Source organism: Scardinius erythrophthalmus (genome assembly GCF_964197995.2).
Source record: "Scardinius erythrophthalmus genome assembly, chromosome: 17".
NCBI lineage: Eukaryota > Metazoa > Chordata > Actinopteri > Cypriniformes > Leuciscidae > Scardinius > Scardinius erythrophthalmus.
The window spans coordinates 29584286-29656374 of NC_138237.1; the positions used below are offsets into that span (position 1 = coordinate 29584286).

At 37.7% G+C, this 72089-nt stretch overlaps 1 protein-coding gene across 11 annotated transcripts; it reads right to left on the reverse strand.

Annotated features, from left to right (window-relative positions):
• Positions 1-19815: 19815 nt before the first annotated feature.
• LOC308705664 (uncharacterized protein) lies at positions 19816-45263 on the reverse strand. 11 transcript variants are annotated; one of them, XM_081390783.1, is made up of 8 exons: positions 45202-45233; positions 45035-45122; positions 44594-44708; positions 22892-22978; positions 22756-22800; positions 20783-20997; positions 20539-20698; positions 19816-20431 (listed from the first exon to the last, which is right to left on the reverse strand). In XM_081390783.1, the coding sequence occupies exons 2-8, from the start codon at positions 45071-45073 to the stop codon at positions 20274-20276; spliced, it is 819 nt and encodes a 272-aa protein (XP_081246909.1). In that variant the 5' UTR covers positions 45074-45122; positions 45202-45233; the 3' UTR covers positions 19816-20273. The 11 variants fall into 11 exon arrangements, with proteins under 11 accessions (XP_081246909.1, XP_081246916.1, XP_081246914.1 ...); XM_081390790.1 differs by lacking the exon at positions 45035-45122 and having other exon boundaries at positions 22756-22797; positions 45202-45263; XM_081390788.1 differs by lacking the exon at positions 45035-45122 and having other exon boundaries at positions 45202-45256.
• Positions 45264-72089: the final 26826 nt, after the last annotated feature.

Genomic DNA, 72089 nt, shown 5'->3' on the forward strand with positions numbered 1-72089 from the left:
CTGTGACAGTGACAAAGTATTTAGGAGCACCAGTGCGACTGACCTGATCAGGTTCTATGGGTGCACCCTCCATTGAAACTAGAGCTGCAACGATTCCTCGATTAAAGTCGAGCACTCGATTTAAAAAAATTCTCAATTGCAATTTACCCGTGTTGAGTAACCGGCAAAATACTGGAAGTGGCGCATTCCACAGACGAGAATCCATGAATAACATTATTACACCGTTTTCTAAGGCTACGCGATCTATTTAAAACCATTTACAATCATAATATAGCATAGTGCTATCATGAAATCACAAAGGCTGTGATTTAGTTAAGAATATGCGCTTTAAAAAAAAAAAATGCCCCGGCAAGTCATTTTATCAAATATCGCCTTTTAATGGGTAGGTTAATTTGTCATTGATCAGAAGGTGCTCCTAAATTTTTGACTGTGCTCCTAAACTTTTTAAATTAAAAAGAAATGTAAGTGTAGAGCCCTGCATCCAAATTAAGTTTTGGTGGTTGCTGAGTAACATCACATGGTCATGCTGCTCTCTTCTATCTTGTGTTTTTCTCAGATGCAGTCCGCCGGAATGCCCTGACCAAAGATTTTACAGAAGAGGAAACCGAGCTGCTCATCACCAGGTGGCTGTGGCTAGCCTCTGATAGGGATGGTGGCCGAAGCCAAAGAGGGCGAACAGGCAGACAACGTAGACAACTCAAAAATCGCGGTGGGCCAGAATTAAATGTTTCAAAGTTAAAAATGTTGATATTGGAAAATGGTATTTGAACTCCTTGATTCTACATAATGCTGTGATATTATTTCTATTCTATTCTATTCTTTTCAATTCAAATCTGTTATTAAAAAGTGTGTGCGTAGACTACTCAAAAACGCATCTGGGCCAGAATTAAATGTTTCAAAGTGAAAATGTTGATATTGGAAAATGGTATTTGAACTCCTTGATTCTACAATTAATGCTGTGATATTATTTCTATTCTATTCTATTCTATTCTATTCTTTTCGATTCAAATCTGTTATTAAAAAGTGTGTGTGCGTAGACAACTCAAATGCAGTGGGCCAGAATTAAATGTTTCAAAGTTAAAAATGTTGATATTGGAAAATGGTATTTGAACTCCTTGATTCTACATTAATGCTGTGATATTATTTATATTCTATTCAAATCTGTTATTAAAAAGTGTGTTTATCCTATTTTTGTAGTGTGGTCCAATAAAACATGCATTAAACATGAAACCTGTCTTCCTTGTGCTGTTTTACTTTGTTTATCTTGCATAAATAACGGCTGCTAAGCAATTTTAGTATTAACCTGATATGAATGGAATTCAAAGTTCAAATAAGCCCAAATAAGGAACGGGATTGGAGGCGAGCTTACGTCCTCTCACTCGGGGTTCCGCAATCGGGCCGTGTTAAAACCGAGCGCTCGCAGAGCAATCGGACCTAGATTCATGCCGAGCATTGGCCGAGTGTTTTAGCCTTAATCGGGCCGCGTTAAAACCGAGCGCTCGCAGAGCAATCGGACCTAGATTCATGCCGAGCATTGGCCGAGTGTTTTAGCCTTAATCGGGCCGCTTTCGGCCCGCACAATTTTTGCTAGCTGGGTGGATACTGGACTAAGTTATCTTTCAAGTCTTATGTGCTTATACTGTTAAATACACACAAGGTTTACATAAAGTCAGTTATGTCTAAAGTGAAAGCAAACTTGAGAAAATTGAGTAAATCTGCTTGTCAAATGCGTTATAGACGCGTCGCGCGCAGCTCTTTTAAAGAGACAGTAGCATCAGTAAACACGCTGCCGCTTGTCCTTAAAGGGATAGTTCACCCAAAAATAAAACTTCTCATCATTTACGCACTCTAATGTTGTCTTGTTCCAAACCTGTATTAATTTCCTTCTAATATTTTCTAATATTTTTCTAATATTAATATTTTGAAGAATGTGGCTAAACAGTAGCTGGTCCCCATTGACTTCCAAAGGAGAAAAATATACTATAGTAGTCACTGACATCACATTCGCTTTGGTTACCCACATTCTTCCAAATAACTTCTATTTTTAACAGAAGAAACAAACTTATTCGAGTTTAAAACAACTTGAGAGAGTACATTATGACAATTTGATTTTTTAGGAGAACTATTCCTTTAATGTTAACAAAACAACAAAATGCAAAGAGAAAATCACTCACTGCTCTTGACTGATAACTTTAAGTAGCTTTATGTGTAATGTGTATCTTTGATCTTAATATTTAATAGGACATTAGTTTGGCTGTAATGCTCAGTCACAAAATAGTAAAAACAAAATATAAAAAGAATTGTGATAAAATCGTGAATCGTGATTTTCCTGAAAAAAAAATTGTAATATGATATTTTTGCCATATCGGCATATAAAATATAACATATAAAATAAGTTGTAATCGCTTTCTTTTACTAGCCTGACATTTATTGTCAATATTGGGCTTGCGGATCATGTGGGTACTAGGGTACTCTTTGCTGTGTGTGGATGACCATGTCGGTCAGCCACCACCGAAGACCAATTTTGACCCAGGAAAAATCCTGAAAGAGATAACATGTGTTGTTGCATTGCATTGCACAAACGATCTAACGTTGGGCACTGAAGAATAACATATAGGTTATGCACTTCTTGCATTGCTTTGCATTGCACACCAGAGCTAATTCATTCCTATGTTCATTAAGGAGATAACTTACCTTCTAAACATATTTCTGGCCAGAGACCTTGAACATTAACCTTACTACACATATTTCTCCTATTATACAGACTTCTCTTGATGTTTTATCAGCCAGACTGTAGTCCATATTTGACCAATTTAAAGGTCCCGTTCTACGTGATCCCATGTTTCAAACTTTAGTTAGTGTGTAATGTTGTTGTTAGAGTATAAATAATATCTGTAAAATTATAAAGCTCAAAGTTCAATGCCAAGCGAGATATTTTATTTAACAGAAGTTGACTACATAAAACGGCTCGATTGGACTACACCCCTCTACTTCCTTCATTAGTGACATCACCAGAACCGTGTTTAGACTAACCTCCGCCCACAGGAATGCTCCCTCAACTCTACTGGCTACTTGCGCACTTCTTATAACTTAGGCTAGGCCTACTGTGTTTACTCAGCTCTTACGGTGATTTTCTGAAGTAAAACTGACGCTTCATCTTTTGTGTGATGTACAATAAACTTTATTAAACTCATCAGTACATGTTTGATCATCATTCGGACCTGGTCCGAAACAGCAAACTTGTAGGCTGTTAATAAATAATGAATACATACAAGCAGATGACAAATACATTATAATAACCGTAATTAAACTACTAAACCATACCTGTTTCATCTCTATACAGCACTCTGACTCTGTAGGCATTATTGTCCGACTCGAAATGAACGCCGTTACTGAGAGTTTCTGATATTATCATCATTCCGTGAGATGAATTTGTCCTGACAGACTGAGCGCGAGCTCATGAAGCTCCGCCCCCTGGGTCGTCCAGCAGCAGCTCATTTGCATTTAAAGGGCACACACTGAAACAGCTCGTTTTTCTGAGCCCCAAAAAATGTCAATTTAAACATGCTGTAAAAAATGATCTGTTGGGTATTTTGAGCTCAAACTTCACATACACACTCTGGGAACATCAGAGACTTATTTTACATCTTGTGAAAAGGGGCATATAACGGGACCTTTAACATATTTTGGGCCACAGAATCCTCAAAAAAAAAAAAAATGTAATCTTAGAAACTAATAGACTCCTTCTGATGTTAAATCAGCCATACATAAGTCCATATTTGACCCAAGGAACATATTTCTTGCCAAAGAGTCCTCGATCTTGGGCTTTCTATACATACTCATAGACTCCTTCTGATGCTACATAAGCCATATAGATGACCATATCTGACCTTTTGAATTAATTTCTGGTCAAAGTGTCCTCAAAAATTTTCAAACTATATAAAGTTATAAGACTCTTTCTGATGATAAATCAACTATACAGAGGTCCCTTTTTGACCTACTGAACATATTTCTGGCCAAAGATTTCTTGCAATACTACAGATTAACTTCTTGTGATGTTATTTTAACCAGCCAGTAGTCTATTTTTGACCTATACTGAACATATTTCTGGCCAGATTCCGTGAACATTAATTCACTATACATATAGACTGCCTACTTGTAATGTTAAGTCAAGCAGTCCATATTTGACCGACTGATTTTTTTTTTACCAGAGTTCTCAAAAAGATTTTGTCTATCATAAACTTATAGACTCCTTCTGATGTCTTGGGTCAAGAAAAAAATTCAGTGTGCACCACCACATTGCACACCAGAGCTAACTCTTTCCCATGTTCATTAAAGAGATAACATGTTGCATTGCACTGCACAAACGATCTAACATTGTGCACTGAAGAATAGCAATATAGGTTATGCACTTCTTGAATTGCATTGCATTGCACACTAGAACTCAATCAATCCCATGTTCATTAAAGAGATAACGTGTTTTTGTAATGCATTGCATTTGTGCATTGAAGAATAACACAGGTTATGCACTTCTTGCATTGCATTGCATTGCACACCAAAACTAACTCAATCCCATGTTCAATTAAAGAAATAACGTGTGCTGTTGCATTGCATTGCACAAAAGATCTAACGTTGTGCATTGAAGAATAACATAATAAGCTATGCACTTCTTGCATTGCATTGCACACCAGAACTAGAACTAACTCATTCCCATATTCGTTAAAAAGAAAACATATGTGTTGTTGCATTGCAGTGCACAAAAGATCTAACGTTGTACATTGAAGAATGACATATAGGTTATGTTCTTTTTGCATTGCATTGCGTTGCACATCCAAACTAACTCATTCCCATGTTCATTAAAGAGACAACGTGTGTTGTTGCTTTGCATTGCACAAACGATCTAACGTTGTGCAATGAAGAATAACATATTGGCTATGCACGCATTGCATTGCATTGCACACCAGAACTAACTCATTCCTATGTTCAAAAAGATCAATTATGTGTTATTGCATTGCATAGCACAAATGATCTAACGTTGTGCATCACTGAAGAAAAACGTATAGGCAATGCACTTCTTGCATTGCATTGCACACCAGAACTAACTAATTCTCATGTTCATTAAAGAGATGTCAAGTGTTGTTGCATATTGCATTGCACAAACGATCTAACGTTGTGCATTGAAGAATAACATATAGGCTATGCACTTCTTGCATTGCATTGCATTGCACACCCAAACTAACTCATTCCCATGTTCATTAAAGACATAACGTGTGTTGTTGCATTGCATTGCACAAACGATCTAACGTTGTGCATTGAAGAATAACATTGGATATGCACTTCTTGCATTGCATTGCATTGCATTGCACACCAGAACTAAATCATTCCCATGTTCATTAAAGAGATAAATAACATATGTTGTTGCATTGCATTGCACAAACGATTTAACGTTATACATTGAAGAATAACATAGGGTATGCACTTCTTGCATTGCATTGTATTGCACACCCAAACTAACTCATTCCCATGTTCATTAAAGAGATAGCGTGTGTTGTTGCATTGCACAAACGATCTAACGTTGTGCATTGAAGAATAACATGCACTTCTTGTATTGCATTGCAATAAGGAATAACTCTGCAATGATCAATCCGCATTTTTAAGCCAGTTAATTTTACAGTAGGCTCATATTCAGAATGTCATTCTTGTATAACGCCAACAAACGCACAAATGGGCTTCCTTTGTGAAATATAGCAGACCACCTTTTTTAAATAACACAGACAGACAGACAGACAGACAGACAGACAGACAGATAGACAGATAGATAGATAGATAGATAGATAGATAGATAGATAGATAGATAGATAGATAGATAGATAGAATCTATCTATCTCTATCTATCTTTCTATCTATCTATCTATCTATCTAAATTTAGGAACATAACAAGCATTGCAAACTACAATAGCCCAAACAGAAGTGGAACCTTTGTAAGATATGCGCTCGTCTTCACAAAAACTACATGCAGGGTTTTTAAACATCTCGTGTGGAGAAAATATTGTTTATTCTGGGCAGTATGGCAAGCCATTACAAAAAGCAGGATAACTTGTAGGCTATAACCTACTTGAAAGGAAAACACATTTGCCGAGTAAAACAGAGTTTGTGTTTTTGAATCATATTTTTTTCTAGTACATCTTAAATATAGAGCTCATGACAAATAAAAGTTCCAGATGGACAAATTCAAATGCAAACACCAGTGGAATAACAATATCTTAAAAGAAACGACAGAGTGGCAAACTTTGAAGTAGGGTTAAAGTTTTAATTAGTTGTAAAGTGTTAATGAAAAATTCATTGTTCTTGTGTCCATTCATTTAAAACTTGTTGATTTCATTTGAGTGTGTGTAAAAGCATTTCTAACAGCTGAATTGGGGGTAGGAAAGAGCAGATGTAATAAACCAGATAGCCCGGGGAGATAACAAACACCTAGGCACGAGAAAGAATCTTAGTCGAAGAATACAGGATGTCATATAGTAGGGTCCCAGGCCCCCTCCTGAGGAAAGCAGGAGGTCATTTAGATTGTAAATGAAGGCCTTTTGGCTTCTCAGGGACAAAGAACAGCATGACCTGCCCAGGGGGGGGGGGGGTAGAACCAGTCCATACTAGATGTCTTTAAGGAAATTTACAGAGACTGGGAAAGGAGGAGTCAAGAATGTCAGAAACCTGTATAAAATGTCTCAGTTTTATTATGTCAGGAGGCTTTCTGTTTCACATCTGGGTGGCTGCGGTTGCGAAAAGATTCCTCAAAGAATAAAGCCTTTTCTTCTATATTACAATTTTGCCTTTTGAGTGTTGTCTTACACCTGTGATGCTGTTTTTCCAAGTGAGATAAAAATTGCTTTTACAGCTGGTGTCAAGAAGAGGGATCCTGTGCGGACGCTTCTTCTCCTGGTCCTGAGAACGGATTTGACGGGAAAGTGCACGACCTCGGCAGCAACAGGCGGCCGTCTCATACCTCGACGGTTTGAGATAGAAACTCAACAGATTACGAGAGAGAGAGGCAAAACCCCGCACTCAGGGCCAGTGAAAGAAAACTCCCACCAGGATTAAAAAATCCGCGACGATTGCGAGAAAAAAAAAAAACAGAAAAGCATCTCTGGGTAAGACACGGCAAATTGTTTTATTGAAGTTGAGTGTAATTTGATAATTGTGAGTGAACGTGAACCATATTGGCTGAGTTTTGCTTTTTGGTACGAGCGAGAGGTGAGTCAGTTAATCACAAATTTTATGGGGAGAAATTGATCTGACAAAGCAGACCAGTTTCTGCCTCACTTAGCTCGTTAGTGGACAGGGGATCCACTGGTGATTCAGAGAAATCACAGCTGCTGAGATGATTACGTTCTACTCGAAATTTATGTAAACCTTAGAGAAAGTTTAAAACAGGATTAAGAAGTTTCTGGGTGATTGTGCTCTACTCGAAGTTTTACCACATTGAATTGAGTCAAGCGAATAAGCGCACGTGGGGGAACTTTGAGTGGAACGTAATTACAAGACCAGGTTGAATTAATCAAGTAAAAAAGAAGTTTCTGGGTGATTGTGCTCTACTCGAAGTTTTACCACATTGAATTGAGTCAAGCGAATAAGCGCACGTGGGGGAACTTTGAGTGGAACGTAATTACAAGACCAGGTTGAATTAATCAAGTCAAAAGAATTGAGCGAGCGAATAAGCGCACGTGAGAAAACTTTGAGTGGAACGTAAACAAGCAGAGGTCCGTCCGATCTCGGAGTAAAAGATCGGGTCTGTCGAAGACGTTTGACAGATTCTGTAAGACACGTGTCGAATTGTGAAATCCAGAAGAGAGGAACTCAGCCAAAATGGGGTCATCTAACAGTAAAGTAGATCATTTTTTTTTTTACACCAATTTTCTGTCAAAGGAGAAATAATTATGGTGGTAATTATGACTGACATAGGGAAATTGATAAAATATCATGATTTTCCAGAAGAGGAAACATTGAGTACAACAAGATTAAAAGTGGTTAAAGAATCGATAGGAACGTGAAAGTATTGTGCTATGAGAAAGAGATATGGAAGAAAACTGTGAACAGACAGTAGTTTGTTGAACTAAAGAAGATAGGGAAAGATAGAATGTTTTTCCTGATGGAAATTATAAACAGAGAATTGTTGGATTGCAGATAAAAGAGAACAGATGCAGAAGGAACTGGCATGTAGGGGAAGATAGGATGTTTTTCCTGATGGAAATTGTTGGATTGAACAGATACAGAAGGAAGTGGCATGTAGGGAAAGAGTGTTAGATAAAATAAGGCATTGAGTATGATTAACAGGGATTAACATGATATAAAGATTAGGAATCATGTACGCAAATGTAAGCAAAACGGGAAAAATTCGATATTTTGGAGATAAAATAATGATTGAAATTACGATGTGAATGCTTTATTGTATTAATGACATGAAAACAAGAGTATTGAAGAATAGATTGCCATATTTTTGAGTTGAGGATAGCTGTCTGTGTAATTTAGAGACTGAGAAGAATTAGGGAATCTTGTGGTCTCTGTGAAGCAGTAGAGATAAGTAGGACTGAATAATTATAATACAATCTTGTGATTTATGTTGAATCTGCAAACTAACCATTTGATAGAAGAATAAGCTTTTAAAACCAGTGTTGATGAAATTAATTACACGTTAATGTTTTAATACTGTATGAAGAGTAACTGAATAGTCCTGATATAAAAAAGAGCAAATGCTGTAAGCAGTTCTGCTCACGCTCTGAAGAGATTTGCAGATGATGTTTAGTAAAGGTTTGATTGTAATTAGAAAGATAAACAATAACTTAACTGGCTCCAAAGAAAGAAAGTGCCAAAATGACACAAATTTAAAGAAAAGTCTGTGTTAATATGGGTTAGAAAGTAGATCAATGTTAATATGATGAAGATTATAATTCGGCTATTGTAATTGAATTTGCAGCTGGGACAGTGGGGGAGAATGCAGAGAACTTATCAGTGGCTCTGTTTGCATTTCCTGAATACAACACAATGTTTCAGAAGTGCAAAATAGGGTGAAGCTGTTAGAAAGATAAAAGGCAGAATAACAGAGAGTGTTTTATTGCAGTCAGCTGGGTCATTCAGTGACTGTATGCGCACTGTATGACTGTAAAAGTAAATGAGGGAGAAATAAAGTTGATAGTTGGAACTTTTGAAAGTTGTAAGAAGATTGAAAGATTTAAGTGTAAGGAATTCCTTTTGAAAGGAAAGAACTATAAAAAGTACCGGTTGACATAAAATTACGGATAAGACTAAATGAGTTGCAAAATATTTTAAAAGTACCGGTCACTAAAAGGATGATTGTGTTTTTGAATGAAATGCTTTGATAAGGTTTTAGATGATATGGAGAGACAAATCTAATGAATGATTTATAATGATAATCAAAAAAAAAATGTATCACAAGCAGGGAGCAGCCTCAAAAGTGAATCATAGAAGCAGATTGATAAACTCCTAGAGAAAACATTGAAGTAAAATTGAAATGAAATTGTTATTAAGAACTAGAATAATTCGTATTATTTCTTTAAGATAAAATAAACAGAAGCAGTGTTACAGGATTAACAGTTGCTAAATGTAAAATGTGTAAAAGGCATTTGATTAAACAAAGGCTTGTTAATGTTGATTTTAAAAGATAAGATTGTGATTTGGCCAAAACAGGTTTGCTTATCTGAATCTGGCACGTGCTGTGACTGAAACTGCCACAGTTTCAGTGCAACAGAGACTCATTCGGAGTGGATATTATGTCTAAATTACAATACATGTAATTCATGGAAAAGATGCCTTAAGATGGGCTACAGTTGAAAAAGATGGTAGATAAAGTCTGAAGTTAAAAGTTTATGAGAATGCAGTGTACCAGTCCTGAATGCCTCAAGAGTCTCTCTCTCATTCAATATCAGCTGAAAGCTGTTGTCTGAGGCTGTGTAAAGCACAGTGTTTCAGTTGAAAAGATTCATAGATGTGGAAAAGCTAAAACAAATCAGATTTGACAAATTTAGAGGACAATTTGTAAATGTTTTAAAAGTAAAACTGAATGATTTTAAAGAAGTCTTTAAAATAATAATGCAGACCTTAAATGATAGAAGTGACATTTTTGACTAGTTTATTTTAGGACCGCTTCTTTGTCTGATTTTAGCCTCCACCATAAAACAGGGCTGATGGCTCCGGCTACAGAAGTAACAGTACACTGAATGTACGATTGTGATCTAAATTCACTGACTATAATCTAAGCAGGTTGCTACCTTTAAGATGATTAATGAATTTAAGTGATTAAATACTGTTGTTATTAACCTGTCTCCCTGTGAACACTATTAGGTCAGAATGGCTCTGATGACTCTTGAATGCGCCTTTTCCTAAGCTCCAGAAAACAACAGATTATGTTGAAGAAAACGGTCACAGATTCTGTGATGGTAAAGAGCGGTAACCACGTGTGTACGAAGTGTTTACCCCAGAGACGGGTAAGACCCTCTGGCCAAAAGGGCAACCTAAGACAGGGGAATTCACGCAAAACACTGGGCATTTCCTGATGGAGGTGTTTTTATGTGAGATGGATATGAGAGTGGCGCTGATTGACTGAGTGGCGACCAGCATCAGCAGATCATTGAGAGGCGAGATGAGCTGTGAGAAGTTACGGCCGTCTGACCCAGAAAATGTGAGTTCCTCTATATACCACTCACCAGAAACCGCGTTGATTGAATGGCTTGTTTTTCTGACAAGTGTCTGCAACTATGCCAGGGGACAACACCCTGAAGAAAAGACAATTATAGGTTAAGAGCTGATCTGAATGGGCATTCAGGAGCCAGCAGAGACCATTGAACTAGTGGTTATCTGTTGTGGAGACAGCTTAAAAAAAAAAAAAAAAATAAAAAATTGTAATGTTAGTTGCCTGATGAGCAAGGAAAACACAGAGATTTGTGTCGATGCTGAACTAATGTGTCAGTTCTGACTCCTGTAGATCATTTAGACATGACAAAGGACCACTATAAGACATGGTGGTGGCTAAAGATGACTCAAGAGAATTTTCTGGAAAACAAAGGTTAGGTAAATTGAGTATTTAAACTAAAGATAACCTTAGAAAAGATCATAGAACGATTGAATATGACTATGATTATTTTAGTTACAGTCCTAGGAGGCTGTTGAAAAGATTATTTGCTTATAATGAGAGAGAAAGAGACTGCTTGAGTGGAGGAAGAGGATGGTACTCTGTCTGTCTTTCTGTTATCAGTCAGCCAAAGAAAGCTGAAGCAAAGTAATAATTATGCACCAAAACAATCCAGCTGACTTTTCTAAAATCAGATGAATAATGAACAGACATGCTTTGAAACTTGTTAAGAGGCCATAAAAACATTAGATAAAAGATACAGGAAAATGTAAGGTTAAAATGTCATTTAAAATTTAAATCTTTTTAGAGAAAAGATATGAATAAGAAATATGAGCAGTTCATAGTCAGGGATGAGTGTGAGTGTTAATTCATGTTTGTACAGTATGTGTTAGTTTAGGACAACTATTCTGTCTGAATAGTGTGTATACATGTGTCATTAACCTCTGGAAAGAGTGTTTTAGCATTATAGATGGGTTAAGGCAAATGACAAAGTAAGCTGAGGATTGTGAGTCAATCTGATGAGAAGGCAACACAGAACAGGATGAGCTTTAAGTTGATTGATCATCGAGCTCTGTCTGTTAATTATTATTTTGGTCATTCATGATGTGCAGTAGATTTGAATTACTTTCTGGACAGGTTTAAGTATTGATAAATTAGAATTGTGAAGTCGTAGATAGCCGTCAGTCATGTGTTGAGAAAAAGTTATAAATTTGACAGCAACAAACACGTACAGTAGGCTAAGTAAATATCAGATTATCCAGAGAGCCCTTAACAGTTATGTATTGTAAAAAGGGGAAGATTGTTATTCGACTGACGTTGACGAAGTGTACTGACGCTGACAAAGTGTACACGACCTGACCTGACCAATTGATGACCGGGAGAATGTTCGTAGATGACAGTTGATTAAGAGACCAAACAATAGGCCTGAAAAATCAAGAAACGCTGTGAGACTAGGGGCCGTTGCCTTAAAAAACAATTTGATAAGAAGATGAAATTGTGGCCTTAAGTAATATTTTTATTTCAGAGGCAGAGAAAGATGGGAAACTTGGCTGAAGGACAACGTTTGGGTTAGCAAACTTTATCCAAAACAAATGTTACCAAATAAATATGAACAAATATTGCAGTTTTCTATAGCTCAAACAGTAGAGCGTTAGCGCTTGTAACGCCAAAGTCATGGGTTCAATTTCCGAGGGAAAGCAAGAACTGATAAGAATGTAAATGTGTACTTTGAAATGGAAGTCACTATGGATAAAAGCGTCTGATAAAAGTAAGAGAATTTTATTATGTTAAATTTATGCACAAGATGGGTGTCGTGCATCAAGAGGAGGATGAATATGCTCATGGCGGGAACAGGAGAACGCACAGTAAAACAAGTGGTCAGATGAGTCTTTGAACTTTTTAGTATGGATAATTTGTATTCAGGCCACAAACAAAGACATTTCGGCCTCACAGGTGGGAAAAACAGTAAATCCAGGGGGGAAGGGCTAAACCCATTGTCTTCACAGCAGGCTGAGAGGTTATCTAGCTTTGACCTCATCGGTATATGAGGACAGTAAAAGTCCAGGAGGGGTTTATTTGAAGAACTTTATTTGTATTAACCAGCTAGATCTGGTTTACTAAGGGGTTCACATTTGCTGAAAGCCATCGCACAGGTGGGAAGATAAATGTTGGGAGGACATTGGGTTTAATTGTGTGCATTGTTTGTATTTTAAGTGTGCTAATAACAAGAATTGTTTTGACAGGAAACGCCGGAGCAGATGTGGCAGCACAGCAGACAAAAGAAAACTATGTGACAATAACCTCAACATTTGTTTTTCTTTACAGAAGATGCAGACTTTTGCGCATGGCATGAGCAAAGTGAAGAAACAGTGCCAAACCCTGTGTAATGCCTAACTTAAAATTTTCATTTTGCAGGATGTCAGGATGGATTGAACCAAACAGAACTGATTCTGTATTGTTTTGTTAACATGAACAACATGGGTTGAATGTTTTTTTCAGGGGAACAAGGACCCTGAGTGCTATTCAATGAGCAAGAAATTATCCGGTGATATGTTTCAGGTTGAAAATTTCACAGGTCACACCAAAGGGACGACACGACACGCGCTCACTAACAAAATCACTTAAGGCCTCCATTCGCAGGTGACAGTAGACAGTAAATGACTCATTCCAGTAGGGGTGCGATCGTGATCTAAGGGAAAATCTTGTAAGGATTTGAAAATGACTGAAGGATGTTAGACCTGGGTCCAAGCATCTGACCTAAACTATACCAACCAACATCAACAACCTCACACGCCAGCGCAAAGAATAAAGTAGGGGATCAATGATATGTGCTAGAAACAAATCTCCCCTGCCAACGTTGGAAAAAATCCTCTCTACGGCATGCAAAGTGTCATATTGGTGAAGATGGAACGTCCATGAGGCAACGAGATGATCAACATATCTGGAGAAAATGTTGACCAATTAATGGTTGAAGAAAAGTTTTGCGATTTTATTTGATTGAATCAAATTAGGGCTTAGTATTGATATACATGAAGGGTATAACTGTTCTTGAATTAAGACTTGAATTAATTCTATTCTTAAAGATTTAATAGTATAATGGGTTTGATTAGAAAACAGAAATGAATTTTTATTATTTTATTGGTTATCAGAGAATGATAAACAGGGGGGAGATGTTAATGAAAAATTCATTGTTCTTGTGTCCATTCATTTAAAACTTGTTGATTTCATTTGAGTGTGTGTAAAAGCATTTCTAACAGCTGAATTGGGGGTAGGAAAGAGCAGATGTAATAAACCAGATAGCCCGGGGAGATAACAAACACCTAGGCACGAGAAAGAATCTTAGTCGAAGAATACAGGATGTCATATAGTAGGGTCCCAGGCCCCCTCCTGAGGAAAGCAGGAGGTCATTTAGATTGTAAATGAAGGCCTTTTGGCTTCTCAGGGACAAAGAACAGCATGACCTGCCCAGGGGGGGGGGGTAGAACCAGTCCATACTAGATGTCTTTAAGGAAATTTACAGAGACTGGGAAAGGAGGAGTCAAGAATGTCAGAAACCTGTATAAAATGTCTCAGTTTTATTATGTCAGGAGGCTTTCTGTTTCACATCTGGGTGGCTGCGGTTGCGAAAAGATTCCTCAAAGAATAAAGCCTTTTCTTCTATATTACAATTTTGCCTTTTGAGTGTTGTCTTACACCTGTGATGCTGTTTTTCCAAGTGAGATAAAAATTGCTTTTACAAAAGCTTTAAGTGTAAATCTTGTTCTCATACACAGATATGGCCTATTTATGAATGAAATTCGTGCATTTCTTTGTATTGCATGCATTCCTTTCATTTAAACTGATTCAAACAGGTAAAGCGTGTAGAAAAGAATTATTATCCTGTCGCCCCCTCTAGTGGACAGCATTAAGTATTACGGCCTTCATTGGTCAGATAATGCAAGTCGATGGATTTTTTGGAGAAGTCAGTGTGACCAGTTACTAGTTAGAAAAGATATAAGCGAGTCAGACCAGTCTGAATGTCTGAGCTGAGTTTTGGTGAAGCATTAAAGTTCTAGGCGGAGTCAATTTCTCATAATAACCACCAGCCTGTTTTATTTAGCTGTGTGTGGTGAAGCTGCGCTTGACAGCGCCGAGCGGGAGAGGCTCACTGACCAATGTTCGGATCAGCAGTCAGAACTTTTCTTTTAGACGCTCCGTTTTGCCACGGGATGGTGATTGCAAATACTGTAATGCCAATCGGCCGAGGGTGGGTACCGATGATGGTGAAATACATTTTTACTGAAACTGTAATCATATCCGCGACCCGCGAGAAGGAGACAGATGATTGACAGGACGATAGCGGAGGCAATTAAAGGCGCAAGAGAACTTCTGTTAACAAAAACATAAATAAAAAACTGTTTAATATAAGTGACTTTGTCTTTGTTTTATTGTTTTTGTTGTTTTTTGTCAAATAATTGTGAACCACAAACTGAGCCTTCGTTTTAAAGGGCAATTTCCAAATATATTGGAAATATATTTGTCGAATTGTTTTTTGAAATTTAAATGATCAACGTAAGAGGCTTTAGGCTGTCTGATTAACTCTGTATGAACAAACACCCAGCTTTGCAGTATAGGTGGCACAGAAGCAGCATCTGACCCTGCATTTAGATTTACACGTAATAGATTACATGTAATTGCATAGCAATTTCATTCTAAGAGGCTATTAAATGTGAAGTGACAACATGAAAAAACGAAAAAACGAATAAAGGGGCCGTTTTCTCGTTTCTGCTTATTTCATTTCAAATTGGAAAACAAACTATCAAAACGTACACGGACCGTTTCTGCTGTTCACTCGCAGTCACAGCTGTTCATTAACCTCTTCTCTGCCTGAACTTGCTGCACTGGTGAAACACCATTTTAACCTCTTCTCTGCCTGAACCTGCTGCATTCATTCCTCTCTCTGTCTGAAGGTGCTGAGATACGTGAAGAGAACGCTGAAGAAGAGAACGCGGAAGCAATTTTGAGCGTGGCATGGTTGTTGGTGCCAGACGGGCCAGTCTGAGTATTTCACAATCTGCTCAGTTACTTGGATTTTCACGCACAAATATTTCTAGGGTTTACAAAGAATGGTGTGAAAAGGGAAAAACATCCAGTATACGGCAGTCCTGTGGACGAAAATGCCTTGTTGATGCTAGAGGTCAGAGGAGAATGGGCTGACTGATTCAAGCTGATAGAAGAGCAACTTCGACTGAAATAACCACTCGTTACAACTGAGGTATGCAGCAAAGCATTTGTGAAGCCACAACACGTACAACCTTGAGGTGGATGGGCTACAACAGCAGAAGACCCCACCGGGTACCACTCATCTCCACTACAAATAGGAAAAAGAGGCTACAATTTGCACAAGCTCACCAAAATTGGACAGTTGAAGACTGGAAAAATGTTGCCTGGTCTGATGAGTCTCGATTTCTGTTGAGACATTCAGATGGTAGAGTCAGAAATTGACGTAAACAGAATGAGAACATGGATCCATCATGCCTTGTTACCACTGTGCAGGCTGGTGGTGGTGGTGTAATGGTGTGGGGGATGTTTTCTTGGCACACTGTAGGCCCCTTAGTGCCAATTGGGCATCGTTTAAATGCCACGGCCTACCTGAGCATTGTTTCTGACCATGTCCATCCCTTTATGACCACCATGTACCCATCCTCTGATGGCTACTTCCAGCAGGATAATGCACCATGTCACAAAGCTCGAATCATTCAAATTGGTTTCTTGAACATGACAATGAGTTCACTGTACTAAAATGGTCCCCACAGTCACCAGATCTCAACCCAATAGAGCATCTTTGGGATGTGGTGGAACGGGAGCTTCGTGCCCTGGATGTGCATCCCACAAATCTCCATCAACTGCAAGATGCTATCCTATCAATGTGGGCCAACATTTCTAAAGAATGCTTTCAGCACCTTGTTGAATCAATGCCACATAGAATTAAGGCAGTTCTGAAGGCGAAAAGGGTCAAACACAGTATTAGTATGGTGTTCCTAATAATCCTTTAGGTGAGTGTATATATCCATATTATGCAATCAAACTAATCCAGAGACCTAGACTTTGACGGGTTCTTCTTGTTTGTTTTCATGTTGCTGTTCTCATGATTGCTGTATGAGATTTTTATAGACAACTATGCCTAGGGTCCTGAAGTTCTATCAAACCACATGTAGCCACTTACAGGTATGCTTACTTGGCATATGTAACTCTTTAGGTATTTACAACTCCACTGGTCACTATATGCTAAAAGTGTGAAAATTAATCGTAAGAAGTTGTTTATATTATATAAAGTTTGCTCTGTGTGGATGTATTGTTCTTTTCCAGTGATGTTCTGTGACTAAACCTTGAAGGGAAAAGATATCACCTATGGAGTCAAAGCCTGTTCCCCAATGGTATCTGCTCAACCATTTTTAAATAGACATTAAGTGTGTTCGACTGTGGCTGGATATAACCGATCGGCGAGAGTTGTTGCGGGGAGGAGCTGCAAACGGAGAGGTGAAGTCGTACACTTTCTGGTTCCCGTAGTGACCGCTCACGTGGTGTTTGCATACTTTACCACAGCTGAAGTAAAAAAAATGCAATATTTGCCAAATAATACACAGATGTTTCAGATACATTTTCATTCAATACTTTATGTACTGCTTCATACAGCGTCTGTTTGAACAAGAATAAAGTTAAACATAAGCTACTATAAATGAAGTGCGAGTCTACGTTTTTTAATCAGTTTTAATTTGATAAACATGACACAATATCGAAAAATCCTTTTCCTTTTCCTATTTAGCACCAAAACTCTGGAACAGTCTTCCTACCATTGTCCGGGAAGCAGACACACTCTGTCAGTTCAAAGCCAGATTAAAGACACATCTCTTTGACCTAGCATTCACATAATACATTATAGACTTCTATAATTTAATGTTAGACTGCATAGATTAGGTCAGCCGGAACCGGGAACACTTCCCATAAATCCTGATGTACTCGTTACATCATGAGAAGAATGGCATCTACGCTAATTTTAGTGTCTGTGTTTATCCCGAGGTTTTCCTGCAGCCTGCCGGATCCAGGCCGTATCCAGATCTGACGAAGGACCTTCACCTGGACTGATGACAACGCAGTGCTGAAGTGCCAACTAGTCTCTCCGTATGGAGGATCCCTCTACCACTATACAGATAAGGCGTTGTCGGGAAAATTCGTTTCACGTTCCTACCCCAAAGCAACAAAATAAAATAAAATTCTTTATCAAAATTTATAAGGAAAGACAAGTACTTTGTTTAGGCTTGGCTTGTAGGGAATTCCAAACCTGCGTATTTTCAAACGCACATAACTATAGAACCCATTCTAAATGTGCATGTGAACGCCATCAGCGTTTCTCACAGGTTCGCGTTTAAAGTCTGTGTAGAGGGAATGGTGTCGTCTTAGCGGCCCCTAATTTAATAACAAATGATCGTTGCGACGGAAGCAAATCAATCAAAACTAACTTTAGATGGAAAATAACTTAACTCTGCTATAAAGCCAAAACAATCTCTGTTACCTTAAATTATACGCTTATCTCTGTGAAGCTGCTTTGAAACAATCTACATTGTTAAAAGCGCTATATAAATGAAGATGACTTGACTTGACAATATAACATTGCAACAACATGAAAAGAGTGTTTACCGTAATAAAAAACTAATTTGTGAGCTTTAGAGGAACTAAAGGTGTTTGAATAAACACGAAACACACGTGACCGTTGTCATGCGGTGAATCCGGCCAATCGTGGAACAGCTGTGTCGTCATCAGCCCTCGTGCAGCCCGCTCTTGAGATGCTGCGCTGGCTGAGTTCTCCGGCTACTCTCGAATCGCTCTCGAGGTACTTTGATGGCATACGTCACAGTAACGTGTTGTCGGTGCTGTATCCATAGATATCATATAAAGGCTAGATGTCTCGTCCGCGCTGCTGGCCAATGGAGCTCGACATCCGCACACGGCGGCCATCTTACGACAGGGTGCTCGCTCACTCATAACATGGTGCATGTACTTTTAAATAACCATAACTTGCTAAATTTTCTACCGATTTTCAAACGGTTTGGTTTGTTATAAACGTCAGAGATGTAGCTATTATACTGCATACATATGAATAATTATGTTCAAAATGTTTAAGCATTCAGAATTATAGCCACGTTAATAACGTTTGTAAGAAACCAAACCGTTTGTAAATCCGTCCAGATTTCAGCGAGATAAGAGGATTTGTGTGCGTGCTGCTCACTCACCTTAATTCACAGAGACCTGTCCTAAGATGGCCGCCGGTGATGCCGGAAGTGACTCCGCCTTAAGACATCTAGCCTTTATATGATATCTATGGCTGTATCAAGTCAGACAAATTTTCTAACCGGCATGCACTGCTTCAAGTCAGCCGCCGATCGGTCTGCGCAGAGCTGCATGAAGTCGAACAAGCCTTATGACACAGCTGTTTCACATTTGGCCGGATTCACCACATGACAGCGATCACGTGTTTCGTGTTTATTCAAATACCTTCAGTTCCACTAATGCTCACAAATCAGTTTTTTATAACAGTAAAATCTCTTTTCATGTAGTCGCAATGTTATATTGTGTCATGTTTATTAAAATAAAACTGATAATAAAACGTAGACCCCACTACATTGATATTTTAGTAGTATAGGCTTATGTTGAACTTTATTCTTGTTCAAACAGACGCTGTATTTAGCAGTACATAAAGTATTAAATGGAAATGTATCTGAAATGTGTGTGTATTTGACAAATATTGCATTTATTTCACTTTATCTGTGGTAAAGTATGCAAATACAGCGCAAGCGTCACTACGGGAAGCAGAAAGTGTCCGAATTCATGTCTCCGTTTTCAGCTCCTCCCCGCAACAACTCTCGCCGATCGGTTATATCCAGCCGCAGTCGAACACACCTAATGTCTATTTAAAAATGGTTGAAAAACACCTATTGTAGTTGTGCACTGATTGGTAAACACCCATTTTGGTTCTGCATGTGCACTTCTTAGTAACTGATGCTTCCTCATTAGAGAAAACACAGGTGCATCCTATACAGAACTCTTATGTTGAAGCACCTGCCATACATGACTTCTCTGGGTTTCAGACAATGGTGCATCTATCTTATTATTTCTCTGTTCCTTTGTTTTTTTTTGCATTTGATTTATTGTAACTGAATCTGAGATACATTAATTAAAAAATATATTAAAGTGTTTGAATAAACCATTTTTCCTTTAGTAATGTTTATTAGGAATTTCCTGATTAAAGTTCCAACAACATATAACAGATTTTTTGAGGTGCAAGTGACATGAACAACATGAGCAAGAATATCACACTTCAAACATAGCCCATGTTTGGCATCTATTACTCTATGCTTGCAGAGCACCATGCCTTCTTTACTTTAGTGAAGGCAGATGAGGATGGACAATTAAAAAAAATGACACACACTCTCCTGATAATGCTGACATTGATTATACTGACATTGATTATACATTGAGTTGTAGTCGATAGGATCATCACCTGCCTTCCCAGTCAACAATTTGATCCCAGGATACTCATGATGTGGTCACAATGTGGTCACAGCGCACTCATTGTGTGCTCAAACTATGGTCACTAATATAAATAATTTTGCATTCTTTTCAGTCTTGTGTTGGCATTTGAGACAAATATTTCTATTTGACGGATGCATTCCGCTTCTGGTGTTGTTTTGGTGACTCCTTTTCGCTTTTTAACTTCTATTTCTTTCTCCCCCTGAAAAGACTTGACACATCCTGAAACACAGAAAGCAATATGTCAACGCAATCAGTAGCTAACAACTACTGCTCTTGACAATACATTTTCTATAGCAGTGTTCAGATGCACAAACTTTAACACTTACTTGTCAAACATTTCAGGAGCACTGGTGGCAAAACCTTTTTCCCATCTTTTCCTGTGCGGTTGTAAAGACAGAGAACACTGTCTGTCACAATGCTCTTCATACTCTGTCTTACTATCTCTCCTACATTGGAGCTTCCATGGGTATGGATGAGATAGTTGACCTGACAAAAACATACAGAATATTACTGCAATTAAAAGTTTTTTTCTTTCTCAAATGCACTGAATATTTGTGTAGCCTTACTAACATAAAGCTCTCTATAATTTTTGTCCTCTTCAAGCTTCTGACAGAAGGCTTCAAATGTTTCCGAATTTGAGCATTGTTGTTGTTCAAAAAGTTCCTCACGGCCATCTTCATCTGCACGCTTTATAAGAGCAGCCTTAATTTTTGCCAGGTCTTTCATGATGAGAGTTTGCCTCTCTTCCAACCTTTGGATATGTTGGAGCATCTTAGTATTCAGATCTGAAAATTGTGAATAATCAGGTTCACTCATATTCACCCAAGAATGAGATATTACTCTTATTCACTCAAGAATATATACAGTTGTGTTCAAAATAATAGCAGTGTGTTTAAAAAAAGTGAGTAAAGCTCAAAATCCTAATAATAACTTTTATTTCAATACACAAAAATGCAATGAGAACACTGCACATTCTATTCAAGATCAAAACATGAAGAAAAATGTATCAAATTTGTTATTACTTTATAGAAAGTGAAGAAAAGGGAATATTAGGCTGTTCAAAAAAATAGCAGTGTCTGCATTTTTCTTTACAAAGTCAAACATTTACTGTATAAACTGAAAAATGCTTGAAGATTTAGCTTTCTTGTGAATCACTGAACTAATATTTAGTTGTATAACCACGGTTTCTGAGAACTGCTTCGCATCTGTGTTGCATGGAGTCGACCAACTTCTGACACCTGTGAACAGGTATTCCAGCCCAGGACGATCGCACTACAGACCACAGTTCCTCTGCATTTCTTGGTTTTGCCTCAAAAACAGCATTTTTGATGTCACCCCACAGGTTTCTATTGGATTAAGGTCCAGGGATTGGGCTGGCCACTCCATAACGTTAATCTTGTTGGTCTGGAACCAAGATGCTGCTCGCTTACTGGTGTGTTTCGGGTTGTTGTCTTGTTGAAACACCCATTTCAAGGGCATTTCCTCTTCGGCTTAAGGCAACATGACCTCTTTAAGTCTTTTGATGTACTCAAACTGATCCATGATCCGTGGTATGCGATAAATAGGCCCAACACCATGGTATGAGAAACATCCCCATATCATGATGCTTGTGCCACCATGCTTCACAGTCTTCACAGTGTACTGTGGCTTGAATTCAGTGTTTGGGGGTCGTCTGACAAACTGTCTGCGGCCCCTAGACCCAAAAAGAACAATCTTACTTTCATCAGTCCACAAAATATTGCGCCATTTCTCTTTAGGCCAGTCAATGTGTTCTTTGGCAAATTGTATCCTCTTTAGCACATGTCTTTTTTTCAACAATGGGACTTTGCGGGGGCTTCTTGCCGATAGCTTGGCTTCACATAGGCGTCTTCTAATTGTTGCAGTACTCACGGGTAACTTTAGATCTTCTTTGATCACCCTGGAGCTGATCATTGGCTGAGTCTTTGCCATTTTGGCTATTCTTCGATCCATTCGAACGGTAGTTTTCCGTTTTCTTCCACGTCTTTCTGGTTTTTGTTGCCATTTTAAAGCATTTGATATCATTTTAGCTGAGCAGCCTATCATTTTCTGCACTTCTTTATAAGTTTTCCCTTCTCCAATCAACTTTTTAATCAAAGTACGCTGTTCTTCTGAACAATGTTTGGAACGGCCCATTTTATTCAGATCTTTAGAGAGAAATACACTATAACCACCATGTACAGTCCAGTACTGCCTTCGTCCTTAAATAAGGGCCACTTATTGACACTAGTTTTTTCACAGAATGATTAACCTAACTAATTGAACTCCACACTGCTATTATTTTGAACACACCCTTTTCAATTAATGATTCAATTATACAGAATTAGCAGCATACATGTCATGACTGTTGGGTCTGTTGTTTTTCTATTACTCTACTACACCTACTAGTAAATTATTTGCCATGTAGAAATATAATTTCTACCAAAAATAGTGATTGATCTGGTTAGTGATGTTGGACTGCTATTATTTTGAACACAACTGTATATATTTTTTTTTATTGAATGTCTAATTAACATTTCACAAACCAAACAATTTATCCATGGTGATTTTGGATTTTGGTTCCGTCTCTGCTATTAAAAACGAATACATGAAGTCAGTTAAATTGCACTTTTTTAAAATAATCAATTAAACAGGATTGTTCTTAATGAATGCATATCATACCAGATGACAGGACAGATATTGGGAAGCTGGTGTTCACCTGAGGAATTTCTTCAGGATCCATGTTATGTTGTTGACGATCATGAAATTCTAAGAGAAAAAAACATTACATCAATACATGCATGGTCTTTGTTTGATATTTTAACTGATCAGCATACCAGCGAGGCAGCCAAACTGAAAGTGCTCAGAGTGACTTGTTCCAATGTCCCTGTGAAAAAAACACACACGCACACACACACACACATATATGTGTGTGTAAGGGTGACCACCCATCCCGCCTTGCGTTGTACTGCACAGCATTTTCATCCCTTGTCCCGCACGTCGCATATTGAGAAAATGTCTAGCATTTTCATCAGTCGGTTGGTTTTTAATTACCATATTAAGAAAACGTGCATGCGTTCTTTTGCCTTTATAAGAAAGCATTTTATTTATTCTTTTTGCTGCGTAGTTTTTCACCTATTAACAGCCTACTACAACAGTCATTTTTTAAATCCTATCCAATGATTGAAAAGAAAGGAGTAAACACAGTCACTAGTAGGTTGTGATGGCTGTCAATCAAAATGTGGAGCGGTGATTCGTTCCGTGTTCCCTGTCAGAAAACAAATAGATAATAGCCTAAATAAATTTTTTTACAAGGCGGCATAATGGCAACAAAAAAGAGAAAGTGTTCTTTTAGTAAAGACTGGGCTAGGACCTATACCTGGGTGAGGCCGATAGAAGGGGATACCGAAAGAGTGTTTTGCAGTCTATGTAAAAGCAGCTTTTCTATTTCACATGGAGGAGTGAAATAGAAGGCGTTAGGCGTCACAGCACATGCGAATCACACAAGAAAAGGGAACAACAGAAAGAAACGTCCAAGTCAATGGAATCGTTCCTTATATTCAAGGAGGATGGCCAGGTTGATAAAATCACAGCAGCTGAGGTAACCATCATACAGATCCTCAGACTGTGGTAGTAAGCTATCCCCAGTCATTTTCCCAGACTCTGAGATCGCAAAGAAAATGTCATGTGGTCGAACGAAAGCAGCATCCATAATAACAGACGTCCTTGCACCTTCCTCTGTGGAAAGCTGTTTAAGAGAATTAAAAACACTGCTGGTTCAGCTCCCAGAGAAAAAAAAAAAAAACACGCCTTTTTTTCTGTGGCTTCCGACGTGTCAAATCACGGCAGCACAAAACTTTTCCCACTGTCACTGAGATACTGGACACCAGAGCTGGGATTAAAAAGCAATCTGCTTGATTTTTATGAAAACAGTGACGAATCATCTACTTCAAAACACCGCCAGATAACGAACAAGCTAAAAGAGAATGACCTACAGCTTGATATTAGCCTGGCAAGCCAGACCTACATCAAGATGTTAGGTCTGGCAACTCACCATAGACACGGCTCAATCCGAGGGGGGGGGATAAACGGCTGTCTTTCAAATTCCCTCTGCAAATAGATAATAGGAGTTGAAGCTCTGCAAACAGAAAGAAACGTCCAAGTCAATGGAATCGTTCCTTATATTCAAGGAGGATGGCCAGGTTGATAAAATCACAGCAGCTGAGGTAACCATCTGCCGAATCCACAGTCAACAAGATTTTTAGTCACTTCTCATCCTCCTCAAAGCGCACAGAAGAATTGAAAGCCATGTTTTCATTTGTGGAGGAAGATTATCAGGCTTTACTGAGACACGTACCAACAAGATGGTTAAGTATATGGCCTGTTGTCTCAAGGCTACATGATAGCTGGTCTGCAATCAAGGCTTATTTTTTGTCGCTTCCTCACATTGTCCGAAGATGCTATGGAAACTATTTAAACAGGATCAAGACAGTGAGGGGCATTCTCTTGAGTTACAGGCTTACCTGTCCTTCCTCAATAATGGACTGAAGATGTTCCATGAAGTGGTTCTGCTTTTGGAGATGGTCGTACTGTCTGTGAGCTGTATGAAATTATGTCCACTCTCAGAACAAAGCTTCAACGGCGACAAGTGGACAGCTTTTTTGTGTTGAGACCGGTGCTCTCCTCCAACAGTTCACAGACCAAAAGAGAGCAGCAATCAAACAGGATTTTTCCAATTTCTATGAGTCTGCACTCAGCTACCTTGAAAAATGGTACGACTTCTCAGACAACAACTACTACAAGAATGTTGCAGCCTTGGGGCTGAAGAGAGAGTTCACATTCTCCCATCTTTGTGATGTGGTGGAAATCCTTCAGATAAAGGAAAAACTGGACATAGATGAAATGTATGAAGAATACTGTGTTACTTTGCCACGCCAACAGGAAATTGAAAAGACAACAGCTCCTGTTGCTAAGAAGTGGTCAACCTTGCTCCAAGACACAAATACACCAAATTTGACTGCAATTGCATCCTTTCTCTTAAGCATCCCTGTTACCAATGCATTTGTGGAGAGAATTTTTTCCCTGATGACGACGGCATGGACTGACCAACGAAACCAGTGCTCTATAGATCTCATAAAGTGTGAAATTCAGGTCAAGAACAACTTTGGATACACCTGTAAAGAGTTCTACAGCTATGCACTTAAGCAGAAGGCCCTACTGGAAGCTGCACGTTCAAATAAAAAGTATAAATTCAAGAGCAAGTAAGGTAAAATAAATTCTTCACAATATAGAATACATCTATATTTTTACAGAATAGAATAATGTGATGTGAGCCTCCTGTATGACTTTAATATTTGGTTGGTATGTGCTGTTTTCTTGTGTTTCAGCTAAGTATGCTGTCTGGTGCTAGAAGAGAACAGAATTGATCAACTTGTTGCCTGCTGTGGTCATTTGAATTCACATCCTTTCTAAAAATATGAAACTGTCAATGAACTAATTTCATGTTGTTTTATATTTTATTTGTTCATTATTTATTTTGTTGGATTTTAGTTGGACTTAACTGTTTCAAAAATAGTTATCTGCATGATGCCAGCTGACTTTGTGATATTGAATTTAAATTACATGTAAAATAAAGAAATGTTGTGTTACATAGTGATGTAATGGTGTTTTCTGGAAGGGACTAAAGAACAAAGTATAAAAAAAAGAGAAAAAAAAAGAACAAAGAAAGTGTTTTTATCAGCTGAAAGGCAGAATACAAATGTTTTTATTAAGTTAGATAGACATTATATAACCGTTTCACTTTATGTTTTAGTGTTGGTAACATGTCCCACATTGTCCCACACAAACTTTTAATTGTCCCACATTTGGTTTGTTTGATGGTGGTCACCCTAGTGTGTGTGTATATATATATATATATATATATATATATATATATATATATATATATATATATATATATATATATATATATATATAACATTAATTATAGCCATCCAACATTACAGTGTAATTGAAAGCTATAATTTTTTTTAACATTAGGCTTCAAAAAATTTTACAACTTTTAATTTTAAAAATTTTATAAGTGAACTTCAATCAATCCTTACATAAACCCATAATATTAAATTTGTCATATTTACCTTTGCCCTTCCTGTCAAACAGGAATGTTATGTGCATCTCGTCAGTAAAGCCGGTTCCTTGATTAGTAATAAATCGCCATCACCTGCTTTCAGATGGAGCGGCATTTACTACACAGAGCCGTAGTTCACTGACAAGCTGAGCCATATCGCATTAATTATCACCGACGTATCGCCTGAGATAATTAATGCGATATGGCTCAGCTTGTCAGTGAACTACGGCTCTGTGTAGGAAATGCCGCTCCATCTGAAAGCAGGTGATGGCGATTTATTACTAATAAATAACACAAGGACAACTTCAGCCGAAGCTGTCAAAAGGCCGGTACATGAAGAACATGGCTAACGTTACCACAAAAGTGAGTAACTTAGTCTTATAACATTTTACCAATCGAACAGACGCGGCTACAACACTATCTGCCACTCAATTTCGTCTAGCCCACATTTGACAATTTTGGGTTCAAACGCCCTGCACACCACACATACTGAACAGTAGGGCTGTCAACGAATATTCTAAATTTGAATATTTATTCGAATAGTTTTAAAAAACAGAAATTCGAACGTGAAAATTAATATTTGAATGTGAATTTCGAATATGGAAAAACACGCCCGCGGAAGCAGAGGCGCGGCTGTCTGCTTTGCGAGTGGGCGCGCTGCCGTGTGGCGTCAGGGACAGGTCACACGAGTCGCACTGTCTAGCACAGCGTCACTGCTAAAAGTTGACTTATGGAAGATGGCAGAAAGTGCAGAGCCCAACTCGACCGCAGCAGAGAAAGTGATTTTAACCCCCCAAAATCTAAAAAGCCATGTCTGGAAGTACTTTGGATTTTGGTCGGTAGAAGGTAAAATTGTGGAGCCGCGAGATAAAGTAGTATGCAAGCTATGTAAGATACAGCTAGCATACCATTCGACCACTAGCAACATGAGGTCACATCTCGAAAATGTGCACCCAAATGAGCATGGCATAATGTGTGGAACTCCAGCTAAACAGCCACGTCTTGACAATTATTATGCACCGCCCGCCACAAGCTCTTTGTCTGCAACACGACAAGAGGCCATCACGCAGAAATTAATTTCGTTCATTTGTAAGGACATGAGACCGATCAATGTCGTGGATGGGGCAGGCTTCAGGGAGTTCTGTCAAGCAATGGAACCGAGGTACCATATCCCTAGCTGTGGAACAGTCACCAATAGAATTGTAGAAGTGTATAACAGCACCTCAGACAAAATAAAGGAATCAATCAAAGACAAAAAATGTGGCTCTTACCACGGACGAGTGGACATCCATAGCGACAGCATCCTATGTTACAGCAACGGCCCATTGGATTAATGATGACTGGGATATGCTTAACAATGTGCTAAAAACAAAAGAGCTTAAGGTAAGCCACACTGCAGAGAATGTAGGCAAATGCATTCAAGAGATCTTGGACGTTTTTGGCATAGAAAGGGGATCTGTGATTGCCATCACAACGGACAATGCCACTAATTACGTCAATGCAGTGGAGAGACATCTTCAAACGGAAAATATACCATGTTTTCACATGTTTTCACGCCTCACATTTCAGCAAATCTTCCGCCGACAGCTACCTCCTTCAGCAGAAACAACAACTTTTGGGATTGAAAACTGAGAAGCTGATTATCCGACGCGATGGAATAGCACATATGAAATGATCTGCCGTGCATCGGAGCAGCAAGCAGCTGTGTCTGCTGTCATCTTCGAGAAAAAACTGTCAAGAATGGAGCTGACCACAAGCGAATGGTCCCTAATGGAAAAGGTGAGCATAGTGTATGACATATGTACCATAATAGGCTGGACAAAATGCAAAACTGTCCTAATATATTTTTTAAATAGGTAGAATGCCCTAATTTACTTTGTGTGAATGTTAATAAGCTGGACAAATGCAAACCTGTCCTAATATCAATGCATTATATTTACTTATTTATCGCAGGTGCAAAAGGTCCTTAAACCCTTTAAAGTGGCAACAGAAGCACTTTCAACTGACAAATATCCAACAGCGTCGGCTGTACTGCCTTTAATAAATGTTCTGATCGCTCAACTGAAAAAGCGGACGCCAGACGAACCAGAACCACCTGCATTGTCAGAGATGAAGACAAAGATCGTCACAGATCTGGAGAAGCGTTATAGTGAGGAAAAGGGCGCATTTATGCTGCTTAAAGCGAGTTACCTGGATCCACGCTTTCATCGCCTCGTTCATTTGAAAGAGGAGCAGAGACGGCAGGTGCAGGTGGCTATATTGGACGAGATGAAACAAGTGAATGTGGCAGGAGGCACAGGCAGTGAGGCCGCTGCCGGACAACCCTGTGATCAGCAACCCGCTGAGAAAACTGCATTATCTGCTATGGGGTGTCTCTTCGGAGACACGTATTGCACAGACAGCCCAGAACAGGACATCAGTCTGCTTCTTCAAAAAGAGATGTCGATGTATGAACAAGAGTCTCCAATACCTGCTGAACAAAATCCTCTCATGTGGTGGAAAACTTTGGGCTCTGGGAGATACCTTCACGTCGCCCAGATGGGAAAAAAATATCTTTCCATCCCCGGATCCTCAGTGCGCTCTGAACGCGTCTTTCCCTCCGCTGGGAAAATAGTAAATAAAAAGAGATCAGCACTGGCCCCTTCAAATGTGGACTATCTTCTGTTTTTGGCAAATAACCTGTAGGCCTTCAGGCCTAAGACCCGACAGTGACAGTGCACTAAAAAGACAATGGAATAAATTACAGTCAGTTTTTTCTTTTTTTTTTCTTTTTTTTTTTTAATACAAGCACCAAGAATGTAAGTAGCCTTTTTCTTTTTTTAATAACACTTTATTTTTTATGAACCTCAGGGTAAAAGTTCTTTGTTTTCACATTTCTCGGAATTGTGTGCCTCATTTTATTTAATGTTAAACAGAAAAGTTCCATGTTTACCACAGCACAGCTCGCTCGGAGCGTTCAATGTCGGTTCTATACTGTAAAACTTCAATTAATGTTAATAAATTTGTTTCAATCACTGAATGAAGCCTGCTATATTTAAGACAAGAGTCACGACCTTAAATGCACAAAACTCTTGATCAGCACTCAACATGTGCTTATTGTTGTTGTTAATTTAAACCGTTATGCGCAGAGAGAGCGTGAGTGCGAGGGCGAGAGAGGGAGAGAGTGCCTGCGAGTGAGCGAGAGTGAGGTCTGCGGTCTTGGCCATTAGTTTATTTGGTTTTGTGTTGGTAATACATTGTCAAATATGTTTAAACTTAAATTAACTACCTATAGAAGTAGTTATGTCTCTTTGTATTAATTTGTCCTGTTATTGACGTAATGCCATTGCATTGACAAAATGCGCAACCAGATGTTCGAATGGGTCGAATATTCGTGTGGTTTTTAGGGGGAATATTCGAACGTCATTTTTGAGCAATTTTGACAGCCCTACTGAACATAGTGCAGCAGATTAGTAAAAAAATCGTTCACTTTGGTATAGAAGCATGAAATTTGGCACAGTTACTCTCTAAGGGCCACTATTTTGGAAAAAGGCGTTGGCCACTCAAAAATTCAATATGGCGGCCATTTTTCAAAATGGCCGCCATTGCTATTCAATGCTTATTATATCAATTATTCAAACAGTGATCCAAGCATAAAATTTGATACAAATATACTCTCTAAAGGACATGTTAATAGAAAAAGATTCTTGTCCCTCAAAAATTCAAGATGGCCGCCATTTTTAAAGATGGCCACTGTTCCTGTCGAATATTAAGGTGAGACATGGCAGGCAAAAACATTGTTTTTTTTTTTTACTGGTCAGTTTTGAGATTTTTGGATATTTGTCTTCAATAACATGTCTTCTTTCAGACTGTGGTGAAAAAAAGTCCAAAAAACACATTTAGATCTTTATTTTACTACACTTTGTCTGCTTGCGTCTGTAGATTTCGCGTAAATTCAACAAAAGTTGTAGTTGTAAATCCTCCCGCCGATCCGCGATCTCTGTCTGCTCTCTGTCTTCACAGGCACCGCTGGAAAGCTCTCTCTTCACTGTACAATGCTGTCGGATCCAAATATGGTAATTTCCTTTTTATCAGCAACCAATCGCGAAAGTAAAAGGGCTGAATGCACAATCTCATTGGCTGATGATAAATCTTTAAAGCCCGTTTTCTCAAAATGACCTTTCTCTCATACTCCAAGTCTGAAATCTCCACTTCAGTAGCACCTATATAGACCAATCTTTCCAGTCTTGTACCTAGTTATATTATGAAGACATTTACAGAGGGATCTGTAAATATATTATTCCTAGCCTGATTTATATAACATTTTATTCCAAAAAACATGGCGAAAATATTTTTTTTAAGGCTATTGACAGTATATTATGATTTACAGGATAACAAAAGTAGATATCCATAAATGCCTCTGTATTTTTTCCCCATCTAATATGTGAACATAATGAAAAATTAATTTTTAATCTGGCTTTATCCAATACTCAGATTTCGTTTTTTTAAATATATACAAATTAGCGCATATTTAATTAGATATTGCCTAATTTGCTAATTTAAACATTAAATTACAGAAAACTTTTAATAAATGTTTTTTCTCATTTTAATGTAGGTAATCAACTGGGAAAGTTTCATGGTGATATCTGCTAGTTTTTTTATTTTTACCCTATTCACCCGTAGTGTCTCGCCTTAATTATTTAAATTGTTAAAATGGTGATGCAAGCATACAATTAGGCAGAAATACTCTTCAAGGAACACTCTTTTGGAAAAAGGTATGTGCCAATCAAAAATTCAGGATGGCCACCATTTTCAAGATGGCCACCATTTCTGTCAAATAGTTATAATGTCTGCTTTGTCTGCCTCCTCTTCTTTGACCTGTCCAGCTTAGTTAAACTTGCCAGGGATATAAAATCCCCGCCGGCATAGCTCTCAGGTTCAAGGGAGTTCATACACAAGCCTCTCAACCACGGCAAGGTGTAGTCCACAGAGAGGAAGGGCCACTGTTAGAAAAAAGGATACGCTACTGGTACAGGTTGCACATACAGTGGGGAGAACAAGTATTGGATACACTGCTGATTTTGAAGGTTTTCCTTCCTACAAAGCATGTAGAGGTCTGTAATTTTTATCATAGGTACACTTCAACTGTGAGAGACAGAAATCCAGAAAATCACATTGTATGATTTTTAAATAATTAATTTGCATTTTATTGCATGACATAAGTATTTGATCACCTACCAACCAGTAAGAATTCCGACTCTCACAGGCCTGTTAGTTTTTCTTTAAGAAGCCCTCCGGTTCTCCACTCATTACCTGTATTAACGGCACCTGTTTGAACTCGTTACCTGTATACCTGTACACACACTCAATCAAACAGACAGACTCTAACCTCTCCACAATGGCCAAGACCAGAGAGCTTTGTAAGGACATCAGGGATAAAATTGTAGACCTGCTCAAGGCTGGGATGGGCTACAGGAAAATAGGCAAGCAGCTTGGTGAGAAGGCAACAACTGTTGGCGCAATTATTAGAAAATGGAAGAAGTTCAAGATGACGGTCAATCTCCCTCCATCTGGGGCACCATGCAAAATCTCACCTCGTGGGGCATCAATGATCATGAGGAAGGTGAGGGATCAGCCCAGAACTACACGGCAGAACCTGGTCAATGACCTGAAGAGAGCAGGGACGACAGTCTCAAAGAAAACCATTAGTAGTAACACACTACGCTGTCATGGATTAAAATCCTGCAGTGCACGCAAGGTCCCCCTGCTCAAGCCGAAGCATGTCCAGGCCCGTCTGAAGTTTGCCAATGACCATCTGGATGATCCAGAGGAGGAATGGGAGAAGGTCATGTGGTGAGACATGAGACAAAAATAGAGCTTTTTGGTCTAAACTCCACTCGCCGTGTTTGGAGGAAGAAGAAGGATGAGTACAACCCCAAGAACACCATCCCAACCGTGAAGCATGGAGGTGGAAACATCATTCTTTGGGGATGCTTTTCTGCAAAGGGGACAGGCCGACTGCACCGTATTGAGGGGAGGATGGATGGGGCCATGTATTGCGAGATCTTGGCCAACAACCTCCTTCCCTTAGTAAGAGCATTGAAGATGGGTCGTGGCTGGGTCTTCCAGCAGGACAACGACCCGAAACACACAGCCAGGGCAACTAAGGAGTGGCTCCGTAAGAAGCATCTCAAGGTCCTGGAGTGGCCTAGCCAGTCTCCAGACTTGAACCCAATAGAAGATCTTTGGAGGAGCTGAAAGTCCGTATTGCCCAGCGACAGCCCCGACACCTGCAGGATCTGGAGAAGGTCTGTATGGAGGAGTGGGCCAGAACCCCTGCTGCAGTGTGTGCAAACCTGGTCAAGAACTACAGGAAACGTATGATCTCTGTAATTGCAAACAAAGGTTTCTGTACCAAATATTAAGTTCTGTTTTTCTGATGTATCAAATACTTATGTCTTGAAATAAAATGCAAATTAATTACTTAAAAATCATACAATTTGATTTTCTGGATTTTTGTTTTAGATTCCGTCACTCACAGTTGAAGAGTACCTATGATAAAAATTACAGACTTCTACATGCTTTGTAAGTGGGAAAACCTGCAAAATCAGCAGTGTATCAAATACTTGTTCTCCCCACTGTATCTGCGAGAGGGAAGGCGGAAGGCCCATCAGAATTAAGACTGGTTTCAACAATATAGGTGACCAGTTCAGAAAGAGCCATAAGAAAGATGGCAGGTTGAATCGTTTCACTCTGTGACTCTTTCTCAAGCCTTCTGTGGTGGAGTTTCTCTCTGTTGTAAAGATGAATGAGACACAAATGATGGTATTTCAGCTCCTGTGCAATGGCATCAGCACCACTTAGTTGAGACAATAATTTAGCATCATTCAGTGTTTGTGCACATTCATGAAGTCTGTCATTCGGTTGCAGTGTCATTACCTGACGTAGGTCAGATTCAGGAGATATGTTATCACAAAAAAAGCAAACCTGATCATCTAGACCAGTGGTGCCCAATAGGTCGATCGCGATCTACCAGTCGATCGCAAAGACAATGCTGGTAGATCGCAAATAATTTTAAAATATGCTTTTGTTAAATTTGAATAAAAATAAATATAGCATTGTCCTTCCTTCTTTTAGTTTCTGTATAACTTGCACTTGACGAATGAATTTTTACCAGGCGCGATTTTTGTTTATTCGGTTGTCATGACAACTAGCCTGCTTCTGCTTTCCAGCTCAAGAGCTTCGGAGAACAGAGCGCGAAATTGTGAAGCTAACAGTATTCGGAATCGGTAGCGTACACAAATGCCATTCATTCATTAATAAATTCCAACCATTTGAAAATAAACTGTTTGAAAATGATCAAAACACCGGTCCACCATGACTGATGACAATGTGGAGGCCTGTTTAAGATTCGCTATCAGCAGCTTCTGCCCGGATTACTGTCTGATTCCAGTCAGTGCAAGTCATCAGAATAAGGCAAAATGTTGTATGTATTTTGAGTTTAGTGTTAAAATTGAATATCAACAATGAACATGTATTATTATTTTTCTCCTTAATTACAAGATTACATGCAGTACTACTACTGTAGTAGCAACAAGCATTTGAAGTGATTTTTTTATTTTTTATTTATTAAACTGTGTTTTTTAGTTGGTAGATCTCATTGTGTTGATCATTTTAAAAGTAGATCATCAAGCAAAAAAATTGTGGGCACCCCTGATCTAGACTTTTCTGCATCATGGTTCTGCGATGCTTTGTTTGGCCTTCATCTGTCTCACTACATTGAGCATCGGATTGTTGCTTCTGGAAACGAAGTAACTTTGTGTTGTTGAACCGAAGTCGACAATTGTAGTGATACTTCGCTTGGTTCCTTCTCAAAGTAGCTTCTATACCACCACCTTCATCCAGTCGTTCCAGGTCCAGGGTCATTGGCATTTTGTTCATCTTGTGAAAGAGTGGAATGTTGGTGGCAATCATTTTATAGCCATCATGTTGAGAAACATGATGGGTAGGTGGTGATTGGAGGGGTTCTTTTGTGTCTGTCTGACAAAGACAACATTTCATCCAATCAGTTGGCCTCTTGGCTGACATGGAATTTTCATTTGCCATTTTGGAGTTTTGTTGTCTGATTAAGGCCGAGGGGTTATCCTTTTACCACCTCAATCATAGACATAGTACACATTCAGGTATGGGATACAACTCGGTACGGGTCACCTACACCTAGCCCGATCATTCATCCAGTGCCATTTAAGTCCTGTGTGATCTGTACACCTTCCAGGTAAGCATACATGAACAAGTCATGTATTGCCCCGCTTACCCTTGGCTCGGCTCTCCCACGCTGGCACAACCTGTCAATTCGGGTGTGGTTTAGGGACACTAAACTTAGCTATACTATTACTACTAGTCAAGAACTACAGTGAAAGTAAAACTAGATCAGCTGACACTGAATCCCATGCTGAGTTCCACAGCAGTGAAGTCACCAGTGTGCCCTGGTTGTGTAATGACGTTCACTCTATTAAACAAAACCTTCCTTAACACATTAAATTGAGCTCTGACAGAAATGGTGGCCATCTTGAAAATGGTCGCCATCTTGAATTTTTGAGTGGCACACATCTTTTTCCATGATAATGTTCCTTTAAGAATATTTGTACCAAATTTCATGATAGCATCACCATTTGAAAAAAAAATAATTAAGGATTCAAGAAAAATGGCGGCCATCTTGAAAAATGGCGGCCATCTTGAAAAATGGTTGCCATCTTGAATTTTTGAGGGACAAGCACCGTTTTCCAAAAAAAACATTCTGAAGAGAGTATTTTCACAAAATGTTATGCCTACATCACTGTTTGAACGATTGACATAATGAGCATTTGACAGAAATAGCGGCCATCTTGAAAAAATGGCCGCCATGTTGAATTTTTGGATGGCCAGCGCCTTTTTCCCAAAGAGTGACCCTAAGAGAGTATCTGTGCCAAATTTCATGCTTCTATACCAATTTGAACGATTCTCTTGAAATATGCCATTAATCTGCTGCACTAACAGTGTTAAATTTGAAAATACTGTTCGATAGAACGGCTTGGTTTGTTACCAGAGTTATCTGCGTGCTTCCTCAGCGATGAAGTTTCACATTTGCGGCTATCCAACAAAATGCATGCAGCAAAGCCTTTCACGATATTTTCTTCATTTAACTCCAAATTTCTCCCACACCCTGGACTTGATTTTTGATGACGTATTGTCGACAACTTTACAATCTCCACTAGCTATTCTTTTCTTCAGCTCCTCAGCATCCATCTCGACGACTGCAAGCAGATCGCGCGCGCGGTTGAGGAATTTTTAAAAGTGAAAGTAGCCTAGGTAACGTGGCGCGTGGGCACAAATAAACTGATGTGGATTTTAAATTATTTTATCAACTTGAAATACAGGCATATTTTTGTAGATGTGTTCCTAAAAATATGCATATATTTTTACGTTTGCATGTGATTTAGACCCGTGTTTCCCCCTTTTATATTGAGGTTAATACTATTAAAGTACAAAAAAGTACACACATTTAAAATCAGTGTGTGTGTGTGTGTGTGTGTGTGTGTAACATGCTGGGACACACAAGGTGGTATAGGTACATGTAGCCTACATGTAGTATAGGTAGGCTATGTTATGAAAAAATAGAGTATCCATCGCTACTGTAAAGTAAAATAAAAAATATTATAATAATTTCCTACCTATCTCTTGCTGCCACTAAGAGAAAAAAAAAAAAAAAAAATCCCTACCAAGCCATGACCTCAACTGACAACCAACCGGAACCAAACTTTTTTTTTTTTTTTAGGCCTTGCTTTAGTTGGGATCTAGACTTTTGAACATTAGTCTTTCTCTGTTTCAACTGTGTGTTTATAAAGCACATTTGTTATGGCAAGGGAAGCCAATAGAAAATGTGATAAGGCTATTTATTGATGATGACAATCATCATGTAGTGGCCTTAATCACTGATCTCATTCAGAGTCTAATGCTCTGTTTATATATGTAGTGTGTTATTCATTTTGTATTATTAATAATAGTAGCCATGTGATTCTACAACATGAGATCAGTGTTGTGGCATTCAAATAATATGCAGGATTTTAAAAACATTTAGTACACAAAGTTTTACTTAGAGACACACAGACATCAAGAATCATCTAATTTCTCATCTCATCTTTTCAGCGGTCTCGATACGCTTGTTTGGTGCACACCAGGGTTCGGATGGCAGCGTTCACACTTATTCTAATGAAACCACACTAAGAGAGCAATGGCACCAGGGTTTGTCTAGGGGTGTAATGGTTCAAATTGCTTACGGTATGGTTTTGGTTCAGTATGTGCTATGTTCAGGGAAAAAAGGACTACTGTCAAATAAAAATAAAGAAAATAAGAACAAATAATCTAACTACAAGCAACATCACAAATAATTACAGAAGAGCAAGGGTACAAATAAAATTAAAAGTGCTTTTCAGGTTTTTCAGGTAGGTCTAACTAGTTTTCAGGTACATAAATTGAATAAAGTAATCAAATATAAAATAACATTGCATAAATTAAATTAAATTAAATTAAAGATTAATCCTTATTAAAGTTACAAAAGCTATTCAATCAAGAGCAGTGAGTGATTTCCTTGTACTTTGTTTGATTACCATTATAGACACTAGACAGTAGGGCTGTCACTTTTGTGAAAAAATCTGTTCGATTTTTGAGACATAAGTGTTTATTGAATCAATTGTAAAATCGATTTTCCATGTCTAAAGGTGTTTCCATTTTAAACGCCAAATATAGGCAAATCCACGGACAACTAACAGGCATTAGGATGAATGTAAAGAGGGCGCTTGAGATGCGCACAAGTCAGCAATATTTCTGATGATTTATTGGTGTGAAGTTTTGTGCACAATGACAAACAGGAGTGCAACATTCTCGAAAAACTATAAGCAGAATGGACTGCGATAACATCAATGAAAAACATTACTGCAGGCTGCAACATGGCTGTGTTTACAATTAGAAATGTCAAACAAATTTCGCCTACGTAGACGATTGTAGACCGTAGCCCGAATCTTTATCTGTATGCATGAGACTGAATACCAGCAGAATTAATTTTTGTTGTAAAAAGAGACACATTATGCAGAAGTATAATTTGCTGTTATGTGTGTTTGTCAGAGCCTGCAGTTGCTGTGTGACGAGCGTTCGCTGCGGGCATAACGTGAAGAGCTGGACGCGCTCCGAGAGAAGGCCGTAAAAATCGATTCCCTATTTTCGTTTTCGAAACTTGCGTTGGTTGGTCCAATCGATTGTGCAATCGATTTTCGAACGTAAAGTGACAGCCCTACTAGACAGCAGAAATATTAGGCTGCTGTCCTTTTAAGACCTCATGCACATTTAAAATACAGATACTGTTACAAATCGATGTGTCGGCTGTATAAGTTCACTTAAGGCACAACAGACTATGTCTGCTAGGATACTCATCAAGACAGGCATGTTGACATAATTTTTGTGTGAATTTGACAGAAACATACTGTGGCGAGCAGGACGAGGCTGAAGGCCGTGGGAGAACGGCGCGAGGCAGGTGGTGTGATTGATAATGAGCTACGCACCGGTCTCATATCTCACACGGAGGAACGGAAGCATAAAGGAGCGTTTATTATTGTCTTTGAAGTAGGGCTGAACAATTAATCGCAACAAAACCGCACGAGATTTGCGATTATTTTATGGGCAGCTTGTCAGTGGAGTGCGGCTGATTGGTAGTAAATACTGCCCCATTTGAACGCCAGAGGGCATTCTCATGCAAACACGATAAATATGCCCCGCCGCAGAAGTACAATAATGCGCATCATTCCAGGAAATCCCTATCGCTGTAGCTGAATAAACAGAAGATTGAAACACTTAAATTAAACATGACTTATAAATACACGACTGCCTTACTGTGCGTTCACACCGGAGGCGAATAGCACGTCAAATTCGCACCTGCCGCGTCAAGTTATACGCTTGACCACTTTGTGTCCATTCGAAACTCTTTTGCGCAAAAACAAAAGTTTGAAGCGAAATTTACGCACGTCAGAGGCGAAAGTTTCGTAACCCGTTGGCGGCCATCTTTTTACAAGATGTCTTGATGTTGATCGATCATTTATCGAGAGAGTCACCGCTCTGTATTTGCTCTGGAGAGCAAAACAGCAGCGTAGGGATCATCGTCGCCGTATTTGGGTCCACCAGACCCTTCGGAGGTAAACCCAGTTTGGCGAGTTTCATTTTTCTTTTGCTCCAGGAGCTGCGCCTGCATGACGGCCGCTATCAGTGGTGCTTCCGCCTGTCTCGCACCCAGTTTAATGACCTGTTGTCTCGCATCGGAGCGAGGATCACCCTCGCCCACATAATCTGTAATTTATTTTTGTACTGATGATAAATGGAGCCAGCCTCCAAAAGTAATTAACCTGTCCTGTGTTTTGTTTTGTTTTTCTCACACAACACTGTCCAGACACAAACTATTCTTATACACTAAATTATATTGGTTGTCTTTACATTAGAATAATAATGTTTCATATAATCTGGATTTATATATGGAATAAATATCATTCAATACAAAATGAATATGTCTCGTATGTTGAAATCAAGTTATGTGATAAAAGATTTACTTTGTCTTTACTTCACCACGTGACAGCAGCAAGCAGGCTCCTGATTGGTTAACGCGGCGCGAATTGACGCAGAAGTTCAGATTTTTCAACTCGGGCGGCTAAATGTATTTGCTTTAAAAGTACCAAGTAAGTAAAATAAATAAATAATCGTTAATAATCGATAATCGTTACCCCCTGAATCGTAATCGAATCGTGAGGTGCCTAGAGATTCCCACCCCTAATCTGAAATGAGAAAGTAAGTGTGCTTACCTCATTTAGCAAGAGTGTTTAGTCAAATTTAGCCTTAATAATCCAGAGTATGTATAGGCTTATGACAATGTGTAGTAAATTACCTAAAAAATAACAAACTGTTTCTTTGTATTTATTTTAAATTTAACATTTACTGTCAAAATTGGGCTTGCAGATCATGTGGGTACTAGGGTACTCTTTGCTGTGTGTGAATGACCATGTCGGTCAGCCACCACCGAAGACCAATTTTGACCCAGGAAAAACCATGTAGATATTTAAAAATGGCCATCTATAAGCATGACTGTTTGGATTTACAGGTGTGTCTCAAAAAATTCGCAAAAAAGTAAAAAATTGTTATCAGTTGTTTAAGAAAGTGAAAATGCAATATATTCTAGACTAATCACATGTAAACTAAAATGTTTCAAACCTTTTTTATGTTCATGACCATAATTACGGCCTACAGCAAAAGGGTCCATATCCGGTTAGATTTAGCTGGTGTGAACGGCAAAAAATTACATGAAATGCCATTTTTACAAATCTATTTCAAGCTACAATCATATGTGGTAAAAATAAAATATAATGTCCTCTACAGAGAAAAAAGGCTATGCCTGGGTCTCAGGAGGATATGTCAGTTTTCATCTTAAAGGGATGGTTCACTTTGAAATTAAATTTTGGTATGTTTTAGCTTACCTCAAGGGCATCCAAGATGTAGGTGTCTTTTTTTCCGCAGTAGTTTCAATTTTTATATTTTTAGGTCAAACCGTTCTTGTCTGTCAGTCATATCATGCAGGTCTATGGTCACCCCCTCAAAGAGCATGAACAGAGTCTAAATTAAAACAATTCCCCGTCGTCCAAATTAAACAATTCCCCATCGTAAGTACACATTGATGGCCTAAGACACGAAACGAGCGGTTTGTGTGAGAAAACGAACAGTATTTATGTCGTTGTAACGTCTTGAACACAACCGCGTCCAAATGATCTGAGGGCGTGGGCGGGAATACAGTGTGTGCAGAATTATTATGCATGCTGATTTTCTGATCATATTTTATTCCCAGGAACATTTTGCCAATTCCAAACCATATTCAACTTAATAACTACTATTCATTTTGTATTTAATCATTTATAAGTGATATATAATTGTTCATGAAGGCTGGAAATGAAAAACGCCTTATATTCAGGTGTGCAGAATTATTAGGCATGTTTTCTTTTACAGATAAAATAAGCCAAAAAGAGATTTAACTCAGACTTAAAAGTTAAAAAAATTATTAAATCCCCATGAGAAGAATGCAATACTAATGCAGTATTAGAGATTGCAGTTAAAGCATGACCATTGGAAAGTGCTCATTGGGTCAGCAGGGTCAGACAAAAACCGGTGGAGAAGAAAAGACACATGTTAACTGCAAAAGAATGAAGAATTAAGGTGAAGAATTAAGTGTGAAACCATCAGGAACCCTTTAGTCTCCAGCGCCACCATTTTCCAGAACTCCAACCTACCTGGAGTCTCCAGAAGAGCAAGGTGTCAGGATCTCAGAGACTTGGGTTAGGCAAAGAATCCTAAAAAGAATTCATCTTCCAGAATACGTTTTAATAAGTTTTGGGAGTTTATTTTTAGACCATCTCCTAGCCTGAAGTCCGTTTTGCAGAGATGGACTAAAAATTAACTCACAAAACTTACTGTCAGATTCTGGAAGATGAATTCTTCAAACAGTGGTAGAAGACGATGTGGTGCTGGTCCTTCAAGAGTCACTCTCAATCTGTCTGTCTATAAAGCCTATAAAAAAAACAGTCTTCATGTATTTCACAACACTTCAGCTTGTGATTCTTATTAAGAGGGGGTCATTTTTTAGGATTCTTTGCCTAACCCAAGTCTCTGAGATCCTGACACCTTGCTCTTCTGGAGACTCCAGGTAGGTTGGAGTTCTGGAAAATGGTGGCGCTGGAGACTAAAGGGTTCCTGATGGTTTCACACTTAATCTGTCACCTTAATTCTTCATTCTTTTGCAGTTAACATGTGTCTTTTCTTCTCCACCAGTTTTTGTCTGACCCTGCTGACCCAATGAGCATTTCACTTTCCAATGGTCATGCCTTAACTGCAATCTCTAATATTGCATTAGTATTGCATTCTTCTCATGGGGATTTACTTTTTTTTTTTACTTTTAAGTCTGTTAAATCTCTTTTTGGCTTATTTTATCTGTAAAAGAAAACATGCCTAATAATTCTGCACACCTGAATATAAGGCATTTTTCATTTCCAGCCTTCATGAACAATTATATATCACTTATAAATGATTAAATACAAAATTAATAGTAGTTATTATGATTAATATGGTTTGGAATTGGCAAAATGTTCCTGGGAATAAAATATGATCAGAAAATCAGCGTGCCCAATAATTCTGCACACACTGTAGATATATACACTAGGTGTCGCCTTGGCTACTGCAGTTCATTGGAACGAAACCGTAGCCAAGCGACATCTAGTGTATATATCTATACCCGCCCGCGAGCGGGTATAGATATATACACTAGATGTCGCCTTCGCTACTGCAGTTCATTGGAACGAAACCGTAGCAGGCGACATCTAGTGTATATATCTATACCCGCCCGCGCCCTCAGATCATCTGGACGCGGCTGTGTTCAAGAGGTAACAACGATATAAATACTGTTCGTTTTCTCACACAAACTGCTCGTTTCGTGTCTTAGGCCATCAATGTGTACTTACGATGGGGAATTGTTTAATTTGGTTGACGGGGAATTGTTTTAATTTAGACTCTGTGCTTGCTCTTTAGGGGGTGACCATGGACCTGCATTATATGACTGACAGACAAGAACGGTTTGACCTAAAAATATAAAAATTGAAACTACTGCGGAAAAAAAGACACCTACATCTTGGATGCCCTTGAGGTAAGCTAAAACATACCATAAATTTAATTTCAAAGTGAACTATCCCTTTAAGGCCTGTTCACACCGGGACGAATTCCGCGCGCGATATTCGCCGACAGGGTCCGAAATTAACTTTTTGGCTCACCTGCCACGGGGACTGGTAGATCCACCAGCCAAGCATATTTTTTACCGGCCAAAATAATAAACAGCCCTTTTTTTGTCACATATACATTCATTTCAGTACTTTTAATTGAGATAATAAGGTAGGCATATTATGTTGAATACAAACATAAAAAATTGTCCAGAGCAAAATTTGAAATGTATAATAAAAAAATAATAATAAATATATATATATATATTGATCAAAATGAGAGAAATATATGAAATATTACTCTCATTGGGGTGAAATCATTATTTTTTTTTTTGTCAGTTTTGTTTCCTGACTCATGTGGAAGGGAAGGCAGAACGTCCTCGGCTAAGTTACTTGCGTAACCTCGGTTCCCTGAGAGATAAGGGAACGAGTATTGCGTTGCAAACGCTATGAGAAAACTAATTTTATCGAGAAAAGAACGGCCATGCATGGTGTGTAAAGCAGAAGCAGCCTGGCCAGCGGCGGAGTATGCACGATCCGCGAGTGCTGAAGACGCTCTGCACGGCTTTGATGAGCAGGACACAAATGGGCGGCGACCGCTTCTTCCAGTGGCGGGAGCTTCACATATCCTTTTTCCTCAGCGCCGTCAACAGATTGAGCGTTAACTGTACGTACACACCGCCGCCGACTTGAGCTACAAAGAAGCTCTGGCCGCCCTGTCAAGGACGCTTGTCAAAAAGTATGGGGAAGCTTGACGCTTGTCCGCTCTGAATAGTGAGTGCGCGCGCGCGGCCGGGGCTCACTCTCTCGCTCTCGCTCTCTCTCTCTCTCTGCTCGTTCTTAGGAGGCAGAAGAGCACGTGCGCGCTGACAATTTTATTATTTTGGTATGAACATTCACCCGCCACTGTGGCGGATAGCCTTTTGAGATATACTCGCCAAACGGAAAATCTACCCGCATTTGGCGCTTGGCGGGTGTTAATTTCGGACCCTGTCCGCCGACGTTTAACGCCTCGTAACTAAACAAAGGGCGCCAATGTGAGTGTGCACACCGACGCGAAAAACGCCACACGTAAAAGCGTCATTTTGTAAAAAACGCCTCGGGTTCGTTTTTTTGGTTTGACGCGCTGCGTCAAAAACTATCCGACCAATGAGATTGGCGCTTTTGCTCACGTGTCTGGAGCTTCTGAAGTTACAGTAAAACACAACTTGGGGGCGCTCAAACAGAAAACGGTCTTGCCGAGCACACATACGTAACGGCGAAGAAGATATATGCCGAGTAGCGTCTAAACACTGCCGGGAAGAAATAAGACGAGGAAGATGCAAGGCAAGATGAATGTAGAGCTGCTGGTCTCGTTGGTGTCGGAACATAAAGAACTATGACAAACGCGACAGCGACTACAAAAATCTTGATAAAAGAGAACTGTTATGGAGTGGTATTAAGTGCCATCTAATGTCAGGGAATGAATTTGCATGTTCACTCGGCTCATCGTCAGCGAAAATCACTTGGGTGAGAACACAAAAAACGCGTTTAAAAACGCTGGCGAATAACGCGCGCCGATATTCGTCCCGGTGTGTACGGGCCTTTAGGGTGTACTCACACTAGGCGACCTGAACAGTGCCTGGGCGCTTTTGACCCCCTAAAGGCCTGTTCACACCGGGACAAATTTTGTGCGCGATATTCGCCTACGTTTAACGCCTCGTAACTAAACAAAGGGCGCCAATGTGAGTGTGCACACCAACGCGAAAAACGCCACGCATAAAAGGGTCATTTTTTAAAAAACGCCTCGGGTTCGTTTTTTTGGTTTGACGCGCCTCGTCAAAAACTATCCGACCAATGAGATTGGCGCTTTTGCTCACGTGTCTGGAGCTTCTGAAGTTACAGTAAAACACAACTTGGGGGCGCTCAAACACAAAACGGTCTTGCCGAGCACACAAACGTAACGGCGAAGAAGATATATGCCGAGTAGCGTCTAAACACTGCCGGGAAGAAATAAGACGAGGAAGATGCAAGGCAAGATGAATGTAGAGCTGCTGGTCTCGTTGGTGTCGAAACATAAAGAACTGTGACAAACGCGATAGCGACTACAAAAATCTTGATAAAAGAGAACTGTTATGGAGTGGTATTAAGCGCCATCTAATGTCAGGGAATGAATTTGCATGTTCACTCGGCTCATCGTCAGCGAAAATCGCTTGGGTGTGAACACAAAAAACGCGTTGAGAAACGCTGGCGAATAACGCGCGCCGATATTCGTCCCGGTGTGTACGGGCCTTAAGTCTGGTTCTTTTGACTAGTGTGATCGTTCCGTACCGTGCCCCAAACATTTTCTATTACAACTTGAACAGTACAAATGTGGGACAGGGACAATCTCTCTATTGTGCCCAGTGTGAGTACACTCTTAATATTCCCCACCAGTCATTAAAGAAAATGAACGAGAACGAAAACACCAACCTATTTGTCCCTCTGTCTCTTCATCCTTTATTCTGCAGGGTTCTTCCTCAAACTCCATCTTAAGTATGTCAGTGGTTTCTCCTGGAGTAATTTCTCCTGCTTGCTTCTTCTTCTCCTGTGGGAAGATGGGAATATTCCCCAGCATTTAAACTCTCATGAATTGCTGTGAATGTGTAAATTGTGGTCGCTGTTGCTAAATTTAACAGATGATTATCATATTTACAATCACTCTGAATTATTCAGCTTTAAGTGTTTTGCTCAAACAAGTTTATAAATAATTCAACTCCTCTAGCTGATTTGTATGTTGCTCTTAGATATGATTTACATGCATTAAAAACTCTGTTCACCATGTTTAATTTGTTCATTAACGTTACATAAAATGAAAACAAATCATAATCTTCAAAAAGTGTAATGTGTAAAACAAGTCAGTTACGAGCTTACGTTTAGTGATTCACTAAATGAACCGACTCGTTTAGTCATTTGGATTTAGATCTCTCCTAATAAATTATTAAATAAATGTAGTCGCAGTCTGAAAAACAACAGAGTTAGAGTAAAATGAACGGCTGTGTGTTGTACTTCATATGTTTATGTTCCCTTCCCTTGCTCACTTCTCTTCTTCTCCCAGACTCGGATGTGTGTCATTGCTTCGGTTGCACGAGCGCCCTCTACTGGCGGAAACCAATCCCTATACTACTGATAAAACTATCTAATCTTCATATTAGATAGATTAAATGTTATCTGTTATCTTGGCTGATATTATACAAACACTATTTACACGTGTTTGATTTGGGATAATATATGTAATATATATGTAAAAATATTATTTTATAAATAACATTTATTGGTGGTGACACAGTTGACAGATTTACCATAATAGAGAATTTTTGGATAAGCAGCGGCCTATATTTAAACTTTAAAATATCTACCAAGGAGTATGCAATTATTTTTGATGATTTGAAAACAAGCTTATGTGGTTGTTGAGAACCAGCATGAAACTGACCTGAGCAAGCTGAAATTGAACTGCTTCCCTATTATTAATGTGCCTAATGAGGAATACGAGAACAAATATAAAATTCACTCATTGTTAACTTGATCTATTCAACCACTACTTCCATTACTATTAACTAGGAAGCCCCTTCTGTTGCGAGGCCCGCTTAAAGTGAAACGGGTGAAACATAGCAAAGGCAGCTATAACACCTGTGCGCTTGAGTCAAATGTTGTGTCACTAGAGGACACAGCCTTATGGTGTACCAGTACTCATTGCTTCAACGTTAATGTACTTACTCCAAGTGATGAAGGGTTAGTGTCTATGGGATGCAGTTGCAGCTCAAGTATTTTGTTGGGAGTGCTGCAAGCTGGACACTTAAGTTGTTTTATGGCCATATTTTCGGTTTGTCAGTTCTCAAGTTCACCAGATGAGGTCACCACTGATGCTATTAAAAACAAAACTTTGTGGTCATTAGTCATTTGCTGTGGTCATTTGTCTTCTTGTACATTTTAGTTCTGAGATTCATGTATTCTAGGTTTTTGTATGACTGCTTTTAATTATTATGTCATTTATATACTCATATGTCTCTGTTTCCTAGACTTCATTTGGCTATTGTAGTTCAGGCTTATGTTTGTGGTTATTGTTTGGAGAAAATTATAAAACAATGTTGCATATGGACCTCCTCACTAATGTTGACTACATTTTATGCTAATTTTACTGCACATTTGTAGTTTGTTATGTGTTTGGATTTCAGCTCTCAAAATATCTGATCCTGAATCAGATGAAAAGAAAAACCTTGACATTGAATTCAGCACTGAGTGACCTTGAGATCTGGATTAATCAGTAGACATGGTTTCACATGCAGTAGGAAAATAAATGTTCCTGTAATACAATGAATTGAATGCAAATACTTTGAAAAGAGTATTTTATATGCTAATCAAAATGAGTTTCATCATTGGGTGATGTCATATACCTGGTATTAAATATCTTTATTCTTGCTGTGACCAAACCCTGTAATGAAATCAGCTGGACCATCAGTTATTGTAAATATTAACAAAGACAAGATTGATTTTAAAAAGAAAAAAGGCTAAACCAGTTCAGGCACTTTCTCCATTTGATTCATGCGTCACTGAAGCTGTTTCGAAATATTTACTCAGTCATTTCCAGGTGGATTCTGCAGTTCTTTGCTTGTGATCATAAAGTCTGATGTTTTAGTTGCCGTCTTCTCAGAGGATTTAAATGAAACAAAAAATATCTGAAGTAGGAATTAAAATAGGAATAAATGTTTCCAGATCTGTATCCAGGTGAGTGTTTTATGCTGTCAAATGAATGAATATGAAAGAAAATTAAGAATTCATTTGAGAATGACTTTGAGAACGACGCTTTTTATACTTTGATTTGAAAAATTTTCAAAGATCATTGTGTGTTTTTCATTGGAAGCAATAAAATCCAACCCTTTTTAGGAGTTAACATAATCAATGATCACTCATTTGTGAACATATGATTAATTATACCTGACCTACGCATAGTGAAGAATGTTAAATATTACAAAATCCTAAATATTTTCTATAGGTTTATCTCAGATTTTCAGTGTGGTCTCAAACTTTTGGCCTGCACTGTATATCTGATTACTCTGTAATGCTTATGTTTGTCCAGTCAGAAAGACATGATTCCTCTTTAATAGTGATTAATGTTTATTAATTTATCATTTATAATTTATTTATCATTTATATTTATTTATCATTTATAGTTTATTAATTTATCATTTATATTTGTTATATATTTTTTTGTGTGTGTTTTGCAGATGTTCTCTGATACCTCAAAATAAGAACAAGACTTCATGCCAGTAATATGACAAGAAAACTAAAAGAAATACCAGAGAGAGAACAAAATGCAGCTGAAGAAAAAGAAAAGAAGACAGATGAAGCCAAACCTGCGCAGAAGGAAAAAACAAAGAACAGAGGAAAAGAAAATGCCTGTGTATTCAGAAAACATCCAAATCTGCAGCATCAAAACAACCTTGACAAATATCGACCAAAGTGTAAGAAAGTTTGAAAGGCATTTCAGGTTTAACCACAACCCAGCAACATAGTTTGCCCACATGTAACATGGAATGATGGCACTTGGGCGGACCGGTCCTGTCAAGTCAAGTCAAGTCACATTTATTTATAGTGCTTTTTACAATAGGCTACAGATTGTTTCAAAGCAGCTTTACAGAGATAACAGAAAATAATCCAAAAAAGTTTGTTTCCGGAAGAAAATAGTGTCACAGTCCAGCTTAAGTTCAGTGATGTTTCATTTTTGTTTTTAAAAAAAAGTTATTAATTTAGTTCATTTATATATATATATATATATATATATATATATATATATATATATATATATATATATATATATATATATATATATATATATATATATATATATATATAGCCGCTCTGGAGTAAACTGTGATGTCATCGTCCAGCAATGTAGGCAGATATTTGTTGAATATTAAATGTTAAATTTAATGTCCCAAACTGAGCAAGCCAAGCCAATGCCAACAAAGGTGGAAAAAGGAACCAAAACTCCTTCAGGTGGCAGAATGGAGGAAAAAACCTTGAGAAAACCCAGGCTCAGTAACTGCCAATACTTTTGGCCATGGCTGTGGATGTGAACATGGGGTTTGAAAAGTCAGAACTGAGCTTTTCTTAGCACACTAGAGGCAAAGCAGTGGAGCTGAAAGTGCCATAACTGCCAAAGCCCTTGAGCAAGATGGCAAGACCTGCTGAAATATTTATCAGTGACAGCCACATTCACAGTTTAATGTGGCACATCATATATAGCAAACAGAAGCTCAGTCATGAATGCTTGTCTTGAAAGAACAATCTTCCAGAAGCTCAAATGTGCTTGCTTGAAGAACACACAAGCACACACAGTTGAGCTTCTGTTTACATTTGATGTGCTCTATGTATGTGTTGAACAGTTATAAGTGTAAATAAAAGCCTAAATTAAATATAAATTAAATTAATCTGTTCTGTTCAAATGAAGTGATTGTCTTTTCAAAACTCTTGAATTCAAATGGATTACTTTGACATGTCTTTATATGCTTTTTGAAGCTTGAAAATTTTGGTTGGGTCTATTTTTAATCAGTAGACAAAAATGATGAGAGAATGTTAAAGAGAATATCGTCATTGTGTTCCATAGATTCAATTCCATTTCAATTCGCAAATATTTGTATAACACTTTTACAATACACATTGTTTCAAAGCAGCTTTACAGAAAAAAATGCATGTTTACACCATGTTCAGGTTTGACTGCATTGTAAAAAACAATGATACTTCAGATACTTTGACCAAAGATTATTTTTTATTATTAAAATAATGATTTTATAATGTCTAAACACAAATCTAAATGGAAACTTGTGAAAAGATGAATACCTACAATATGTGGAAATGGCAAACGAGCCAGTGAGTGATGCTCTGCAGCCATCTAGTGGCTGTCCTTGAATTGTCATGTTATTTTAATTTTAAATGTGTTTGCTTTCCAGTAGATGGCAGCAATCTTCCACTAAAACATGGCATACTGTCCGTGCTATCTCTATGAGCGAAATTAGGAAATTTCATTAGATATAAATTATAACAAATGCAAATACATTTTAAAAAACACCATACGAGAGTGACGTTACGTAGCCTATGTTTTTTTTAATACACTTGTTATTAATTGTCAATCCTATGAGTTATGAGCTCAGTTTGTAGAAATAATACTTGCATTCAATTAGGAAGAGCACACAGCAGCTTCTGGTGTCACACACACACACACACACTACTGATCTCATTAAAAGGCGAGTGGGAAATTTTATGTACATGTTATCACGGTCATGTTTATCATTGTTTTTACGTCCAACCCTTGTTGCCCATACAATAATACAGTCAATCATTTTACTTTTATCCATATTATATCAAATATTTTCATTTCATTTTAAATGGGCTATACATAAAACACCACAGCATGTCAGCATATTGTAGCCTATGGCTTGCGATCTCTCAAGTGTCGTACATTAGAAACAAAGCTTCGCAGAAGCACTAATTGTGTTCCCAGCAACATATTTCTGCATCAAATGTCAGCGAGTGGTGCAAAAGCTTATTAAGTGGGATTTGAGTGTGCCGTATGGACTCTTGTTCTGGCTGTACAGAAGACGAAGCGGTTTGACCAATCAGATGAAAGGGGCGTTTCAGCGCCGCCCACATGAGCGAACGAAATATCGAAGCCATAAACCGATTTGTAAACCACAAACGAAAACTGAGAAATCGAGTTTATTAAACTAAACGAAAAAACAAATAAACGATCCGTCTTTTCATTTCTCGTTATATCATTCCAAATAGAAACACAGCTACGAGCTTTTCTTTCTGTCAGGCAGAATAAGAGTCAGTACGAGTGCGGCACTGACAAATGCACTTTAATAAAATTATGTCTGAAACCACCACTCACTGTTAACTACGCACAATATTTGAAGCAGAAATATGTTTCTGGTCACGTAATTCGTGCTGCTGCGAATTGCAAGCGACCCCTTTAATGTGAGCCACAGTATATGACAGATTATTTTAGCATGATGTATTTCCCATTGATAAATACAGTGCAAATAGTTCCTATATAAAAGGGAAATGGAAATAAAAATCAATAATTGGCTGAACGGTACCATGATAATATGTTCGTAACATTTACCACTCTAGTCTTTTATTTAGGCTACATCAAAAGGCAGGTAGGTGTGTGACGTATAAATCATTTTGAAAATTGAACAGAAATAAAGATTATATTTATGAATGCATGCATGTGTAGCCTACTCAGTTCACATGAAAAGAAAGAGACATAAAAGAGAGAAGCTAGAAGTGAATGTGCATTAATACTGACAAAATTAGCAGAGTTTGGGATTAATTAAAATCATGTCGGTTGAAGAGCACGGCATAGGCTACCTTTAAAATGTTATTAGTTTTATTATAAAACTAATACAATTTTATTACATACTGAATTGGTCGATGTTTCTCTGAGTTTTCTTTATTATGTTGGCTTGAGAAAGCCAGCATATATTTAAACATTATTATTATGTAGTATTATTATTATTATAACAGACCACCTTTTTTGAACTGGTATTTAAGTGCACAAGTGCATAGCCTATACGTTATTCTTCAATGCACAACGTTAGATTGTTGAATGCGACAACACACGTTATCTATTTAATGAACATCGGGTTGAGTTAGTTATGGTGTGCAATGCAATACAATTCAAAAAGTGCAGAGCCTATATGCTATTCTTCAATGCACAACGTTAGATCGTTTGTGCAATGCAATGCAACATGTTATCTCTTTAATGAACGTGGGAAGGAGTTGGTTCTGTTGTGCAATGCAATGAAACATGTTTTCTCTTTAATGAGCATGTGAAGGAGTTAGTTCTGGTGTGCAATGCAATGCAATGCAATGCAATGCAAAAAGTGCATAGCCTATATGTTACTCTTCAATGCACAACGTTAGATCGATTGTGCAATGTAATGCAACATGTTATCTCTTTACTGAACATGGGAAGGAGTTAGATCTGTTGTGCAATGCAATGCAGTGCAAAAAGTGCATACCCTAAATGTTATAATTCAGTGCACAACGTTAGATCGTTTGTGCAATGCAATGCAGAAAGTTTTTGTGCTTTAATGTTTATTAAAAGAGATAACATTTTGCATTGCATTGCACAAACGATCTAACGCTGTGCATTGAAGAGTAAATGTCTATGCACTTTTTGCATTGCATTGCACACCAGATCTAACTCCTTCCCATGTTCATTAAAGGAATGACAAGTTGCATTGCATTGCACAAACGATCTAACGTTGTGCACTGAAGAATAACATTTATGCACTTTTTGCATTGCCATTGCATTGCACACCAGAACTAACTCCTTCCCATGTTCATTAAAAGGATAACAAGTCGCATTGCATTGCATTGCACAAAAGATTTAACGCTGTGCATTGAAGAGTAGCATAGACCATGCACTTTTTTGCATTGCATTGCACATCAGATCTAACTCCTTCCCACGTTTAGTAAAGAGATAATATGTTGCATTGCATTGCATTGCACAAATGAGCAAACTTATGTTATACAACATTGCATTGCTTTGCACAAACGATCTAACGTTGTGCATTGAAGAGTAACATACTCTATGCACTTCTTGCATTGCATTGCATTGCACACCAGAACTAACTCCTTCCCATGTTCATTAAAAGGATAACAAACGAGCAAACTTATGTTATACAACATTGCATTGCATTGCACAAACGATTTAACGCTGTGCACTGAAGAATAACATTTATGCACTTTTTGCATTGCACACCAGAACTAACTCCTTCAAATGTTTATTAAAGAGATAACATTTTGCATTGCATTGCACAATCGATCTAACGTTGTGCAATGAAGAATAATATAGGCTATGCAATTATTGCATTGCATTGCACACCAGAACTAACTCATTCACATTTTCTTTAAAGAGATAAGTTGCAATGTTGTTGCATTGCATTGCACAAACGAACTAACGTTGTGCATTGAAGAGTTGCATAGACCATGCACTTTTTGCATTGCATTGCACACCAGATCTTACTCCTTACCATGCTCAGTAAAGAGATAATATGTTGCATTGCATTGCACAAACGAGCAAACGTTATGCATTGAAGAATGACATATAGGCTAAATGCATGCATTGTATTGCATTGCACACCCGAACTAACTCCTTCCCATGTTCATTAAAGATCTCTTTAAACTTATGTTATGCAACATTGCATTGCATTGCACAAACGATCTAACGTTGTGCACTGAAGAATAACATTTATGCACTTTTTGCATTGCATTGCATTGCACACCAGAAATAACTCCTTCAAATGTTTAGATCGTTGTGCATTGAAGAATAACATATAGGTTATGCACTTTTTGCATTGCATTGCATTGCAATTACTAACTCATTCCCATGTTCATTAAAGAGATAACATGTTGCATTGCACAAACGATCTAACGATTATCTCTTTAATAAACATTGCAACAATGCAATGCAATGCAAAACGTGCATAGCCTATATGTTATTCTTCAATGCACAACGTTAGATCGATTGTGCAATGCAATGCAACATGTTATCTCTTTATTGAACATGGGAGTTATGATGTGCAATGCAATGCAATGCAATGCAAAAAGTGCATGGTCTATGTTACTCTTCAATGCACAATGTTAGATCGTTTGTGCAATGCAATGCAACATGGTATCTCTTTAATGAACATGGGACGGAGTTAGATCTTGTGTGCAATGCAATGCAATGCCAAAAGTGCATACCCTAAATGTTATTCTTTAGTGCACATCGTTAGATCGTTTCTGCAATGCAATGCAATCCAATGCATCATGTTATCTCTTTAATGAACATGGGAAGGAGTTAGTTCTGGTGTGCAATGCAATTGTGCATTTAGCATATATGTTATTCTTCAATGCACAACACTGATCGTCGACACAAACGATCGATTGTGCAATGCAATGCAACATGTTATCTCTTTAATGAACATGGGAAGGAGTTAGTTCTGGTGTGCAATGCAATTGTGCATTTAGCATATATGTTATTCTTCAATGCACAACACTGATCGTCGACACAAACGATCGATTTTGCAATGCAATGCAACATGTTATCTCTTTAATGAACATGGGAAGGAGTTAGTTCTGGTGTGCAATGCAATGCGAAAAAGTGCATTATCTATATGTTTATTCTTCATTGCATTCTATCGTTGCCCAACGGAATGAGTTAATTGTGTCCATTGTAAAGCAACAGCTAGTGCAATGATTTTCCTTCACTTCCTTCAGCTAGTGTTGCTTTACAATGGACACAATTAACTCATTCCGTTGGGCAACGATAGAATGCAAAGAAGATTAAACATATAGATAATGCACTTTTCGCATTGCATTGCATACTAGATCTAATTCATTCCCATGTTTATTAAAGAGATAACATTTTGCATTGCACAAACGATCTAAAGTTGTGTGCATTGAAGAATAATATAGGCTATGCAATTCTTGCATTAAAATTTTTTAATGCAACCCGAACTAACTCATTCCCATTTTCTTTAAAGAGATAAGTTGCAATGTTGTTGCATTGCATTGCATTGCACAAACGATCTAACGTTGTGCATTGAAGAGTAACATAGACCATGCACTTTTTGCATTGCATTGCACACTATATCTAACTCCTTCCCATGTTCAGTAAAGAGATAATATGTTCAGTAAAGAGATAATATGTTGCATTGCATTGCATTGCAAAAACGATCTAACGCTGTTGCACTGCAGAATAGCATATAGGCATATAGGCATATACTTTTTGCATTGCATTCCATTGCACCCCAGAACTAACTCCTTCCCATGTTGATTAAAGAGATAACATGTTCAGTAAAGAGATAATATGTTGCATTGCATTGCATTGCAAAAACGATCAAACGCTGTGCACTGAAGAATAACATTTATGTACTTTTTGCATTGCATTGCATTGCACACCAGAACTAACTCCTTCCCATGTTCATTAAAAGGATAACAAACGAGCAAACTTATGTTATACAACATTGCATTGCACAAACGATTTAACGCTGTGCACTGAAGAATAACATTTATGCACTTTTTGCATTGCACACCAGAACTAACTCCTTCAAATGTTTATTAAAGAGATAACATTTTGCATTGCACAATCGATCTAACGTTGTGCAATGAAGAATAATATAGGCTATGCAATTCTTGCATTGCATTGCACACCAGAACTAACTCATTCCCATTTTCTTTAAAGAAATAAGTTGCAATGTTGTTGCATTGCATTGCACAAACGAACTAACGTTGTGCAATGAAGAGTAGCATAGACCATGCATTTTTTGCATTGCATTGCACACCAGATCTAACTCCTTCCCATGTTCAGTAAAGAGATAATATGTTGCATTGCATTGCACAAACGAGCAAACGTTATGCATTGAAGAATGACATATAGGCTAAATGCATGCATTGTATTGCATTGCACACCCGAACTAACTCCTTCCCATGTTCATTAAAAATCTGTTTAAACTTATGTTATGCAACATTGCATTGCATTGCACAAACGATCTAACGTTGTGCACTGAAGAATAACATTTATGCACTTTTTGCATTGCATTGCATTGCACACCAGAAATAACTACTTCAAATGTTTAGATCGTTGTGCATTGAAGAATAACATATAGGCTATGCACTTTTTGCATTGCATTGCATTGCACATTAGAACTAACTCCTTCAAACGTTCATTAAAGAGATAACATTTTGAATTGCATTGCGCAAACGATCTAACATTGTGCATTGAAGAGTAACATAGACCATGCACTTTTTGCATTGCATTGCATTGCACATCATAACTCCCATGTTCAATAAAGAGATAACATGTTGCATTGCATTGCACAATCGATCTAACGTTGTGCATTGAAGAATAACATATAGGCTAAATGCATGCATCGAAGTTGCATTGCACACCCGAACTAACTCCTTCCCATGTTCACTAAAGAGATAACATATGTTATGCACAAACGATCTAACGTTTTGCATTGAAGAGTAACATTGGCTCTTCACTTTTTGCATTGCATTGCATTGCACACCATAACTAACTTTTCTAACATTTGAAGGAGTTAGTTCTGGTGTGCAATGCAATGCAATGCAAAAAGTGCATAACCTATGTTATTTCATACCTATATGTTATTCAGTGCACAACATTAGATCGTTTCTGCAATGCAATGCAAAATGTTATCTCTTCAATGAACATGTGGAGTTAGTTCTCTTTAATAAACATTTGAAGGAGGAGGATCAGGTGTGCACTTCAATGCAATGCCAAAAGTGCATACCCTAAATGTTATTCTTCAGTGCACAACGTTAGATCGTTTCTGCAATGCAAGTCAATGCAATGCAACATGTTATCTCTTAACTGACCATGGGAAGGAGTTAGTTTCAGTGTGCAATGCAATGCAAAAAGTGCATAAATGTTATTCTTCAATGCACAACGTTAGATCGTTTCTGCAATGCAATGCAACATGTGTTATCTCTTTAATGAACATGGGAAGGAGTTAGTTCTGGTGTGCAATGCAATACAATGCATGCATTTAACCTATATGTTATTCTTCAATGCACAACATTGATCGTTGAGACAAAAGATCGTTTTGTGCAATGCAATGCAAAATATTATCTCTTTAATGAACATGGGAAGGAGTTAGTTCTGGTGTGCAATGCAATGCAAAAAGTGTATAAATGTTATTCTTCAGTGCACATCGTTAGATCGTTTGCGCAATGCAATGCAATGCAATGCATACAGATGTTATCTCTTTAATGAACATGGGAAGGAGTTAGTTCTGGTGTGCAATGCAGGGATAGAAGTGCATATGTTTTTTTCTTCAATGATGCAGAACGATAGATCGTTTGTGCAATGCAATTGTGGTTTGTGCACTGCACAAACGATCTAACGTTGTCCACTGAACAATAACATATAGGCTATGCACTTCTAGGATTGCATTGCATTGCACACTACAACTAATTAATTCCCATGTTCATTAAAGAGATAACATATGTTGTTGCATTGCACAAACGATCTATCATTGTGCATCATTGAAGAAAAACATATGCACTTCTATCCTTGCATTGCACACCAGAACTAATGTTCAGAAATAACATCTGTTGTTGCATTGCATTGCACAAACGATCTAACGTTGTGCAATTAAGAGTAACATAGGCCATGCACTTTTTGCATTGCATTGCATTGCACACCAGATCAAACTCCTTACCATGTTCAGTAAAGAGATAATATGTTGCATTGCATTGCACAAACGATCTAACGTTGTGCATTGAAGAATAACATGCAGGCTAAATGCATGCATTGTATTGCACTGCACACCCGAACTAACTCCTTCACATGTTCATTAAAGAGATAACATATGTTATGCAACATTGCATTGCTTTGCACAAACGATCAAACGATGTGCACTGAAGAATAACATTTATGCACTTTTTGCATTGCACACCAGAACTAACTCCTTCCCATGTTCATTAAAGATATAATATTTTGCATTGCATTGCACAAAACGATCGTTTGTCTTAACGATAAAAGTTGTGCATTAAAGAATAGCATATAGGCTAAATGCATGCATTGTATTGCATTGCACACCAGAACTAACTCCTTTCCATGTTCATTAAAGAGATAACACGTTGCATTGCATTGCATTGCATTGCATTGCAGAACGATCTAACGTTGTGCATTGAAGAATAACATTTATGCACTTTTTGCATTGCATTGCATTGCACACTGAAACTAACTCCTTCCCATGTTCACTAAAGAGATAACATGTTGCATTGCATTGCAGAAACCATCTACCGTTGTGCACTGAAGAAAAACATTTAGGGTATGCACTTTTGGCATTGCATTTGCATTGCACACCAGATCTTACTCCTTCAAATGTTTACTAAAGAGATAACATAGGCCATGCACTTTTTGAATTGCGTTGCACATTAGAACTAAATCCTTCAAATGTTAATTGAAGAGATAACATTTTGCATTGCATTGCGCAAACGATCTAACGTTGTGCATTGAAGAGTAACATAGACCATGCACTTTTTGCATTGCATTGAATTGCACAACAGAACTAACTCTTTCCCTTGTTCACTAAAGAGATAACATGTTGCATTGCATTGCAGAAACGATCTAATGTTGTGCACTGAATAATAACATTTATGCACTTTCTGCATTGCATTGCACACCAAAACTAACTCCTTCAAATGTTAGAAAAGTAGAAAAGCATAACATATGCTATGTCGTTAATGAACATGGGAAGGAGTTAGTTCGGGTGTGCAATGCAATACAATGCATGCATTTAGCCTATATTTCATTCTTCAATGCACAACATTAGATCTTTTGTGCAATGCAATGCAAAATGTTATCTCTTTAATAAACATGGGAAGTAGTTAGTTCTGGAGTGCAATGTAATGCAATGCAAAAAGTGCATAGCCTATATGTTATTCTTCAGTGCACAGCGTTAGATCGTTTGCGCAATGCAATGCAATGCAACATGTTATTCCTTTAATGAACAAGGGAAGGAGTTAGTTCTGGTGTACAATGCATGCATTTAGCCTATATGTTATTCTTTAATGCAAACGTTAGATCGTTTGTGCAATACAATGCAAAATGTTATCTCTTTAATAAACATTTGAAGGAGTTAGTTCTGGTGTGCAATGCAATGCAAAAAATGCATAGCCTATATGTTATTCTTCAATACACAACGTTAAATCGTTTGTGCAATGCAAAGCAAAATGTTATCTCTTTAATTAACATTTGAAGGAGTTAGTTTTGGTGTGCAATGCAATGCAAAAAGTGCATAAATGTTATTCTTTCGTGCACAGTGTTAGATCGTTTGTGCAAAGCAATGCAATAACATATGTTATCTCTTCAATGAACATGGGAATGAGTTAGTTCGGGTGTACAATGCAACACAATGCATGCATTTAGCCTATATGTCATTCTTCAATGCACAACATTAGATCGTTTGTGCAATGCAATGCAACAGGTTATCTCTTTAATAAACATTTGAAGGAGTTAGTTCTTGTGTGCAATGCAATGCAATGCAAAACAAAAAATGCATGGCCTATGTTACTCTTCAAGGCACAACGTTAGATCGTTTGTGCAATGCAAAATGTTATCTCTTTAATAAACATTTGAAGGAGTTAGTTCTGGTGTGCAATGCAATGCAATGCAAAAAGTGCATAAATGTAATTCTTTAGTGCACAGCGCTAGATCGTTTGTGCAAAGCAATGCAATGTTGCATAAAATATGTTATCTCTTTACTGAACATGGGAAGGAGTTAGATCTGGTGTGCAATGCAATGCAAAAAGTGCATGGCTATGTTACTATTCAAAGCACGTGATCGTTTCTGTAATGCAATGCAACAACATTGCAACTTATCCCTTTAAAGAAAATGGGAATGATTTAGTTCTGGTGTGCAATGCAATGCAAGAATTGCATAGCCTATATTATTCTTCAATGCACAACGTTTTATCTATTTGTTTATTCTTCAGTGCATTCTAAAGTTGCCCAACGGAATGAGTTAATTGTGTCCATTGTAAAACAACAGCCAGTGCAATGATTTTCCTTCACTGCACATTAACCTACTTATACATTCAGTCAACTGATGTTAACTTTCTATACATATTCTTCGACTCCTGATGTACGTAAGTACATATTTGACCAAAGTAACATATTTCTGGCCAAACAGTCCTCCATTTCTATACATACGCATTGACTCCCGATGCTTCATAAGCCAATATAGATATCCATGGCTTATGGCTAAACTTTTGAAATAATTTCTGCTCAAAGTGTCCTCAAAATTTTTCAAACTATGTATAGTTATAGTCTCCTTCTGATGATAAATCAGCTATTCGGAGGTTTTGACCTCCTGAACATATTTCTGGCCAAAGAATCCTCGATCTTGGGCTTTCTATACATACTCATAGACTCCTTCTGATGCTTCATAAGCCATATAGATGTCCATATCTGTCCTTTTGAACTTATTTGTGGTCAAAGTGTCCTCAAAATTTTTCAAACTATATAAAGTTATAGAATTCTTGTGATGATAAATCAGCTATTCAGAGGTCCCCTTTTGACCTCCTGAACATATTTCTGGCCAAAGAGTCCTCGATATTGGGCTTTCTATACATACTCATAGACTCCTTCTGATGCTTCATAAGCCATATAGATGTCCATATCTGACCTTTTGAACTTATTTGTGGTCAGTGTCCTCAAAATTTTTCAAACTATATAAAGTTATAGAATTCTTTTGATGATAAATCAGCTATTCAGAGGTCCCCTTTTGACCTGAACATATTTATCGCCAAAGAGTCCTCGATCTTGGGCTTTCTATATATACTCATAGACTCCGTCTGATGCTTCAAAAGCCATATAGATGTCCATATCTGACCTTTTGAACTTATTTCTGGTCAAAGGGTCCTCAAAAGTTTTCAAACTATATAAAGTTATAGACTCTTTCTGATGATAAATCAGCTATTCAGAGGTCCCCTTTTGACCTACTGAACATATTTCTGGCCAAAGAGTCCTAAAAGATTAATACAATACATTCAGACTGATATCTTCGGATGTTATATCCTCCTGACAAAAGTCCATATTTGACACACTGAATTTTTTTCTGGCCAAGGAGTATTCGAAATATGGGCTTTCTATACATACTCCTTCTGAAGCTTCATAAGCCATATATATGTCCATATCTGACCTTTTGAACTTATTTGTGATCAAAAGGTCCTCAAAAGTTGTTGAATCCTTTTGATGATAAATCATCTATTCAGAGGTTTTGACCTCCTGAACATATTTCTGGCCAAAGAGTCCTCGATCTTGGGCTTTCTATACATACTCATAGACTCCTTCTGATGCATCATAAGCCATATAGATGTCCATATCTGACCTTTTGAACTTATTTGTGGTCAAAGTGTCCTCAAAATTTTTCAAACTATATAAAGTTATAGAATTCTTTTTATGATAAATCAGCTATTCAGAGGTCCCCTTTTGACCTCCTGAACATATTTCGGGCCAAAGAGTCCTCGATATTGGGCTTTCTATACATACTCATAGACTCCTTCTGCTGCTTCACAAGCCATATAGATGTCCATATCTGAGCTTTTGAACTTATTTGTGTTCAAAGGGTCCTCAACAGAAATATGTTCAGGAGGTCAAAAGGGGACCTCTGTATAGCTGATTTATCATAAAAAGAATTCTATAATTTTATATAGTTTGAAAAATTTTGAGGACCCTTGACCAGAAATAAGTTCAAAAGGTCAGAAATGGACATCTATATGGATTTTGAAGCATCAAATGGAGTCTATGAGTATGTATAGAAAGCCCAAGATCGAGGACTCTTTGGCCAGAAATATTTTCTGGAGGTCAAAACCTCTGAATAGCTGATCATCAAAAGGATTCTATAACTTTACATAGTTTGAAAAATTTTGAGGACACTTTGACCACAAATAAGTTCAAAAGGTCAGATATGGACATCTATATGGCTTATGAAGCATCAGAAGGAGTCTATGAGTATGTATAGAAAGCCCAAGGTCGAGGACTCTTTGGCCAGAAATATGTTCAGGAGGTCAAAAGCGGACCTCTGAATAGCTGATTTATCATCAAAAGAATTCTATAACTTTATATAGTTTGAAAAATATTGAGGACACTTTGACCACAAATGAGTTCAAAAGGTGAAAGATGGACATCTATATGGCTTGTTATGCAGCAGAAGGAGTCTATTAGTATGTATAGAAAGCCCAAGATCGAGGACTCTTTGGCCAGAAATATGTTCAGGAGGTCAAAACCTCTGAATAGCTGATTTATCATCAAAAGGTTTTAGAACTTTATATAGTTTGAAAAATTTTGAGGACGCTTTGACCACAAATAACTTCAAAAGGTCAGATATGGACATCTATATGGCTTATGAAGCATCAGAAGGAGTCTATGAGTATGTATAGAAAGCCCAAGGTCGAGGACTCTTTGGCCAGAAATATGTTCAGGAGGTCAAAAGCGGACCTCTGAATAGCTGATTTATCATCAAAAGAATTCTATAACTTTATATAGTTTGAAAAATATTGAGGACACTTTGACCACAAATGAGTTCAAAAGGTGAAAGATGGACATCTATATGGCTTGTTATGCAGCAGAAGGAGTCTATTAGTATGTATAGAAAGCCCAAGATCGAGGACTCTTTGGCCAGAAATATGTTCAGGAGGTCAAAACCTCTGAATAGCTGATTTATCATCAAAAGGTTTCTAGAACTTTATATAGTTTGAAAAATTTTGAGGACGCTTTGACCACAAATAACTTCAAAAGGTCAGATATGGACATAAATATGGCTTATGAAGCATCAGAAGGAGTCTATGAGTATGTATAGAAAGCCCAAGTTTCGAAAACTCCTTGGCCAGAAAAAAATTCAGTATGTCAAATATGGACTTTTGTCAGGAGGATATAGAATCCGAAGATATCAGTCTGAAGATATCAGTATTAATATTTTAGGACTCTTTGGCCAGAAATATATTCCGTAGGTCAACAGGGGACCTCTGAATAGCTGATTTATCATCAGAAAGAATCTATAACTTTATATAGTTTGAAAACTTTTGAGGACCCTTTGACCACAAATAAGTTCAAAAGGTCAGATATGGACATCTATATGGCTTATGAAGCATCAGAAGGAGTCTATATGTATAGAAAGCCCAAGATCGAGGACTCTTTGGCCAGAAATATGTTCAGGAAGTCAAAAGGGGACCTCTGAATAGCTGATTTATTATCAAAAGAATTCTATAACTTTATATAGTTTGAAAACTTTTGAGGACACTTTGACCACAAATAAGTTCAAAAGGACAGATATGGACATCTATATGGCTTATGAAGCATCAGAAGGAGTCTATGGGTATGTATAGAAAGCCCAAGGTCGAGGACTCTTTGGCCAGAAATATGTTCAGGAGGTCAAAAGAGGACCTCTGAATAGCTGATTTATCATCAAAAGAATTCTATAACTTTATATAGTTTGAAAAATTTTGAGGACACTTTGACCACAAATGAGTTCAAAAGGTCAGAGATGGACATCTATATGGCTTATGATGCATCAGAAGGAGTCTATGAGTATGTATAGAAAGCCCAAGATCGAGGACTCTTTGGCCAGAAATATGTTCAGGAGGTCAAAACCTCTGAATAGCTGATTTCTCATCAAAAGGATTCTATAACTTTATATAGTTTGAAAAATTTTGAGGACACTTTGACCACAAATAAGTTCAAAAGGTCAGATATGGACATCTATATGGCTTATGAAGCATCAGAAGGAGTCTATATGTATAGAAAGCCCAAGATCGAGGACTCTTTGGCCAGAAATATGTTCAGGAAGTCAAAAGGGGACCTCTGAATAGCTGATTTATCATCAAAAGAATTCTATAACTTTATATAGTTTGAAAACTTTTGAGGACACTTTGACCACAAATAAGTTCAAAAGGACAGATATGGACATCTATATGGCTTATGAAGCATCAGAAGGAGCCTATGGGTATGTATAGAAAGCCCAAGGTCGAGGACTCTTTGGCCAGAAATATGTTCAGGAGGTCAAAAGAGGACCTCTGAATAGCTGATTTATCATCAAAAGAATTCTATAACTTTATATAGTTTGAAAAATTTTGAGGACACTTTGACCACAAATGAGTTCAAAAGGTCAGAGATGGACATCTATATGGCTTATGATGCATCAGAAGGAGTCTATGAGTATGTATAGAAAGCCCAAGATCGAGGACTCTTTGACCAGAAATATGTTCAGGAGGTCAAAACCTCTGAATAGCTGATTTATCATCAAAAGGATTCTATAACTTTATATAGTTTGAAAAATTTTGAGGACACTTTGACCACAAATAAGTTCAAAAGGTCAGATATGGACATATATATGGCTTATGAAGCATCAGAAGGAGTCTATGAGTATGTATAGAAAGCCCAAGGTCGAGGACTCTTTGGCCAGAAATATGTTCAGGAGGTCAAAAGCGGACCTCTGAATAGCTGATTTATCATCAAAAGAATTCTATAACTTTATATAGTTTGAAAAATATTGAGGACACTTTGACCACAAATGAGTTCAAAAGGTGAAAGATGGACATCTATATGGCTTGTTATGCAGCAGAAGGAGTCTATTAGTATGTATAGAAAGCCCAAGATCGAGGACTCTTTGGCCAGAAATATGTTCAGGAGGTCAAAACCTCTGAATAGCTGATTTATCATCAAAAGGTTTCTAGAACTTTATATAGTTTGAAAAATTTTGAGGACGCTTTGACCACAAATAACTTCAAAAGGTCAGATATGGACATATATATGGCTTATGAAGCATCAGAAGGAGTCTATGAGTATGTATAGAAAGCCCAAGTTTCGAAAACTCCTTGGCCAGAAAAAAATTCAGTATGTCAAATATGGACTTTTGTCAGGAGGATATAGAATCCGAAGATATCAGTCTGAAGATATCAGTATTAATATTTTAGGACTCTTTGGCCAGAAATATATTCCGTAGGTCAACAGGGGACCTCTGAATAGCTGATTTATCATCAGAAAGAATCTATAACTTTATATAGTTTGAAAACTTTTGAGGACCCTTTGACCACAAATAAGTTCAAAAGGTCAGATATGGACATCTATATGGCTTATGAAGCATCAGAAGGAGTCTATATGTATAGAAAGCCCAAGATCGAGGACTCTTTGGCCAGAAATATGTTCAGGAAGTCAAAAGGGGACCTCTGAATAGCTGATTTATTATCAAAAGAATTCTATAACTTTATATAGCTTGAAAACTTTTGAGGACACTTTGACCACAAATAAGTTCAAAAGGACAGATATGGACATCTATATGGCTTATGAAGCATCAGAAGGAGTCTATGGGTATGTATAGAAAGCCCAAGGTCGAGGACTCTTTGGCCAGAAATATGTTCAGGAGGTCAAAAGAGGACCTCTGAATAGCTGATTTATCATCAAAAGAATTCTATAACTTTATATAGTTTGAAAAATTTTGAGGACACTTTGACCACAAATGAGTTCAAAAGGTCAGAGATGGACATCTATATGGCTTATGATGCATCAGAAGGAGTCTATGAGTATGTATAGAAAGCCCAAGATCGAGGACTCTTTGGCCAGAAATATGTTCAGGAGGTCAAAACCTCTGAATAGCTGATTTCTCATCAAAAGGATTCTATAACTTTATATAGTTTGAAAAATTTTGAGGACACTTTGACCACAAATAAGTTCAAAAGGTCAGATATGGACATCTATATGGCTTATGAAGCATCAGAAGGAGTCTATATGTATAGAAAGCCCAAGATCGAGGACTCTTTGGCCAGAAATATGTTCAGGAAGTCAAAAGGGGACCTCTGAATAGCTGATTTATCATCAAAAGAATTCTATAACTTTATATAGTTTGAAAACTTTTGAGGACACTTTGACCACAAATAAGTTCAAAAGGACAGATATGGACATCTATATGGCTTATGAAGCATCAGAAGGAGCCTATGGGTATGTATAGAAAGCCCAAGGTCGAGGACTCTTTGGCCAGAAATATGTTCAGGAGGTCAAAAGAGGACCTCTGAATAGCTGATTTATCATCAAAAGAATTCTATAACTTTATATAGTTTGAAAAATTTTGAGGACACTTTGACCACAAATGAGTTCAAAAGGTCAGAGATGGACATCTATATGGCTTATGATGCATCAGAAGGAGTCTATGAGTATGTATAGAAAGCCCAAGATCGAGGACTCTTTGACCAGAAATATGTTCAGGAGGTCAAAACCTCTGAATAGCTGATTTATCATCAAAAGGATTCAATAACTTTATATAGTTTGAAAAATTTTGAGGACACTTTGACCACAAATAAGTTCAAAAGGTCAGATATGGACATATATATGGCTTATGAAGCATCAGAAGGAGTCTATGAGTATGTATAGAAAGCCCAAGTTTCGAAAACTCCTTGGCCAGAAAAAAATTCAGTATGTCAAATATGGACTTTTGTCAGGAGGATATAGAATCCGAAGATATCAGTTTGAAGATATCAGTATTAATATTTTAGGACTCTTTGGCCAGAAATATGTTCCGTAGGTCAACAGGGGACCTCTGAATAGCTGATTTATCATCAGAAAGAATCTATAACTTTATATAGTTTGAAAACTTTTGAGGACCCTTTGACCACAAATAAGTTCAAAAGGTCAGATATGGACATCTATATGGCTTATGAAGCATCAGAAGGAGTCTATATGTACAGAAAGCCCAAGATCGAGGACTCTTTGGCCAGAAATATGTTCAGGAAGTCAAAAGGGGACCTCTGAATAGCTGATTTATCATCAAAAGAATTCTATAACTTTATATAGTTTTAAAACTTTTGAGGACACTTTGACCACAAATAAGTTCAAAAGGACAGATATGGACATCTATATGGCTTATGAAGCATCAGAAGGAGTCTATGGGTATGTATAGAAAGCCCAAGGTCGAGGACTCTTTGGCCAGAAATATGTTCAGGAGGTCAAAAGAGGACCTCTGAATAGCTGATTTATCATCAAAAGAATTCTATAACTTTATATAGTTTGAAAATTTTTGAGCACACTTTTACCACAAATGAGTTCAAAAGGTCAGAGATGGACATCTATATGGCTTATGATGCATCAGAAGGAGTCTATGAGTATGTATAGAAAGCCCAAGATCGAGGACTCTTTGGCCAGAAATATGTTCAGGAGGTCAAAACCTCTGAATAGCTGATTTCTCATCAAAAGGATTCTATAACTTTATATAGTTTGAAAAATTTTGAGGACACTTTGACCACAAATAAGTTCAAAAGGTCAGATATGGACATCTATATGGCTTATGAAGCATCAGAAGGAGTCTATATGTATAGAAAGCCCAAGATCGAGGACTCTTTGGCCAGAAATATGTTCAGGAAGTCAAAAGGGGACCTCTGAATAGCTGATTTATCATCAAAAGAATTCTATAACTTTATATAGTTTGAAAACTTTTAAGGACACTTTGACCACAAATAAGTTCAAAAGGACAGATATGGACATCTATATGGCTTATGAAGCATCAGAAGGAGTCTATGGGTATGTATAGAAAGCCCAAGGTCGAGGACTCTTTGTCCAGAAATATGTTCAGGAGGTCAAAAGAGGACCTCTGAATAGCTGATTTATCATCAAAAGAATTCTATAACTTTATATAGTTTGAAAAATTTTGAGGACACTTTGACCACAAATGAGTTCAAAAGGTCAGATATGGACATCTATATGGCTTATGAAGCATCAGAAAGAGTCTATGAGTATGTGTAGAAATCCCAAGATCGAGGACTCTTTGGCCAGAAATATGTTCAGGAGGTCAAAACCTCTGAATAGCTGATTTATCATCAAAAGGATTCTATAACTTTATATAGTTTGAAAAATTTTGAGGACACTTTGACCACAAATGAGTTCAAAAGGTCAGATATGGACATCTATATGGCTTATGAAGCATCAGAAAGAGTCTATGAGTATGTGTAGAAATCCCAAGATCGAGGACTCTATGGCCAGAAATATGTTCAGGAGGTCAAAAGGGGACCTCTGAATAGCTAATTTATCATCAAAAGAATTCTATAACTTTATATAGTTTGAAAACTTTTGAGGACACTTTGACCACAAATGAGTTCAAAAGGTCAGATATGGACATCTATATGGCTTATGAAGCATCAGAAAGAGTCTATGAGTATGTGTAGAAATCCCAAGATCGAGGACTCTATGGCCAGAAATATGTTCAGGAGGTCAAAAGGGGACCTCTGAATAGCTAATTTATCATCAAAAGAATTCTATAACTTTATATAGTTTGAAAACTTTTGAGGACACTTTGACCACAAATGAGTTCAAAAGGTCAGAGATGGACATCTATATGGCTTATGAAGCATCAGAAGGAGTCTATGAGTATGTATAGAAAGCCCAAGGTCGAGGACTCTTTGGCCAGAAATATGTTCAGGAGGTCAAAAGCGGACCTCTGAATAGCTGATTTATCATCAAAAGAATTCTATAACTTTATATAGTTTGAAAAATATTGAGGACACTTTGACCACAAATGAGTTCAAAAGGTGAAAGATGGACATCTATATGGCTTGTTATGCAGCAGAAGGAGTCTATTAGTATGTATAGAAAGCCCAAGATCGAGGACTCTTTGGCCAGAAATATGTTCAGGAGGTCAAAACCTCTGAATAGCTGATTTATCATCAAAAGGTTTCTAGAACTTTATATAGTTTGAAAAATTTTGAGGACACTTTGACCACAAATAAGTTCAAAAGGTCAGATATGGACATATATATGGCTTATGAAGCATCAGAAGGAGTCTATGAGTATGTATAGAAAGCCCAAGTTTCGAAAACTCCTTGGCCAGAAAAAAATTCAGTATGTCAAATATGGACTTTTGTCAGGAGGATATAGAATCCGAAGATATCAGTCTGAAGATATCAGTATTAATATTTTAGGACTCTTTGGCCAGAAATATGTTCCGTAGGTCAACAGGGGACCTCTGAATAGCTGATTTATCATCAGAAAGAATCTATAACTTTATATAGTTTGAAAACTTTTGAGGACCCTTTGACCACAAATAAGTTCAAAAGGTCAGATATGGAAATCTATATGGCTTATGAAGCATCAGAAGGAGTCTATATGTATAGAAAGCCCAAGATCGAGGACTCTTTGGCCAGAAATATGTTCAGGAAGTCAAAAGGGGACCTCTGAATAGCTGATTTATCATCAAAAGAATTCTATAACTTTATATAGTTTGAAAACTTTTGAGGACACTTTGACCACAAATAAGTTCAAAAGGACAGATATGGACATCTATATGGCTTATGAAGCATCAGAAGGAGTCTATGGGTATGTATAGAAAGCCCAAGGTCGAGGACTCTTTGGCCAGAAATATGTTCAGGAGGTCAAAAGAGGACCTCTGAATAGCTGATTTATCATCAAAAGAATTCTATAACTTTATATAGTTTGAAAATTTTTGAGGACACTTTGACCACAAATGAGTTCAAAAGGTCAGAGATGGACATCTATATGGCTTATGATGCATCAGAAGGAGTCTATGAGTATGTATAGAAAGCCCAAGATCGAGGACTCTTTGGCCAGAAATATGTTCAGGAGGTCAAAACCTCTGAATAGCTGATTTCTCATCAAAAGGATTCTATAACTTTATATAGTTTGAAAAATTTTGAGGACACTTTGACCACAAATAAGTTCAAAAGGTCAGATATGGACATCTATATGGCTTATGAAGCATCAGAAGGAGTCATATGTATAGAAAGCCCAAGATCGAGGACTCTTTGGCCAGAAATATGTTCAGGAAGTCAAAAGGGGACCTCTGAATAGCTGATTTATCATCAAAAGAATTCTATAACTTTATATAGTTTGAAAACTTTTGAGGACACTTTGACCACAAATAAGTTCAAAAGGACAGATATGGACATCTATATGGCTTATGAAGCATCAGAAGGAGTCTATGGGTATGTATAGAAAGCCCAAGGTCGAGGACTCTTTGGCCAGAAATATGTTCAGGAGGTCAAAAGAGGACCTCTGAATAGCTGATTTATCATCAAAAGAATTCTATAACTTTATATAGTTTGAAAAATTTTGAGGACACTTTGACCACAAATGAGTTCAAAAGGTCAGATATGGACATCTATATGGCTTATGAAGCATCAGAAAGAGTCTATGAGTATGTGTAGAAATCCCAAGATCGAGGACTCTTTGGCCAGAAATATGTTCAGGAGGTCAAAACCTCTGAATAGCTGATTTATCATCAAAAGGATTCTATAACTTTATATAGTTTGAAAAATTTTGAGGACACTTTGACCACAAATGAGTTCAAAAGGTCAGATATGGACATCTATATGGCTTATGAAGCATCAGAAAGAGTCTATGAGTATGTGTAGAAATCCCAAGATCGAGGACTCTATGGCCAGAAATATGTTCAGGAGGTCAAAAGGGGACCTCTGAATAGCTAATTTATCATCAAAAGAATTCTATAACTTTATATAGTTTGAAAACTTTTGAGGACACTTTGACCACAAATGAGTTCAAAAGGTCAGAGATGGACATCTATATGGCTTATGATGCATCAGAAGGAGTCTATGAGTATGTATAGAAAGCCCAAGATCGAGGACTCTTTGGCCAGAAATATGTTCAGGAGGTCAAAACCTCTGAATAGCTGATTTATCATCAAAAGGATTCTATAACTTTATATAGTTTGAGAAATTTTGAGGACACTTTGACCACAAATGAGTTCAAAAGGTCAGATATGGACATCTATATGGCTTATGAAGCATCAGAAGGAGTCTATGGGTATGTATAGAAAGCCCAAGGTCGAGGACTCTTTGGCCAGAAATATGTTCAGGAGGTCAAAAGAGGACCTCTGAATAGCTGATTTATCATCAAAAGAATTCTATAACTTTATATATTTTGAAAAATTTTGAGGACACTTTGACCACAAATGAGTTCAAAAGGTCAGAGATGGACATCTATATGGATTATGATGCATCAGAAGGAGTCTATGAGTATGTGTAGAAATCCCAAGATCGAGGACTCTTTGGCCAGAAATATGTTCAGGAGGTCAAAAGGGGACCTCTGAATAGATGATTTATCATCAAAAGAATTCTATAACTTTATATAGTTTGAAAACTTTTGAGGACGCTTTGACCACAAATAAGTTCAAAAGGTCAGATATGGACATCTATATGGCTTATGATGCATCAGAAGGAGTCTATGAGTATGTATTGAAAGCCCAAAATCGAGGACTCTTTGGCCAGAAATATGTTCAGGAGGTCAAAACCTCTGAATAGCTGATTTATCATCAAAAGGATTCTATAAATTTATATAGTTTGAGAAATTTTGAGTACACTTTGACCACAAATGAGTTCAAAAGGTCAGATATGGACATCTATATGGCTTATGAAGCATCAGAAAGAGTCTATGAGTATGTGTAGAAATCCCAAGATCGAGGACTCTTTGGCCAGAAATATGTTCAGGAGGTCAAAAGGGGACCTCTGAATAGATGATTTATCATCAAAAGAATTCTATAACTTTATATAGTTTGAAAAATTTTGAGGACACTTTGACCACAAATGAGTTCAAAAGGTCAGAGATGGACATCTATGTGGCGTATGAAGCATCAGAAAGAGTCTTTGAGTATTTGTAGAAATCCCAAGGTCGAGGACTCTTTGGCCAGAAATATGTTCAGGAGGTCAAAAGAGGACCTCTGAATAGCTGATTTATGATCAAAAGAATTCGATATCTTTAAATAGTTAGAAAAATTTTGAGGACACTTTGACCACAAATGAGTTCAAAAGGTCAGAGATGGACATCTATATGGCTTATGATGCATCAGAAGGAGTCTATGAGTATGTATAGAAAGCCCAAGATCGAGGATTCTTTGGCCAGAAATATGTTCAGGAGGTCAAAACCTCTGAATAGCTGATTTATCATCAAAAGGATTCTATAACTTTATATAGTTTGAAAACTTTTGAGGACACTTTGACCACAAATAAGTTCAAAAGGTCAGATATGGACATCTATATGGCTTATGAAGCATCAGAAGGAGTCTATATGTATAGAAAGCCCAAGATCGAGGACTCTTTGGCCAGAAAAATGTTCAGGAGGTCAAAAGGGGACCTCTGAATAGCTGATTTATCATCAAGAGAATTCCATAACTTTATATAGTTTGAAAAATTTGGAGGACACAGACCACAAATAAGTTCAAAAGGTCAGATATATACATCTATATGGCTTATGAAGCATCAGAAGGAGTATGTATAGAAAGCCCAAGTTTTGAATACTCCTTGGCCAGAAAAAAATTCAGTATGTCAAATATGGACTTTTGTCAGGAGGATATAACATCCGAAGATATCAGTCTGAATTTATTGTATTAATCTTTTAGGACTCTTTGGCCAGAAATATGTTCAGTAGGTCAAAAGGGGACCTCTGAATAGCTGATTTATCATCAAAAGAATTCTATAACTTTATATAGTTTGAAAAATTTTGATGACACTTTGACCACAAATGAGTTCAAAATGTCAGAGATGGACATCTATATGGCTTATGATGCATCAGAAGGAGTCTATATGTATAGAAAGCCCAAGATCGTGGACTCTTTGGCCAGAAATATGTTCAGGAGGTCAAAAGAGGACCTCTGAATAGCTGATTTATCATCAAAAGGATTCTAGAACTTTATATAGTTTGAAAAATTTTGAGGATACTTTGACCACAAATAAGTTCAAAAGGTCAGAGATGGACATCTATATGGCTTATGATGCATCAGAAGGAGTCTATGAGTATGTATAGAAAGCCCAAGATCGAGGACTCTTTGGCCAGAAATATGTTCAGGAGGTCAAAACCTCTGAATAGCTGATTTATCATCAAAAGGATTCTATAACTTTATATAGTTTGAAAAATGTTGAGGACACTTTGACCACAAATAAGTTCAAAAGGTCAGATATGGACATCTATATGGCTTATGAACCATCAGAAGGAATCTATGAGTATGTATAGAAAGCCCAAGATCGAGGACTCTTTGGCCAGAAATATGTTCAGTAGGTCAACAGGGGACCTCTGAATAGCTGATTTATCATCAAAAGGATTCTATAACTTTATATAGTTTGAAAAATTTTGAGGACACTTTGACCACAAATAAGTTCAAAAGGTCAGATATGGACATCTATATGGCTTTTGAAGCATCAGAGGGAGTCTATAAGTATATATAGAAAGCCCAAGATCGAGGACTCTTTGGTGAGAAATATGTTCAGGAGGTCAATAGGGGCCCCATGAAATACTGATTTATCATCAAAAAGAGTCTATAACTTTATATAGTTTGAAAATTTTTGAGGACACTTTGACCACAAATAAGTTCAAAAGGTCAGATATGGACATCTA

Excerpts from the sequence above, each read along its gene's own strand:
- LOC308705664 (XM_081390783.1), bottom strand. The coding sequence starts at position 45,073 with ATGACTAAACGAGTCGGTTCATTTAGTGAATCACTAAAC. Across the intron at positions 20,998-22,755 it reads CACCATGGATAAATTGTTTG|ATCTGAATACTAAGATGCTC; the intron begins GTTTGTGAAATG and ends CACAATTTTCAG. Across the intron at positions 20,432-20,538 it reads GCTCCTGAAATGTTTGACAA|GATGTGTCAAGTCTTTTCAG; the intron begins GTAAGTGTTAAA and ends TCTGTGTTTCAG.